Source organism: Apium graveolens, chromosome 2, assembly GCF_009905375.1.
Source record: "Apium graveolens cultivar Ventura chromosome 2, ASM990537v1, whole genome shotgun sequence".
In the NCBI taxonomy this organism is placed as follows: domain Eukaryota; kingdom Viridiplantae; phylum Streptophyta; class Magnoliopsida; order Apiales; family Apiaceae; genus Apium; species Apium graveolens.
The window spans coordinates 269122210-269194298 of record NC_133648.1 but is presented as its reverse complement, the minus strand read 5'-3'; the positions used below and the strand labels follow the sequence as shown (position 1 = coordinate 269194298).

Sequence of the window (72089 nt, the reverse complement as noted above, 5' to 3'; positions counted from 1 at the left end):
TCAACTGTAAATCTGCTAAGGATATTTGGGATACAATTCAAATCATATGTGATGGAACTGAACAAGTGAGGGAAAACAAGATGCAACTTCTAATCCAGCAGTATGAGCACTTCCATTTTGAAGACAATGAATCTTTGAGTGACATTTTCAGTAGGTTTCAAAAAATATTAAATGCACTGAAGCTGCATGGAAGAGTCTATCAGACAAAAGATTCTAACCTGAAACCCAAATATGTCTACCAAAAGACTGGAAGCCCATGACTGTCTCAATTAGAAATTTGTATGATTACAAGGAGTTTACTTTGGAGAGACTATATGCATTCTAAAAACTTATGAGCTTAAGTTGGAACAAGATGAGCAAATAGAGAAAGGAAGGAAAAAGGGAGGATCTATTGCATTGGTAGTTAAACAAGAGAGAGTGAAAGAGATGAAGGTTGAAGCTGTGGAATCTGCGCCAAACTCAAGAATTTGTGAAGGCAAAGGAAAAGGGCTAATGGCTGAGCAGGAAGACCATCTTAGTCAGGATGAAATTGAGGACATAGATGAACATCTGGCTTTCCTATCAAGAAGATTTCCCAAGCTCAAATTCAAAAAAAAATTTGGAGCAACCAAGCCAAATAGAAATATGGTGGATAAATCTAAATTCAAGTGTTACAAATGTGGCTTGAGTGGTCAATTTGCCAATGAATACCAAAAGCCTGATTCTGAGAAAAAGAAGTTTGAGCCTGTGGACTAAAAAAAGAAGTACTTTGAACTGCTCAAACAAAAGAAAAGGGTCGTTCGGACTCAAGAAATGACTGGGCAACTGATGGGGTAGATGAAGATGAAGAAACAATCTATGTCAATTTAGCCTTAATGGCCAAATCAGATGAAACAGAATTCAGTTCTTTAAGCAATCAGGTAATCACTACTAATCTAGCATACATGTCTGAAGATGAGTGTAATGATGCTATAAATGACATGTCAACAGAATTATATCACCTGCGTATTACACTTAAATCATTCACTAAAGAAAACACAAAAATTAAAGAAAATAATATGTTTTTAAGTGAGAGAAATAATGTGCTAGAAACTTAATTTATTGAGTTTAAGAAACTGAAGATAGAGTGTAAGATTGTAAAAGATGAATTGACTGAATCCTTGAAGAAAGAAGAAATTTTAAGAAATCAACTTGAACGAGAGAAATAGGTAATCAAGGCTTGGAAATCATCAAGAAATGTTAGTGCCCAAATTGCCAAGGTTCAAGGTATAGAAACATTCTGTGAAGAAGCCTGGAAAAATAGCAAGGAAAAATTGGATTCTAAGTTGGTAGAAGGATTATCGACGGATGTGGAATCAACGGATGATGAAGTTTATCCGTTGAAAGATAAAAGCAATTATCCGTTAAAAACAAGGATGATCATCGGTTGAAAGAACAGAAGCCAATTAGCAAAGCCAAGCTAGCTAAACTCAATGAAAAATATGGATCAGTTTCCAAGAACTTTGTTACAAAAGAATCAAGTCAGGCCAAGAAGAACAAAAGAGTATATATGGGACATCTGTCAATGAAGCAACTAAATGACAAATTGGAGAAAATTGAGGTCAAGGCAGACTCCAAAAGGAAAAATAATAGAAATGGGAAAGTAGGAATTAACAAACATAACAACTACAAATCTGATAAATATCCACTTAGAAAAATTTGTGTTAAGTGTAACGCCCTCCAGACCCGGGGTATAAGTCTGGGGGTTACTAGCTAATCACCAAACCTGTAAAATCTGATTAACAAATAATAAATAAATGAATCTAACCCCTTTAACATTAACCAGGATCTTTTTAGGTTGAAGTATGAAAACAAGAACTACTAACTACTTTTATTACAAACCAAATTCAAAATCTCACAAACTCTCTTTATTACAAACCGTTGTCTAATCCATTTTAAACTAAGTTCATCTTTTATTCAAACACACACACACTAACTAACTACACACCACCTGTTCGGGCAACTCAAAGCTTTCTTCCTGGATTGGGATCAACACCTTGGGTATGAGAGGATCCCGAGACTTGACCCGCTTCTTTACCACTCGAGTCCTGATGGGTTTCATATTCCTTCTTAACTGAAAACAATATGGTGAATAACAACAAAAAGGGTGAGCCAAAAATTTGCTCAACAAGTCCACAAAATATAAACAGTGTTAAAGCAATTTAAATGAATCCGTAACCCGGGTATATCTACAAAGATATCACCCCGCGAGAATAGAAAGAAGGCCATTACTGGAGAAAACAAACGAACTAAACTGGACTCAAGTTCGCATCTATACCCTACTGATCAGTCAGGATACAGTGCAGATCTATATCTCACTATATAGATCCCGTCGGGCACCCAGGCACTACGGCCCATCTCAAGGATCCGGTTATATCCCGGTCCTTAGGATTAAGTAAACTTAATCCCCAAAGTATTATTATCCAGTCCCTGGAATAGCAACCAGAACAATCGGTATGCTTTGATGTATTCTAATCACCAGAATATATCAATAATTGTGAGTAACAATTGGAATATGAACAATGAATTCAATTGAAAAGAATAAATCAAGAATCGAAATGAAATATGAACAAGAGAATCAAAAGAGTGCAAGCGTGATAAAAATCTGAAGATAATATCGCTATTCTGAAAAATAGAATAGGGGAGAAACTTGCCTTCTGCGTGACTTACTGCAATTATATCACTTTCATATATCACCTACTCGACCTGCCTTGCTGGCTTAGCTTCTGTTAGTAAAATAGACTGGTTAAGTAATTTTGTACTTCAATTGCATCTTGAATCGACTTCATTTCGTTCCTATTATCTACCCATACGCTTATGACTGACTTGCATATTATATATAAGCAAGTAAGACTCAATTAACCACATAATACACATAAGCACATAAGCACATAATCATTTTTATAGTTAAAATAATTTTTAGAATCAAAATCGACTCGCTGATTGCTCCGCTGATCGTCATCTGCTTCATTTCCCATTTTTCCGGAATTTTTCGGATTCGTCTCAGTACGCATTTCGACTGATAATCAAGTAATTAATAAAGTCAACTAATTTCTAGAAGAAATTAGGCTTTAATATTATTTTTAATAAAAAGAATTTATTTTTCTGAGTCAAAGGGCTTTCGTTTCGCTTAAATCGGACTAACGGTCTAATTAATATCAATTAAACACTGATAATTCAATTTATTATTCAATTATAAATAATTATTACAAATTTTTAAATCCTAAAATAATTTTTAAATAATTGTTTAAGTAAAATCAAAGTCAAAAATAATTTTTCTATAATTTTTGGAGTTAAAATGAATATGTTATGATTTATTGAAAGTTATTTGATTAACTATCGAAATAATCAATCATTTTTAAATAACAATAATTAATAAATACCTAATAAATAATTAATAAATAATTATTGAATAATCTAAAATAATTAATCCCTAATTATTAGGATTAATCACAATTTATTGTAAATATTTACAACTTATTATTATTTATTTGATTAGATCGATTATTTACAAATAAATAATCAATACAATCAGCTGATACGATAACTATCGAATAAATAAACTATTATTCGAATCAGAATTCAATTCACCAATCAATTACTCGTATTTCTACGAGTTACTCACCCTTCTCGTATGATTACTACCATATTACGGTTTTTATTACAATTTATACGATTTAAATCAACTATCTGTATTTAATTATTCGTTACGAATAATTATTACGATATTTTACGAATAATTAACTATCGTCTGAATAATAATAATAATTGAACTTATCGTTCAATTACCCGTATAATTATGAGTCAATCGTTTTATTCCCCTAATTATCGAATCTTTTCTCGTAATATTCGATAAAGCTTAATCTTTAATTACTAATTATTTATTTAACTATTGAATAAAAAATAAATCGATAAATAATTAGATAAATAATTAAATAGTTAATTAAATAACTAAATTGAAATTTATAAATTAAGAAAATAATTCAGAAACTATTAATAATATTTTTCAGAATTTAAACTAATTTTTAATTGATTTTTAGAATTAATAAAAACTAACTTTGATTTTATAAAATATAATTAAATAATTAAAAATTCAGAAGACAGAAATCAGGTTATTGAATTCGGGTATTGAAGATCAAACCCGGGTCGTACACCGGGTCGAAACCGGGTCGACCACGGGTCGCCAAGAACATCCGCCCGGCTGCCCAGAATCCGGCACCAGGGTCTGTTTCCGGCGAGGCTCGTTCGTAGCCACTACGTAATGATTTCGCATCGTTCTGACTGCCAACACGTTCCCCTCAGCTCCGTCGTCACAACCACCCGCTCTGCAACCACCGAAGATAACCCCGTCGTCTCCTCCGGCCAAAAACAAAGCTTTTCCGGCGGGTTAAATCGGAAAAACGGGTCTTGCTAAAACGGAAACCAAATTCGATGAATCGGGTGTCAAATCAAAGCTTAAACCATTTACAATCGATCCCCAATCATCACAACAATCACAAATCAATCAAAAATTCTAGAAAATTAAAAACAAAATCGTCAAAATTTCAAGACTTCGTTCACCACTTTCAGGGAATCGTTTGGTCTAAATATATACTTGAATCGATTGTACAGAAACTAAAGAAGCTATATCAAGCATCAATCATAAACAATAACCCCAGAAATCAAAACACCTAATTCGACTATAAACCCTAAAAATATGAATTGAAAAGCAAAGCAATAAAACACAAAATTGATGATAGAAATAGAAAGTAGAGATCAAGAGCCTTCGATTGAGTACTCACATGTTTGATTTGGAGATTAAAATCACGATCAAATCTCTGCTTGAAGTCAAGAACACCAAACCCTAATTTCTGGAAATTGGGAATAATTGCAGAATTTTCTGATTTTTAATTAATTAAATTAATAATAATTAGGGTATTTATAGCTGCAAAATTAATACTCCTAAATAAAATTAAGGGGCTAATTATACATCTAAGAAAAATTTTTGGCCCTAATTTTTATAATTTTTTAGTATTAAAATTTAATTTATAAATATTTTATATATACAATATATATGTCAAAATTTCCCAAAAATTGTGAATAATGCAAAAATACAAAGAAATGATATAAATAAAAGTCCTATAATTTTATAAAAATAAAAGTATAATTTTTGTGGGGTTTTAACACCCAATGGGGCCCGAAAAAGTCATTTTTCGCAAAACGGGAAAATTTATAAAATATCTAGATGTTCAGAATAATGCGATGGTAAAAGCCGTTTGATGAAAAATAAGGCCCATTATTTTATTTAAAATACTGGCTTTAAAATCATGGGTTGGGTCGTAAAACGTTTGAAATGAAACTTATGAATGCGAAATTAAATATCTGAAAAATATCTTTAAAATACCGGAATGACACGGAATGCAAGTAACACGTAGCAATTAGGGTTTGACAGATAATTACTCATAATAACACATTAATACACATAATTTATTATCATTTATGATATAATACAGACGTAATTTTCCCAGGCGTTACATCCTTCCCCCCTTAATAGGATTTTGTCCTCAGAATCTCATTATGAAAATAAATGAGGATATTTCTCTAACATCTCACTCTCAAGTTCCCAGGTTGATTCTTCAACCATAGGGTTTCTCCACAAAACTCGCACTAAATATACAGACTTATTTCTCAACACTTTCTCTCGCCGATCTAAAATTCTTACCGGTTGTTCTACAAAAGACAAATCAGGTTGGATATCTATCGGTTCATACTCGATTACATGCCTAGAATCAGGATTATATCGCTTAAGCATCGACACGTGAAACACAGTGTGAATATGTTGCATATGAGGCGGTAAAGCTAATTCGTACGCAACTTTTCCCACTTTCTTCAAAATTTCAAATGGTCCGACGTATCGTGACTTCAATTTACCCTTGTTGCCAAATCTGGTCAATCCTTTCCATGACGATATTTTGAGTAATACGTGTTCTCCTTCCTGGTAGTCCATATCCTTCCTTGCTTGGTCTGCATATTTGTGTGGCCTGTTTTGTGCTGCATCGAGTCGTTTCCGAATAAGTTCTATCTTTTCTTTAGTCTGTTGGATTAATTCTGGACCCAAAATCTTGCGTTCTCCAACTTCATCCCAATTTACTGGTGATCTGTACTTTCTTCCGTATAATGCTTCGTACGGTGGCATTCCAATGCTTGCGTGATAACTGTTATTGTAAGAAAATTCTACCAAAGGTAAATGCTCATCCCAACTGCCTTCGAAATCAATCGCACAAACTCGTAGCATGTCTTCAATCGTTGGAATAGTTCTTTCACTTTGCCCATCGGTTTGCGGATGATAAGCGGTACTCATGTTTAATTTTGTTCCAAGACATTCTTGAAATTGTCTTCAAAATCTTGAGTTGAAACGAGGATCTCGATCAGACACGATAGATATTGGAACTCCATGTCGCATCACGATTTCCTTGAGATACAAGTGCACTAGCTTGCCGAGTGAAAATCTTTCGTTAATTGGTAGAAAATGTGCCGACTTCGTGAGTCTATCAATGATTACCCATATCACATCATGATTTGCCCTAGTCCTCAGTAGTCCTACCACAAAATCCATCGCTAGATATTCCCATTTCCATTCTGGAATGTCTAACGGTTGTAATAATCCGCTCAGATGTTGATGTTCCGCTTTGACTCTCTGGCATGTGTAGCATTTACTTACCCATTCTGCTATTTCCTTCTTCATGTTTGGCCACCAAAAGTTTTCCTTCAGATCGCGATACATTTTTGTGCTCCCAGGATGAATGGAATACTTCGAACTGTGCACATCTCGCAATATTTCTTCTTTTAATTCTGTCACATTAGGGATCCAGATTCTCGATGCAAAGCATAAAATTCCTTCATTATCCTTCTGAGTTTGATTTCTTCTCCGGTTAAGTCGTCATCTTGACTCATCACTTCTTCTTGACAGCGGCGAATCTTCTCTAGCAACTCTGGTTGAAAAGTCATAGCGTAGATAGCTTTTGCAGATTCATTGGGTACACGAATTTCAATTTCCAACTTGTCGAACTCCTTGGCTAAATCTTCGCATGAAGTTAACAAATTCAATCTTTCTTTTCTGCTTAGCGCATCTGCTACCACATTTGCTTTCCCTGGATGATAACTGATCGTAACATCATAATCTTTAATCAATTCCAGCCATCGACGTTGACACATGTTCAGTTCTTTTTGTGTAAAGATATACTTCAGACTTTTATGATCTGTGTAGATTTCGCATTTTTCACCGTAGAGATAGTGTCTCCAAAGTTTCAACGCAAATACGATCGCTGCTAGTTCCAGGTCATGCGTAGGATATTTCTGCTCATGAGGTTTAAGCTGTCTTGAAGCATATGCGATGACGTTACCGTGCTGCATCAATACACATTCTAACTCGCGATACGAAGCATCGCTGTAAATGACGAAATTCCCATGCTCGTCTGGTAATACAAGTACCGGTGCGGTTACTAACCGATTCTTCAGTTCTTGAAAACTTCCTTCACATTTGTCGTCCCATACGAATTTTTCACTTTTTCGAGTTAACTTGGTCAATGGCGTCGCTATTTTCGCAAAATCCTTGACAAATCTTCTATAATATCCTGCCAATCCCAAGAAACTTCAAACTTCTGTCGATGTCTTTGGCCTTTCCCAATTTAACACGGCTTCAATTTTTGCTGGATCGACTTGGATGTCTTCTCTACTGATGATATGCCCTAGAAATTGTACTTCTTTCAACCAGAATTCACATTTCGAAAATTTCGCGTACAGTTTCTTTTCTTATAATTTCCAAAGCTATCCTCAAGTGCTCAGCATGCTCTTTTTCCGTCTTTGAGTAAATCAAGATGTCATCAATAAATACGATTATGAATTTGTCCAAATATTTCTTGAATACTCTATTCATCAGATCAATGAATGCTGCTGGCGCGTTAGTCAAACCGAATGCCATTATAAGAAACTCGTAATGTCCATATCTCGTACGAAATGCAGTCTTGGGAATATCTCCGGCTTTAATCTTCAATTGATGATAGCCTGATCGCAAATCTATCTTCGAAAACCATGCGGCTCCTTTTAGTTGATCGAACAAATCATCGATTCCCGGTAAAGGGTACTTGTTCTTGATGGTGAGCTTATTCAACTCCCGATAGTCAATGCATAATCGTATGCTGCCGTCCTTCTTCTTTACGAACAACACCGATGCACCCCATGGGGATACACTGGGTCGTATGATGCCTCGATCTAAAAGATCCTGCAATTGCGTTGACAATTCTTTCATCTCGACTAGAGCCATTCGATATGGAGCATTCGAAACTTGTTCTGTACCTGGTGCTAGATCAATCATGAACTCGATTTCTCGATCTGGCGGTAACCCTGGAAGCTCGTCTGGAAAGACGTCCGGAAACTCACACACAACTGAAATGTTTTCTATTTTAGGACTTCCTTTTTCAGTATCTAACACGTAAGCTATGTACACCTCAAATCCTTGTCGAAGCAACCGTTTGGTCTGCATCACTGTAAGAAATTTCTTTCACTGCTTTTCGCCCTTGAATATTACCGTTACATTTTCCGTAGTTCGCAATTTAACTTTCTTATTTGTGCAATCGATCTGAGCATTATGACAAGCTAACCAATCAATTCCCAAAATGACATCGAACTCTCCTAGCTTAAAAGGAATCAAGTCTACCATAAAATGATGTAAAGCTATTTCTATATCGCACGTGGGACATACTCGATCTACTGGAACTTGGTCGTCATTCGCTAATTTTATAATTAACGTCTTGCCCAACCATTCAATTTCACAATGTAATTTATCAAGAAATTCTTCAGAAATAAATGAACGGGTAGCTCTAGAATCAATTAATACTTTTGAACTTACGGAATTCACCAAAAGCGTACCTGCAATAACACTCGGACTCTGCACTGCTTCTTTCATTGTCATGTTGAAAGTTCTTGCTCTGGGTTGATTAGGCGGCGGTGGCGGAGGTAATGCCAATACTTTTGGAATACTAGCTGCAATTGCTGGTCCATTGCAATTCCTAGCGATATGCCCTTTCTTTCCGCATTGGTAGCAAGTGATTTCTGTTATCTTTCCCGTTGGACATTCGTTAGAATAGTGCTCTTTCTGCTTGCATTTGAAACATGTCACATCTGTTTTGATACATACGCCGGTGTGCTTGCGTCCACAAGTTTTGCAGTACGGCACTGGAACCTTGACAATTCCCTGCTATTTGGGGGCTTGGAAATGATTACCTGCTTTCTGGGTATCTTGTCCTATCCTTTTGAAATTCAAATTTGTCCGGGCTTAAAATCCCGGCTTCCTGCTGGAGCGATCTTGGAAACTTCCATGTCCTCTATCTCTTTGAGATCTTTCACTTTCTCCTTCGATGATTAAAGCTTTTTGGACCACGGCGGTATACGTTGTCAATTCAAAAACTGCAACTTGTCCACGGATCCACGGTCGTAATCCCTCTGGAAACCTTTGAACTCGTTTCTCTTCAGTGTCCACTTGTTCTGGAATGAACCTAGCCAACTCATTAAATTTGGCTTCATACTCTGTCACAGACATACTTCCCTGCTTCAGCTCCAAAAACTTTATCTGCATCTAATTTCTCACGTAGCGAGGAAAATGCTTCTCTAAAAACAACTCTTTAAACCTATCCCAAGTAATAACATCTTCACCCTCTAAAGCCTTTTCATATTCCCACCAATAATTTTCCTCTCCTTTCAACAAGTAACTAGCAAAGTCAGTCTTTTAATCTTCACCTATCTTCACTAGTGCAAACGCTTTCTCTATTTCTTTTAACCAGGTGGTGGCTTTAATAGGATCGGCTGACCCATCAAATTCTGGAGGTTTAACTGACTGAAACTGCTTAAAAGTAACAACAGGTAATACTGGTGGTAATTGAGGCTCAGGACGAGGTGGCTATTGTAAAATTTGTTGCTGAATCTGTTGTTGTTGATGCTGCATCTGTTGCTGCATCATTACCATCTGTTGTTGCATCAGATGGAACATTTGGTTCATGGTCTCATTAGTCTGACCTTCAGAATTGCTGTTAGAAGTCTCAGCCCTAGTCTTTCTTTTTGGTGCCATCTTCTGATAATAAAACAAGTGATATTTCTTTAACAATTTAATAAACAATTAACAATATGTAAGAAAACAATTTATCCTGTATTAACAACATGATTTATTTAAAAAAAACAGTTGCTGAATATAAAAACAGGAAATGTAAACAATTAAATAAAATGTTTGTTCTTTTCTTTTCTTTTTTTTCAACAGGAATTATAATATGAGAGGCTGTAAAACAATAAAGTAAAAGTAAATGCTGTAAAACTGTAAAGACTGAAATTTAAATAAAAGAAATTTAAAAAAGTTCAGTTTATATATATGACACCAGCCTCAGGTGTAAGTGCTTGATACAAAAAGTCTCGCTCTGCTGGTAATCACCACGACTATAAGTTATACTACCACTACATGTTAAACTACTACTACAGGTTAAGCTACTAGTACACACGTACACACTACTCACTAGGTTATACTATGCTGCCTCTATATACATCTGTACCCTGTAGTCACTGTCTCAAACTGTCACTGTCTCAAAACCCAGGCGGAATACGCCTAAGCTCATCCCTAAGTGCCTGGACCAAAGTCTGTGCCAAGCGGAATATCCTGTAGAACTCTGCGAAAGAAGGTGGTCCCTCATGGGTCAAATCATCAAGCTCCTAAGTGGCACTCATCAACACCGACTGCAATCGCTGTCTCATATAGTAATCCGACTGTAGGGCCGCTAACGGTCCTCTGTCCCTCTGATCAAACAGTGCATGATCTCTCGACACTGTGCCCACCAATACTCCACATCATCCCTCATAACCCTGTACTCATGGTATGGTACCATATGCGGCTCTGCAACCTAACCTACTGACTCCTGTGAAGGAACCCTCGGTATACCTGCACCCTGCTGCGGTAATCCTAGCTGTAGATCCACATCATGCTTTCCCATCCCCTCGACTGGAATCATCTGAAATACATCCGGCTCTGGGGCATGCACTGGTATAGGAGGTAACAATGGTGGTGGTAAATCCTGCTCAATCCCCGGTATAAACTGATGCTCAACTGGTAAAGGAACCATCGGCTCAAAGAAATTAAATGGATCAAATATCTCTATGGGATCATGGACTATCCCCTGTACTGGTGGTACCGGCTCCTGTGGCAATGGTGGTGGAGGTGGTAGAGGAGGAAACATATACTCAGATACTGGAGGTATAACTGGTGCTGCTGGCCCGGTGACTGTCCTCTCAGAAGATGCAGAATAACCAGAAGATGTCATCTGATAATATACCAAAGAAAAGAAAAGGTCACTAAACAATCCTAAGATTTATACTTCCCTATTCTAATCTGACCTAAATCTTAACACTATTCTACCTATTTGACTATTCCTATCCTATGTGATCTCCCTATCCTATCTTAACCCTAATGTTCTTATTTTCAGGGACCAAACCTACAGCTCTGATGCCAAACCTGTAACGCCCTCCAGACCCGGGGTATAAGTCTGGGGGTTACTAGCTAATCACCAAACCTGTACAATCTGATTAACAAATAATAAAGAAATGAATCTAACCCCTTTAACATTAACCAGGATTTTTTTAGGTTGAAGTATGAAAACAAGAACTACTAATTACTTCTACTACAAACCAAATTCAAAATCTCACAAACTCTCTTTATTACAAACCGTTATCTAATCCATTTTAAACTAAGTTCATCTTTTTTCAAACACACATACACTAACTAACTACACACCACCTGTTCGGGCAACTCAAAGATTTCTTCCTGGATTGGGATCAACACCTTGGGTATGAGAGGATCCCGAGGCTTGACCCGCTTCTTTACCACTCGAGTCCTGATGGGTTTCATATTCCTTCTTAACTGAAAACAATAAGGTGAATAACAACAAAAAGGGTGAGCCAAAAATTTGCTCAATAAGTCCACAAAATATAAACATTGTTAAAGCAATTTAAATGAATCCGTAACCCGGGTATATCTGCAAAGATATCACCCCGCGAGAATAGAAAGAAGGCCATTACTGGCGAATACAACGAACTAAATTGGACTCAAGTTCGCATCTATACCATGCTGATCAGCCAGGATACAGTTCAGATCTATATCTCACTATATAGATCCCGTCGGGCACCCAGGCACTACGGCCCATCTCAAGGATCCGGTTATATCCCGGTCCTTAGGATTAAGTAAACTTAATCCCCAAAGTATTATTATCCAGTCCCTGGAATAGCAACCGGAACAATCGGTATGCTTTGATATATTCTAATCACCAGAATATATCAATAATTTTGAGTAACAATTGGAATATGAACAATGAATTCAATTGAAAAGAATAAATCAAGAATCAAAATGAAATATGAACAAGAGAATCAAAAGAGTGCAAGCGTGATAAAAATATGAAGATAATATCACTATTCTAAAAAATAGAATAGAGGAGAAACTTGCCTTCTGCGCGACTTACTACAATTAAATCACTTTCGTCTATCACCAACTTGACCTGCCTTGCTGGCTTAGCTTCTGTTAGCAAAATAGACTGGCTAAGTCATTTTGTACTTCCATTGCATCTTGAATCGACTTCATTTCGTTCCTATTATCTACCCATACGCTTATGACTGACTTGTATATTATATATAAGCAAGTAAGACTCGATTAACCACATAATACACATAAGCACATAAGTACATAATCATTTTTATAGTTAAAATAATTTTTAGAATCAAAATCGACTCGTTGATTGCTCCGCTGATCGTCATCTGCTTCATTTCCCATTTTTCCGGAATTTTTCGGATTCGTCTCGGTACGCATTTTGACTGATAATCAAGCAATTAATAAAGTCAACTAATTTCTAGAAGAAATTAGGCTTTAATATTATTTTTAATAAAAAGAATTCATTTTTCTGAGTCAAAGGGCTTTCGTTTCGCTTAAATCGGACTAACGGTCTAATTAATATCAATTAAACACTAATAATTCAATTATAAATAATTATTACAAATTTTTAAATCCTAAAATAATTTTTAAATAATTGTTTAAGAAAAATCAAAATCAAAAATAATTTTTCTATAATTTTTGGAGTTAAAATGAATATGTTATGATTTATTGAAAGTTATTTGATTAACTATCGAAATAATTAATCATTTTTAAATAACAATAATTAATAAATAACTAATAAATAATTAATAAATAATTATTTAATAATCTAAAATAATTAATCCCTAATTATTAGGATTAATCACAATTTATTGCAAATATTTACAACTTATTATTATCTAATTGATTACATCGATTATTTACAAATAAATAATCGATACAATCAGCTGATACGATAACTATCAGATAAATAAACTATTATTCGAATCAGAATTCAATTCACCAATCAATTACTCGTATTTCTACGAGTTACTCACCCTTCTCGTATGATTACTAACATATTACGGTTTTTATTACAATTTATACGATTTAAATCAACTATCTGTAATTAATTATTCATTACGAATAATTATTACGATATTTTACAAATAATTAACTATCGTCCGAATAATAATAATAATAATTGAACTTATCGTTCAATTACCCGTATAATTACGAGTCAATCGTTTTATTCCCCTAATTATCTAATCTTTTCTCGTAATATTCGATAAAGCTTAATCTTTAATTATTAATTATTTATTTAACTATTGAATAATAAATAAATTGATAAATAATTAGATAAATAATTAAATAGTTACTTAAATAACTAAATTCAAATTTATAAATTAAGAAAATAATTCAGAAACTATTAATAATATTTTTCAGAATTTAAACTAATTTTTAATTGATTTTTAGAATTAATAAAAACTAACTTTGATTTTATAAAATATAATTAAATAATTAAAAATCCAGATGCAGAAATCAGGTTATTGAATTCGGGTATTGAAGATCAAACCCGGGACGTACACCGGGTCGAAACTGGGTCGCCAAGAACAGCCGCCAGGCTGCCCAGAATCCGGCACCAGGGTCTGTTTCCGTCGAGGCTCGTTCGTAGCCATTACGTAATGATTTCGCATCGTTCTGACTGCCAACACGTTCCCCTCAGCTCCGTTGTCACAACCACCCGCTCTGCAACCACCGACGATAGCCCCGTCGTCTCCTCCGGCCAAAAACGAAGCTTTTCCGGTGAGCTAAATCGGAAAAACGGGTCTTGCTAAAACGGAAACCAAATTCGATGATTCGGGTGTCAAATCAAAGCTTAAACCATTTACAATCGATCCCCAACCATCACAACAATCACAGATCAATCAAAAATTCAGAAAATTAAAAACAAAATCGTCAAAATTTCAAGACTTCGTTCACCACTTTGAGGGAATCGTTTGGTCTAAATAGATACTCGAATCGATTGTACAGAACCTAAAGAAGCTATATCAAGCATCAATCATAAACAATAACCCCAGAAATCAAAACGCCTAATTCAACTATAAACCCTAAAAATACGAATTGAAAATCAAAGCAATAAAATACAAAATTGATGACAGAAATAGAAAGTAGAGATCAAGAGTTTTCGATTGAGTACTCACATGCTTGATTTGGAGATCAGAATCACGATCAAATCTCTGCTTGAAGTCAAGAACACCAAACCCTAATTTCTGGAAATTGGGAATAATTGCAGAATTTTCTGATTTTTAATTAATTAAATTAATAATAATTAGGGTATTTATAGCTGCAAAATTAATACTCCTCAATAAAATTAAGGGGCTAATTATACATCTAAGAAAAATATTTGGCCCTAATTTTCATAATTTTTTAGTATTAAAATTTAATTTATAAATATTTTATATATACAATATATATGTCAAAATTTCCCAAAAATTGTGAATAATGCAAAAATACAAAGAAATGGTATAAATAAAAGTCCTATAATTTTATAAAAATAAAAATGTGATTTTTGTGGGGTTTTTAACACCCAATGGGGCCCGGAAAAGTCATTTTTCGCAAGACGAGAAAATTTATAAAATATCTAGATGTTCAGAATAATGCGATGGTAAAAGCCGTTTGATGAAAAATAAGGCCCATTATTTTATTTGAAATACTGGCTTTAAAATCATGGTTTGGGTCGTAAAACGTTTGAAATGAAACTTATGAATGCGAATTAAAATATCTGAAAAATATCTTAAAAATACCGGAATGATACGGAATGCACGTAACACGTAGCAATTAGGGTTTGACAGATAATTACTCATAATAACACATTAATACACATAATTTATTATCATTTATGATATAATACAAACGTAATTTTTCCCAGGCGTTACATTAAGTGTGGTAGTGTTAATCATTTGTCTGTTAATTAGAAATATGCTATGTCTGCACCAATGTATGCACCTCCCTCATTTTCCAACATACCCACAATTCCTGTGAATGTTATGCCTGCACAAAATTTGAATGCACAATTTGCTAATATCCCATTTGCACAAAATCCCTACTATGATGCATTCAATATGCCTCAAATGCCATTTAGCATGCTATACTGGAATAACATGTTTACATATAATATGCCATTTCATGTTAACCAACCTGTGCATGATAATTATGTAATTATGAATGATTTTCAAAGCCCTACTCTAATGACCAAGGTTGAATCTCTATCACCTAAGTCAAATGAGGAAAAGCCCAAGAAACCTAAAAAAGAAGGCTAACAAGGCAGGACCCAAGGAAACTTGGGGTACCAAAATTAACTTGATTCAATTTTGGTGTGTGAAGGATACATAAAAAATCTATGGTATCTGGATAATGGTTGCTCAAGGAACATGACTGGAGATTCTATCCTGCTCACCGAGTTCAAGGAGAAAGCTGGCCCAAGTATTACTTTTGGAGATGACAACATAGGGTATATTATGGGATATGGCTTGATTTCATAAGACAATGTCATCATTGAAGAAGTTGCTCTAGTAGATGGCCTCAAACACAACCTTCTGAGTGACAGCCAACTATGTGACAAGGGCAACTCTATAACCTTCAATTCAGAAGCATGTGTTGTTACAAACAAAAAGAACAACAAAGTGCTTCTCACAGGAGTGAGAAAAGGAAATGTGTATCTAGCTGACTTTAATTCATCCAATGAAAATTCCATTACTTGTCTTTTCAGCAAAGCAAGTCAAGATGAAAGTTGGCTATGGCACAAGAAGCTATCCCATTTGAACTTCAAGACTATGAATGAGTTAGTCAGGAAAGACCTAGTAAGAGGCATTCCTCAAGTTGAGTTCTCAAAGGATGGACTGTGTGACGCCTGTCAAAAGTGAAAACAGATCAAGGCATCATTCAAGAAGAAACTTGAACCTACAATTGAAGAACCACTGCAACTATTGCATATGGACTTATTTGGACCGATCAATGTGTTGTCAATATCAAAGAAAAGATATTGACTAGTGATTGTGGATGATTTCTCAAAGTTCACTTGGACATATTTTCTAAAATCTAAAGATGAAGCTAGTGAAAGTATTATCAATCATATAAGGCGAGTCAGCAATCATCCTGAACCCAAAGTTAGAAGAATCAGGAGTGATAATGGAAATGAGTTTAAGAATTTTGCAATGAGATTGTTTTGTGAAGAAAATAGGATCATGCATGATTTTTCAGCAGCAAGGAATCCACAACAAAATGGAGTGATGGAAAGAAATAATAGGTTTGTTATTGAAGCTGCAAGGATAATGCTAGAAGAATCAAAGTTATCAACTTATTTTTGGGTTGAAGCTGTAAATACTGCATGCTACACTCAAAATATTTTTTTTGGTCAATCAAGCAAAATGCATGACTCCTTATCAACTGTTTAAGAACAGGAAACCAACACTTAACTTTCTTCATGTCTTTCGATGCAAATGCTACCTTCTAAGGAATCAAACTGAGCAACATGGAAAGTTTGATGCCAAAGCCGATGAAGGTATATTTGTTGGATATACTGTGGGAAAAGCATATAGAGTCTACAATCTTAGAACCAACATTGTAATGGAATATGTACATTTTGTGTTTAATGATAAGAAGATTGAAGGACTGCAAGATGAAGGTTCCCATGAAAGCCTCAAATTTGACAATGTTGAGATGATATGTGATGATAGTGATGATGAAAGTGATCAAGAAATAATTTCTAAGGAAAATGTATAAAAGTCAGCAACAAATAAAGCACAGAATTCTACACCCGTCGAAAGACAAGGTGCATTATCCGTTGAGAGACAAACTGCATTATCTGTTGAAAGGCAAAATTCAACATCCCTTGAACCATCAATAGGAGTTGAAAGTCGTGTTAGATCACACACAGAAAGGACCCCAACTTTAAGTCAAAGATCTACAAACTTAGGGGGAGTTTCTTCTAATCAAAACTCAGTCATACATCAAGATAACTTTGAGGCCTCTTCATCTAGAGCTAATCTACCACAACAAAGGAAATGAACTAGAGATCATCCATTAGAACTAATTATTGGTGATGCATCTTTAAGAGTGCAAACAAGGAAAGCAACTCAAGATGAATGTCTATAGCAGCTTCATGTCACAGGTAGAAGAAGCTTTGTTGGATCCTGATTGGGTTTTAGCTATGCAGGAAGAGCTAAACCAATTTGAAAGGAATGGAGTTTGGAAGCTGGTACCCAAACCAAAAGGAAAAAATCCTATTGACGCCAAATGGGTATTCAGAAATAAGATGGATGAAAATGGCATAGTCATAAGGAACAAAGCCAGATTGGTTGATGAAACTTTTGCTCTTGTTGCAAGACTTGAAGCTATCAGAATTTTTCTAGCCTATGCAGCCCATGCCAATTTCAAAGTCTATCAAATCAATATAAAGAGTGCATTTCTAAATGGAGATTTGGAGGAGGAAGTCTGTGTCAGTCAATCTCCTGGTTTTGAAGACCCCAACTTTCCAGAATATGTCTACTATCTTTTGAAAGCACTTTATGGACTGAAGCAAGCACCTAGAGCCTGGTATGACACTTTGTCAAAGATTCTCTTAGAAAATCATTTCACCAGAGGTACTGTTGATAAAATTTTATTCTATAGAAATGTTAATGGCTCTAGTATACTTGTTCAAATTTATGTAGATGATATTATATTTGGCTCTACTAGATGAAAAACTTTGTAAAACGTTTGTCAAACTAATGCAAAGTAAATATGAAATGAGCATGATGGGAGAACTAACTTACTTTCTTCGTCTCCAAGTTAAGCATGTTAGTGATGGAATATTCATTAGTCAAACCAAATACATTCATTATCTTTTAAAGAAGTTTGACTTAATGGATTGCACATCTGCAAAAACTCCCATGGCCACTGCCACTAAACTTGAAATAAACACAACTGGATAGTATGTAGATATTTCAAATTATAGAGGCATGGTAGGTTCACTTCTATATTTAATATCCAGTAGGCTAGATATAATGTTTACTACATGTCTTTGTGCTAGATTTCAAGCTGATCCTAGAATATCTAATTTAATACTCCCTCTGTCCCAACCATTTCTTTACAGTTTCCTTTTTGGGATGTCCCATCCAATTCTTTACATTTCAAAACTTACCAAAACTAGCCAATGGGTCCCACCACTTTCCCACTTTTTCTCCCTTTTTACACTACTTTTACTCCATTATCTCTCTTTTATATATTAAAAATCAATGGGTCTCACCACTGTACCCACTTTTCTTTCTCTTTTTCACTACTTTATACATATTTCTTAACCTCCGTGCCCAAACCAAACGTAAAGAATTGGCCGGGACGGAGGGACTAGCTATTAAGAGAATTTTTCAGATATCTCAAAGAAACATCAAAACTTGGCATTTGGTATCCTAGAGATTCTGGTTTTGATCTAATTGGTTATTCAGATGCAGATTATGCAGGTTATAGAATAGACAGAAAAACTACAACAGGAACCTGTCATTTTCTAGGAAATAAGCTACTGTCCTGGTTTAGTAAGAAACAAAACTCAGTATCTACTTCCACAACTGAGGCTGAATATATTGCTGCTGGTAGTTGTTGTGTACAGATTCTATGGATGAAAAATCAGCTATTGGATTATGGTCTACATGTGGACAAGATTTCAATTTTCTGTGACAACACAAGTGTCATTGCCATTACTGAAAATCATATACAACATTCAAGGATAAAGCACATTGATATCAAGTACCATTTCATTGGAGAACATGTCATGAATGGTACCGTGGAACTTTATTTTGTTCCAAGTGAGCAGCAACTTGCAGACATCTTTACCAAGCCACTCTATGAGTCAACTTTTACTAGGTTGGTAAGTGAGTTAGGTATGCTTAATTATTCCTAAGTGATTTTGATGTCTAAGCAATTTGTAATGCGGCCATAAAAATAAAATTGGTTTCTCCTAAAGAGATGAAATTTTGGCTAAGTCAAAATTTCTATCTCGACGGATGTTCACTATCCGTTGAAAGTGAATATCCGTTGAATTTCATTATCTGTTGAAAATTAAATATTTGTCTAGGTACTTTATATCTCGACGGATATGTGTTTAATCTATATCCGTTGAATTGCTTTAATCATAGTCGTTAATTCTACAACTTATCAGTCGAATTTACTTACAGTAAGTATGTATATGTCGATAGATAATCTTTAGAATTTTTACAGTTATTTCATTTTTAAACGGCAATTTTTGGAAATTTTCATTGGGTACTTTATTGCACTTTTTAATTTTTACTTGTTTATTTCTGAGAAGGTATAAAATCCCCCCTTTCATTTTTCATTTTACTTTTATCTTTCTGAAAGCAATTTTTACTCTCTTTCTCTGTAACTGCTTTCAATCACAACAATGGCACCCATAGTCAAAATTATGTCTCAATCTAGATTTGTCTATGAGAAGAACAACTTTGTGGCTCTGGTGGACAAGAACATTGCTGCTTCTGAGGACTATCACAAGATGATGGACTTCATTCACAACTGCAAACTAAGCTACGCTATGCTTGAGTCCTCAATAATCTACTGTGAAGTTGTGGAGCAGATTTGGACTACTTCCGTGTACAACTCCAAAGATAAGACCACTGCATTCTCTCTTAAAGGTAATGATTATTGTATTAATTATAATGAAATTCAAGCTTGTTTCCATTTTCCTGAAAACAACACCAATGTTCCACACACTGACACAAATGTGAGCACCATGCTTGTGTCTTTGGGTTATTTTATGAATCTTGCCAAATTTGGTGAGGTTAGGAGAATGAGCCTTTGAAAAGAATGGAGCTTTCTCTATGACTCTTTTATCAAAGCATTTTCTGGTAAGATTATCAATTTTGATGCAGTTACTTATTCAATGGTTAACATGCTATACATGCTTTTGAATGACAATTACTTTAATTTTAGTAACTCTGTTATGATAGAACTAGGGTATAAGTTAGGAGATATTAAGAAGAGGTCCAAGAATATATACTATGCTAGGTTTCTTATGATGCTAGAAAACCATGTTTCTAAGGACCTCTTGATTGAGAACCCAACAAATAAGCTTGATTGTTGGGTCCAAGAAAAGAGGGTACTTGCTGATTTGAACAAGAACAATCTTCACAGTGAAGTTCCTCTCAACTATCTACCAATCATGGAGGCACCTCATGTAAGTGAGGTAACTATTTCTTTAACTACTCTTCCCCAACCTCCAGTTTCTTTGCATACAACTGTGGAAATAGCATCTGTGACTATGAACAAACAGATGCCTACCCAAGTCACAAAGCAAAAAATTTCAAAATCCAAATCAAAGAAACCCCACGTTAGTTCTTCTCAAAAGAAACTAGTTTTAAAAACTACTACAGCACAAGAGGGAAGTGTAAAGGGTGGTAAGAGAGGTGAGGGACAGGGTGAATATCAAAGTAACCCTAAAGATAAGGTGGGTGAAGTTAGTGAATCCCAGCCTAGCCACACCACAGTCTCCCAACAGGTTGTGGTGATTAATAAGGAAAGTAGCACATTGATAGTTGCATCCTCCAAAAAGGATGTAACTATTGAACATAGCTCTTCTCCAAGAGCACATAACAAAAGGGGTAGGGACACCACAGAGCAAAATCAAACCTATGTCAGAAAGAAGATGTTGAACCATTTGGGGGAGTCACAGGGTGCACACATAGTGCCAACTGCAGTCAAAGACTCAGTTACTGCAGCATCTCAAACTCAGGTTGATGTGGCTCCAATAAATGTGGAGTCACAACCAAAATCTCTCATAATTGAAACACCTCATACACATAATTCTCCCACAAACTCACTGGATATGGATATGATAAACACATCAATTCCTGATTCTCCATATTTGAAACTCATGGAGGATCCAAAATTTAAAGCAAGTGAGCATCATCTTATTGATGATTTGTTGGCTCACATGCCCTTTCTTTTTGGAATTACTGAGAAATCTGTGCATAATCTCAAATCAATCACCATAGATTAAACAATAGTTTCAACTCCTAACTCTATCATTTCTACTCTCTCGACGGATATTCCTCATCCCTTGAAAAGTGATTGTCTCTCGACGGATAAGCTTCACAGCAATTATTCGTCGATATTCACAACTGCTATTTCGATGGTGGTCTCTACACAGCCTGAAATTTCTAACATTGTGACAAGTGCAGAAGACTTAGTAAGTGTTCAATCACTCCTAGGATTGAGGGAAGGGAGTGACTTGAGTTAGAGGCTGAGTTGCTCTCAGGCAAAAGGAGGGAAAAGAGTGAATATATGCATGTTATTTCTTCCAGTATAGATAAAGTGAGTGAGAGGAGTCCCACCTTAGATGGTGAAGGTGAGGGTATGAGGGTGGGAATCCAAGGGGAGCCCTTGATGCAAAAACAGATAGATAATAAGAGAAAAGCAGGTATAGAAGAATGAGAGGATCTCATTGCTAGTGAGTTATTGGATGTCAATGATGCAGAAAAAGAGCAACTATTTCAGCAAGAATATCAAGTTGTTCTAGATTCTATCTCTTTTGATGCTGGGGCATTTACTCATCCCATTCCAGCATATCAGTAAGATTCTAGCTGAACAGGGCAATGAGGATGTTGAGAAGACTCTCAATTTGGTACACACTATAGCCTCCATGTAAAGGGCAAATGATGCAATCAACTCTCTTCCACCTATAGTTGGTGATGATCTTGAGTTAGATTCCAGTGGCTCTTTTGGGGATGATTATAATAAAAAGGATGATGATGAAACTGACATGAATATAGGGGGAGATGTAGGACCTAGCTCATCCACAAGCACTCCAGCCTGGATATTCTCTAAAGATTGCAATGATCATCATTTTAAATCCATACTATTCAAGCTTGTCCATCAAACTCAATCAGCCATCCAAGCCACCACCGATGCCAATACCAAATGCCTTCTACAAGCCCATCTTAAATCTCTACAACTGCACAAAATTCAATCTCTCAAACAAAATCAAGATGTGGATGAAATCAAGAGCACCATTGAGCTAGTCAAAAAGGACATCAATGAAAGGATAGAGTACAAACTTCCTGAGTCCACAATGAAAGATATTCACCAGAAAATCAGGAAGGACTATGACTTGAGCAACAAGATTAAATTATTGGATTCTAGGCTGACAGCAGTAGATAATTCAATTACCAAGGTGCTTCATAATCAAGTGCATCAAACACTCCTTCTTCAAAAATTGGTGGCTGCTCAAACTCCAAACCCTCCCATACTTGATGATAACATAAAGGGGGAGGAGAATATGCATGTCCAAGTTAGTAAGGTAATAGTTCCATCCTTTACCTTCTCTAAGCCACCAATGTTGGATAACATTGACTTAATCAACATAGCAGTAGCTGGACTCAAGCTGAAAGAACAAATGAAGAAGCTTGATGAAAGAATTGAGAAGAAATTTGGTCCAATTGCCAGTAAAGATAAATTTATGAAGTACTCCACTCAATTGAGACCAATTCCAATAGATGAAATGAAGTTGGGAAACATGGAAAGAGGTCAAACCTCATTTAAAAGACATCAACAGGCCATTATGATTTTGAATCCTAAGAAACACTCATCAAAACACTCAAGAAAAAATCCAATGGACCTAGTCTATGCAACTCCTAAACCTGATGAAAAGAAGCTGCTACATCACCCAATTGTAAATCAAAAAGATCCAAGAGATTCAGTTTTGAAGAAAAGGGTAGCAAAGATCTATAGGCATGGAAAACTGATTTATGTGATGGCTAGACATCCTCAATTTGGAGAAGCTAAGAAAGAAGGGAAATTGAGGTTCAAGTCTCAGAAAAGGCAGGCTGCCTTAGAAGCAAAGAAACAAGCTAAAAAGCCTGTTAATAAGTCAGAAACTGAGAAGCCTACCACCAAAATTGAAACTGAAAAGCATGAGGAACCAAAGCAGAACTCAAGAAAAGGATATAAAAGGAGAGAGCCAAAAGGAAGCTGGTGTTTGAAGAAGAAAAGGAAGAACCAAAGCCAACTCAGTTTACTACCATAAATCAACCAACTATGCCCACAATGGAGCAAGATGAAATCAAGGTCCATCCTGGTGTGAACATTCATGGTGAGCCAATCATTCCCAAGAATGAACCTATAGACTGGGAAAGCTTACTATTCCTGAGCTGAACATCTCAATCTTAACCACTTCAAAGAGAAGAAAGAATATACCAAAAAATCCAGTCAAGTCTATCCCATTCCAATCCAAAACCTTCTCCAAGCCCAAACCAACAGTCAACAAAGGAGATCAACTTTTTATCTGTGATATAAAGGAATTTTCAGACATTAATCTCCACTTGGATGAGCTAGATGAAGTGAGAGCAATAAATGCCCACAACAGACTTCCTGAAAGATTAGTGTCCAGGTACAGGGGTGGAAAGGAAATCACTTGGACTCTTCATAGAATTCTCAATGAAGGCTACTCTGTTTTGGTTAAGATATTCTTTGCAATCAAGAAAAACTTTGGATTCACCATGGTGGTCAAAACAGAGATACTTAATAAAATTCAACGAATACAAAGAAGCTGGAGAGAACCAGGTGCACTACCGAGAATCTTAACTATTTCTTACACTAGAAGTAGAGTGCACTTGAAGCCCTATTGGTTGATGGAGTTCAAGGATGAAAGAAATACCAGAAGATTTTTCATACTAGAAGATCAGCTAAAATTATCAAGCAATGAGACTCTCAAGAAAATGCAGGAGATGCTGGATCTATCTAATGAAGATGAATCTGAGTTCTACAGACAACTCTAACTCCAGTTAGAAGAAAACAATGGATAGCTGGGAAAGAAGACTAGATACTCAAGGAAAAAAGGATTAATTTGCTTAGTCTAGAGGAGCACCTTGAACAAGGCTTTTGAGATTTCTGTGAACTTCATTTTATCAACTTTCAGTAAAACTGTAGCACTTATCATTTTTATCTACTATTGAATGATCATTTTGTATAAGGTGTTTTGTTATCATCAAGTCCTCCTAAATTTTTGCCTACAATTCTAGTAGACATAAATTTGGGGAGATTGTTAGGAATATGTTGTAAACTTGATGATATTCTACCAAAACACCTTAGTAGATTTAATTAAGTTGTTTGTAGCTTTCAACGGATAATCTTACTTTGTCATCCGTTGAAAGAGTAGCTTATGTTTAAATAAGTCTTTGTAGCACATTCCTGTATACTGAAATGCCTTAGAGAATTGGAGGCTGTAGGATATTTTAAGTCATGTTGGCTACTAGTATGATATGCAAAATATGTTGGCTAATTTTAAATGTTAGATGCCTTGTAAGTTTGCACAAATAAAATTGAGTTAACTTCTATGGAAATACTTTCAACGGATTTTTCTACAAGGCTTCGACGGATGACCCAAGTCTCAATCAACGGGTGATCCAATAGAGTCCCGGCGGATAATCTACAGAGTCTCGAAGGATAAAAAATTCAAATATGAGTTGATAGTGACTTGAGAGTCACATGGGTTGATTGTATATAAAAGAAATGTGGCAGCCTATTTGCAGGGTTTTGTGAACAAAGAAGCATTTCCATTTCCATGCTTGCTTGAAGAAATACAAAGATACTGGATAGAGAAATGAAGAAGCATGTGATCAGACTTAGACATTTTATTTTATTAGTTTGTCTTTTTCATATGTAACTTGGTCATATATAAACCAAGAATAGCAAGTAGACAATTATCGATTGAAAGAACTGAGAAATTGAAAAAGAAAAATCTGTTAAGAATTTCTTTGTTCTTATTTTGTAGATTTACTTTTAAGCAGCTGTGTGCATTCTTGGATCATAGAGTTCTCAATCAATATATATTTCTGGTGGAAAGATCAATCCCCCAGAAAGTTTTTAAATCTTTGTATTTAATTACTTTGTGTTTTGAACACAATTATATTTCATTCCGCACACTTGCATATTCAAACACATATATACTTTGACAAAGAATTTCCTCAATTTTGAAAAGGAACCAAGAATTACATTCAACCACCACCCTCTGTAATTCCATTGTTTGATTGTTTGGGTAAAACATATATAAGTATAGAATTGTAATTCATTTGAGCGAGGGGACTCGACCTAAATTGAAGTATACTTTATATTTACGGCGTGTCGAGCATTGAAAAATAATATATTACATACAGGTATACTTTATATTACAATATCATATTTTATATTGCAGTATATTATATTTTATGTAAACTACTACTTACATTTTAAAACGTAGAGCACTTGTATAATTAAGCATTATATATTACAATATTATATATTTTACTGCAATATCATATTTTGTATTGTAGTATATTATATTTTATTGTGACCACTTATTGGTATGCAATATTATATTTTGTATTCTAATATCATACTTAATATTATGGTATAATATCATTCAATTTATAAGTCATAAAAATATTTGTACTACACTATATACTATATAAAATACAGTATAACAATCTAAAAGGCGTCTAAATTTAAGTGTTATACATGAAACATTTGCCTATTCATATAATAATATTATTGAAAAATGATTTATTAGCTGATAACATATACACCATTATACGTGTAATCAGAATCAAGTGTAATAAAATTCTAAACTTCATATTAAAGTGCATAGTTTAAATTATTTAATGAAAGGAATTATTAATACATATTTATTCTATAAAATATGGAGAGAATTGTTAGAAAATGTGGGTATTACACCCCACATTGTTGAATTATTTTGAGCCGCACTTGAGTGGTTGGTTGTTGCGTGTGTTCAACGAGCGACGCTTGGAATGTGTTCTCCTTCACGAGAGCTTTCCGAGGCACTTTAAATCACTCAAAATGATTAAGGGATGAGTGAGATATGATTATCCAAAGATGGTCCCTTAAGAGTGGAAAATATTTTACAAAACCTTAAGTCCCACATTGGAAAGAAAAAAAAAATCCTTAGCTTTATATAGCAACACACATATGTAGTGTTCACTTGTGTTGTCTATGTGTTGCTCCATCACCTACGCCGGCGCGCAGGGGGGGTGCAAATTTTGGGCTTTTGAGGGGCAATCCGAGGCTTGCGAAGCCTTCGAGCTTACCCGCGTGTGCGACGTGCAGACACGAATGTAGTAGAAATTTGGCCCGAATAACGCCGGACTAGTTTTGCTGATTTTTATTTTCCGCTGGGCCTGGGCTCAAATAAATTGACGTACATTTTTTTTGTCGGTCGAATTAATTAATTAATTATAATCGATTAAACCGCCGACCTACCGACCTAATTAATTATACATTTTAGTTAATTATGGTAATTATGTAGCGCACAAATTTTTCCTCCCTATATAAATACCTCTAGGGCGTTAGGGTTAAACACACAAATACACACCCGTTCTTAAACATCTACCCTCTAACCTGTGATAGTCTCTTGCTCATTTTCAAGCTCGCTAATAGTGCCGACTTTCGGCGTCACCACTGTAATTCATTTTATCCTGGGAGGTTTTTCGCTCGCACAATACGGTGAGGGCTAATAAGCTTTAAGGAGACAGTTCCACACTGGACTCGTATTTTTCTATTCTTTTCCATACGCTTCATGTCTCCGTTCTTTTTTCTTTTATTCGATTATCGCTTTTGCACGCACATACCTATACTTATATATTTTTTTACACAGATTATTGCTAACAATCTTAAAGCTTATTATTTTTAGTCTGTGACTGACAAAACTGTCTTGCGTGGTTTTCTGTTTAACAGACTAATGGAGAATGTGAACAATATGACTGGTAACGATGTGGATGATCCCAATGCACAGATTGTAATATCTGATGGGAATCACCAGCCGCTGCTAAACCCTAACGCACTGGTACTGGTACCAGATGGGGGTCAGCAGACGGTTGGACATGTGCCTCCGGGACATGTGCCTTGGGGAAGAACGCCTTGGGGACATACTGTCGTTGGACAATTCCAGGTGCCTCTTGGATAGAATACTGGTGTGAAAACAATGACAGTACAGACACTTGTTACAACTGTCACACTTGTTGCGCCTACGCATCCTGTAGCGCCTACTCATCTTGCTGTGCCTGCTGCACACGCTGAGAAACCTGAGAAGTTCAATGGATCGAACTTCAAGCGCTGGTAGCAAAAGATGTTGTTTAATCTGACTACTCTGAACCTTGATCGATATCTTAAGGAGGAAGTACCATTGCTCACTGCTGAGAGCGATGTGCAGACAGTGTATGTTGCAGATGCTTGGAAGCACTCCAACTATATCTGAAAGAATTATGTGCTAAACTATTTGGCTGATTCATTGTATAATATATATTGCTCAAAATCATCAGCCAAGGTCTTATGGGAATCACTTTACCATAAGTATAAAATCGAGGATGCTGGGGCAAAGAAGTGGCTTGTTGGTCGCTTTCTTGATTACAAGATGGCGGATTCTAAGACTGTGGTCAGTCAGGTGCAAGAACTATAAGTGATCATACATGATATTCATGCTGAGAGGATGGTCATAAGTGAGTCCTTCCAAGTTATTGCTGTGATTGAAAAGTTGTCATCTGGTTGGAAAGATTTGAAGAACTACCTTAAGCACAAGCGTAAGGAGATGTCTGTGGAGGATCTTATCGTTAGACTTCGTATAGAAGAAGACAACAGAGGATTCGAGAGGAAAATCAATGTTTTTACTGAAGAGATGAACATGGTGGAGCATCAGAGCTCCAAGCCCAAGAAGAACAATTTTGGGAAGGGGGAAAGCTGACACCCAAAAGAGGAATTTCGAAGCCGTCGAAGTTTCAAGGAAATTGCTACAACCGTGATAAAGTGGGGCATAGGTCTGTCGATTGCAAGAAGACCAACAAGAAGAAGGAAGAAAACATGATTGATAATGTGTCCAAGGAGATGGGTGATATAGACCTATGTGCTACAATCTCTGAAGTAAACCTCATTGGCTCAAATCCAAGGGAATGATTGATTGATACTGGAGCTATAAGCATGTTTGCTCGGACAAGGCGATTTTCTCAAGCCTCAAAGTTTCAAATGCTGGTGAGAAGCTCTACATGGGGAACTCTGTAACTTCTACGATTAAAGGAGAAGGCACGATGATTCTGAAGATGACCTCTGAAAAGAATCTGACTTTAAAGAATGTACTTTTTATGCCTGATATTCATAAAAACCTGGTGTCTGGTTCTATGTTGAATAAGCATGGCTTTCACATTGTAATAGAGTCAGATTAAATTATTTTATCTAAGAGTGGTATGTTTATAGGTAAGGGTTATGTAACCGATGGGCTTTTTAAGCTCAATGTTATGTCCATTAAGGACGATAATGAAATGAAGAATCTTCTGCTTACTTGCTTGAGTCTCCTAATTTATGACATGCTAGATTAGGACATGTTAATTATGATACTTTATGAAGGTTAAGTGTAAAAGAATACATAAGTGTCATACTTGTGTTGAGGCAAAATTAACGAGATTGTCATTTAAACGTGTGGAAAGAAACACCAAAGTGCTAGACCTAATACATAGCGATATATGTGATTAAAAATTCGCTCCAACAAGAGGAGGAGACAAGTATTTTATAACATTCATAGATGACTGTACACAATATTGTTATGTATATTTGCTGAAAAGCAAAGACGAAGCTATAGATAAATTTAAATTCTATAAGGAAGAAGTTGAAACACAACAATATGAGAAAATCAAAATGATACGAAGTGATCGTGGAGGTGAATATATTGAACCCTTTGGTGAAATTTGTTCACAACATGGTATAATCCATGAGGTCACTACACCATACTCCCCTCAGTCAAATGGAGTGACTGAGAGGAAGAAGTGCACTCTCAAAGAGATGATGAATGCGATGTTGCTAAGCTCTGAACTTCCGCAGTCGATGTGGGGGGAAGCCATCTTAAGCGCAAATAATATCTTAAATATTACGTTGCTCAAGAATAAGGATGTAAGTCCTTATGAATTATGGAAGAAAAAGAAACCAAGTTATCAACACTTGAGAGTGTGGGGGTGCCTTGCAAAGGTACTAATCCCTACATCTAAAAAGGTGAAGATTGGTCCAAAGACTATGGATTGTATCTTCATCGGATATCCTCCATATAGCACTGTAAATCGGTTTCTTGTTCATGAATCTAAGATTCCTGATATTCCAAAGAATACTATTATGGAATCAAGGAACGCCTCATTCTTTGAGACAACGTTTCCATGTAATCTAGGAAACGAACAACCTACGATGTCTAAACGAACTCATGAGTCTATAGGTGATAATAATAAGAGTGAAGAAAGTGAAGACGAAAATGTGGGGGTTGTGAGAAGGAGCAAAAGACAACGTATTGAAAAATCCTATGAGTCTGATTTTATGACCTATTTGCTCGAAAGGTGATCCGAAAATCTATAAGGAAGCGGTTACCTCACCGGATGTGCCTATATGGAAAGAGGCCATCAAGAACGAAGTTTATTCGATTATGCAGAATCATATTTGGGAATTAGTAGATTTGCCAACCGGTTGTAAACCATTAGGTAGCAAGTGGGTGTTTAAGAAAAAGTTGAAAACCGATGGCACTATCATAAGGCCATACTTGTAATCAAAGGATACAAGCAACATAACGGCCTTGATTAATTCGATACATATTCTTCTGTAATGAGAATAACATCCATAAGGATGATATTTGCTATCGCTGTAATGCGAAATCTAACAGTACATCAAATGGATGTGAAAATAGCTTTTCTAAATGGGGATATAGATGAGGAAATCAATATGGAACAACCTGAAAGGTCTGTTATCCCTGGACAAGAGAGAAAAGTCTATAAATTAGTGAAATCACTATATGGTCTAAAGCAAGCGCCTATGAAATGGCATGAAAAATTTGATGAGATCGTGCTGGAAAATGGCTTCAAAATCAATGAATGTGATAGTTGTGTCTATTACAAGGAAAACGAGAAAAGCTATGTCAAGGAAAATGACAGCAATTATATCATGATGACATTGTATGAGGATGATCTACTTATTGCTAAAGCAATGATAAAGTGATCAAATCTACTAAGGACATTTTAAAATCAAGATTAGACATGAAAGATGTGACGCCCTCCAAACCCGGGTCAGAAGTTTGGGGCCCACAACACTTACACACGCCATATTTAAACCTATTTATAAATATAATAATATATATGCAATGACCCTACTTACCACAATCAAGGATCGTAACAGTTTAAAGTATGTCCACAAGCCACAACCTTATTTATTACAAACGTACCAAATCCCAAATTTATTTATCTTACATTTGAAGTCAACTTTATTACAACTTTTAGCTCACACTACCACACAACTTCCGCTAGCTCTCTCAACTTCAACCTGTAAACCTAGATGGCACACTCGACTGGGGATCCTCACCATCACCAAATTCCTTTTTAACTGGAAAAGAACATAAACATATTTGCAAGAGTGAGCTAACTAGCTCAGCAAGTCACAATGACAGCACTGAGATTTAATAACGAACAATTGAAATGATATAGGGAATCAAGTTTCCTGATAAATAATGATTAGAATTGGATATTCACTTTTATTTCAAAAACCAAGGTTAGGCTGCTGATCAGTCACGCACTAACCCCGAGTAAGGCTCCCAGCTTTGCTCTATATACTGGATCCAAGGCACTCATTGGCCTAATACAACCACGAATCTGGTCTGACCACGAATCTGGTCCATATTTAAAAATAATCCAATTCCATAATAACAACATGATAACAATGTAATTCAATAAACTGAATCATAAATAACATTTATCTTGAAGCATATGGTGTTTCACAACACCAGAAAGGTATAACAAGGTCAACAAGAACCTTGGCTTTCAATTCAAGAAAAGAATCAAAGTGTAAAAGACCAAGGCTGCCAAGGTTACAAGAAATGGTCTTCTGTTATACAAGGCATAAAGGTTCAGCTGATAAATAATCTCATATCAAAGATCAGTATGTGGTAGATATATATTTGTGGAGTAGTATCGGATATGTGCGGTTTGTATCCAATAATTCAATAATCAAGGGTTTACAAGAAATCAGGCTCACGGCTCAAGATCAATAAGAATCAGGGTTTAGGGCTAAGTACTTCAAAGTACTTGCAATATAGAATATGAATTACTGGGAATAATTGCAATATAATTAAAAGAGTTTAAAAGTGTTCACAAGTATATTACAAGAAGGTTCAGGGACACTTACCTTATCAATTCGCTTTCACTTCACTAACACTTGTCAATTGGTTCCCACTCACTAACCACTTGCTTTCCTTTTCTACGTTTCGCTTCCTCTGTTAGACATCACATATACTCATCAACATTATTTCTCAACTCATTCTATTCGATACAAGCTTCTATCTACCCTTCATTTCACCTAAATCCGACGTACGGATTAAAAGTTACGGCAGAAACAGTCAAATAATGCACATACAATCATTTTATACAGCAATCAGGTCACATATAACACATAGCACGTAAGATATTCAATCCAAATAATTTTTCAAAGAAGATTCGGGGTCAAAATAATTTTCCAGGTATTTAATACGAATTTTTAAACATTTTTCAGAAATAAAAATTGGACTCCGAATCATTTTATAATTAAATAATAGGGTTCGAATACCCAAATTGGACTTTAAGATAATTTTATAATAATTATCGAGCCTTAAAAATAATTTAAAATAATATTTTAAAGTTCAAAACTATTTTTCAAAATTTTTAAATCAATTTTAAATAATTAAATCCAATTATTAAATTACTTAATAATTAATTAATAATTAACTAAATTAATCAATCAATTAATATTAAATTAATCGATTAATTAAAATAATTAAAAACTAATTAATATTAATTAATAAAATAAATCAGATTTATTTTTTTGAATAGATAAATAATTAAAATAATTTTTCTGCATTTAAAATCAATAAATAAACAATTTTCTGATTTTTAAAATAATAAAAATATCATTTTTAAAATCAAAATAAACAGAAATCCATAATTGGTAAAGATTTAAATTTCCAGGGACTGAAATATAAATCTGGCCAAACTACAGGGACGTTTCTGTAATTTAACCATCCCCGTCGCCGGTTGCCGGCGATCGCCATTAACGGCGATCCCGAGCTTTTCCGATCTGCTAAACTACGGTTCCTTAAATCAACTAAAAATTACGAATCGATTCCTGAGAATCTCATGAATGCATTGGTGGTCATAATTTCCACCCAGAATCAATGAAATTAAAATCCCTAATTTCGAATTAAAAACATTCAAGAACACAAACCCTAGTTCTTCATTCAGAGAATCAAAAATCAATTTAAGCATGTTATTGAACTCAGTTTTTGACATATAATATACTAAAATGACCAGGAAGAAAAGATCTACAGGATTATGCCATCAAATCACATCAAAAATATCAAAAACAAAAATTCCTAATTTAATCCATAAGTAATTCGAATTTAAATAATTAAATCAGAAAAATACCTTGATTTTTGGGCGAAAACAAATGGTTGATTCAGAAAGAGGATTTCGAGAGCTTCATTTTGATATATTGCACGCCCGAATCGGAATTCGATAACACCTTCGAATCACGGTTTAATTATGAAAAACACGAAGAACACTTACTACTTTCTTTGGATAATTATAAAAAATTTACTGGAGAAATAATTATATGCGTGAAATAAAACTACAGAAAGAGCTATTTATAGAGGAAATTTTGAGAATATTCCTTGAATATACTTTTGGATAGAATATTCCCTGAATATGCTTTGGAATATTCCTTGAATATACTTTTGGATAGAATATTTCCTGAATATGCTTTGGAATATTCCTTGAATATACTTTTGGATAAAATATTCCCTGAATATGCTTTGGAATATTCCTTGAATATACTTTTGGATAAACATTATCCTTTTTGGATAAACACTATCCTGTTTTGGATAAGCACTATCCTATTTTGGATAAACGGCATCCTATTTCGGATAATTATCAAAAACCGGGCTTTTATAAAACGATTGTACGGAGATAATGTTATCGAAAAGGGTTAGCGTATCGAAAATATTGCGCCGGGCCGCGCACGGGTCAAACCGTAATCCGGATCGAAAAAGTCAAAATATGGAAAGTGTCCGGAATTACCAGATTAGGTTAGGAAGGAGTTTTCGGAAGAGTTTCGGGTTGTAAAAACGTAAAAACGGTTGAGGTTGGACGATTCCCGACTTTATAAAATAATTTTGTAAATATTCAGAAAATAGTTAATAAATTCATAAACCAATATAAAATCATATAATACTCCAAAAATTACCAGAAAAATACCTTAATTATCTATATTTTATTCTGGACATAATAAAATTAACATACCTAGACTTTACCACATATGAACATTCAAATAATATCACCAATCATCAAATAATTCACCAAAAATTACATAATAATCACATAATGATCAATTATTTATAAAAATAATTAAACGTCATGTCCCGGATATTACATCCTCCCCCCTTAAAAGGATTCTGTCCTCAGAATCTTCTAAGTAAACAACTGAGGGTACTTTTCTCGCATATCACTTTCTAACTCCCAGGTTGATTCTTCAACCTTTGGGTTTCTCCACAATACTCTTACCAAATTCACAATTTTATTTCTCAATATCTTCTCTCTCTTTTCTAGAATCTCTATTGGATTCTCTACATACGATAAATCTGTCTGAAGTTCTATCGGCTCATACTCAATTACATGTCTAGAGTCTGGATTATACTTCTTAAGCATCGATATATGGAAAATATTATGAATATGCTCCATGTGCGCGGGTAACGCCAATTCGTATGCTACCTTGCCGACACGTTTCAAAACTTCAAAAGGTCCAACGTATCTAGGACTCAACTTCCCCTTCTTTCCGAATCTCGATAACCCTTTCCACGGTGACACTTTCAGTAACACTAAATTTCCTTCTTCGAATTCCATATCCTTTCTGGATTGGTCTGCATATTTCCTTTGACGATCTTGTGCTGCAATTAGCCTTCTCTGAATAACCTTAACAACTTCCTTGGTCTGCTGTACCAACTCAGGTCCAAGTATCTTACATTCTCCGACTTCGTCCCAATATACAGGTGATCGACATTTGCGTCTATAAAGTGCTTCATAGGGAGGCATTCCGATACTGGCATGATAACTGTTATTGTAAGCAAACTCCACTAAGGGCAAATGCTCATCCCAATTTCCTTTGAAATCAATGGCACACACACGTAACATATCTTCGATTGTTTGGATTGTTCTCTCGCTTTGGCCGTCCGTCTGTGGATGATCAGCCGTGCTCATTTTTAACTTAGTTCCCAAACATTCTTGGAAACTTCTCCAAAATCTCGAATTGAATCGTGGATCACGATCAGACACGATAGACACAGGGACTCCATGACGTATTACTATTTCCTTCAGATACATGTGAACCAACTTATCTAGTGAAAATCTTTCATTGATAGGCAAGAAATGTGCCGATTTGGTTAGTCTGTCCACTATAACCCAAATAGCATCATGATTCGCTTTCGTCCTTGGTAAGCCAACTATAAAATCCATAGCAATGTGCTCTCACTTCCACTCTGGAATCTCTAGTGGCTGTAATAGTCCATTCGGTCTCTGGTGCTCCGCCTTAACTCTCTGACATGTGTAACATTTGTTAACCCATTCCGCAATTTCTCTCTTCATATCTGGCCACCAATAATTTTCTTTTAAATCTCTGTACATCTTGGTACTTCCCGGATGAATGGAATACTTTGAGTTGTGAGCTTCTTGTAGAATTTCATTCTTTAATTCTGCCACTTGTGGTATCCAAATTCTTGATGAAAATCTGAGAATACCTTGATCGTCCTTCTGGCTGCATAACTCTTCTCCAACCAACCGATTGATATCCTGATCCATTATTTCCTCTTGGCACTTCCTTATCTTCTCTAACAATTCTGGTTGAAAAATCATACTGTACATCTTTGCTTCATCAGGTTTGCAAATTCTGACCTCCAAGTCAAACTTCTGAAATTCCTTATATAATTCTTCAGGTATCGTCAACATGTTCAGTCTTTCTCTTCTGCTTAATGCATCTGCCACCACATTCGCTTTTCCTGGATGATAGTTAATCGTGCAATCATAATCTTTGATCAGCTCCAACCATCTCCTCTGTCTCATGTTAAGCTCCTTTTGCGTGAATATGTACTTCAAGCTCTTATGATCCGTATAAATCTCACATCTTTCTCCATATAAATAGTGTCTCCAAATCTTTAAGGCGAATACTATCGCTACTAGTTCCAAGTCATGAGTAGGATACTTCTGCTCATGAGGTTTTAGTTGTCTTGACGCATACGCAATGATTTTATCATGCTACATCAAAACACAACCTAATCCCTTATGAGAAGCATCACTATAGATTACAAAATTCCCTTGATTATCTAGAAGTGACAAAACAGGTGCCATGATTAGCCTCTTTTTCAATTCTCGAAAACTTTCTTCGCACTTCTCATTCCAAATAAACTTCTCATTTTTCCTTGTAAGCTTCGTCAAAGGCGTCGCAATCTTCGAAAAATCTTGAACAAATCGTCGATAATATCCTGCCAGTCCTAAGAAACTTCTCACCTCTGTTGGTGTTTTTGGCCTTTCCCAATTCGTAATATCTTCAATCTTCGCTGGGTCCACTTTGATCCCTTCATGACTTACCACGTGTCCTAAGAATTGAACTTCTTGTAACCAAAATTCATACTTTGAAAACTTTGCATATAACTTCTTCCTTCTCAAAATTCCCAAAGCTGTCCATAGATGCTCCGCGTGGTCTTCCGTTGACTTTGAGTAAATCAAAATATCATCAATAAACACAATAACAAACTTGTCCAAATATTCCTTGAAAATTCTGTTCATCAAGTCCATAAATGCAGTTGGGGCATTGGTCAACCCAAAAGACATCACTAAGAATTCATAATGACCGTACCTTGTTCTGAAACCTGTCTTTGGTATATCTTCAGGTTTGATCTTTAATTGGTGATATCTGGATCTCAAATCAATCTTAGAGAAGTACTAAGCTCCTTTCAGCTGGTCAAACAAATCATCAATTCGAGGTAAGGGATACTTGTTCTTAATCGTAAGCTTATTGAGTTCTCGATAATCGATGCATAATCTCATGCTCCCGTCTTTCTTCTTAACAAATAATACCGGTGCACCCCATGGGGATACACTGGGTCTAATCACTCCTTTCTCCAACAATTCTTGCAATTGTTTTGCCAATTCTTTCATTTCCACTGGCGCCATTCTGTATGGGGGCTTAGATACCGGTTCCGTTCCAGGTGCCAAGTCGATTGCAAATTCGATTTCTCTATCTGGAGGAAGTCCTGGTAATTCATCTGGAAATACATCTGGAAACTCCTTTACCACAGGTATGTCTTCTAGCTTGGCTAGCTCCTGACTTTTATTTATTACATTCGCAATGAAGTGCTCGCATCCTTGTCGTAGTAACTTCTTAGCTTGAATTATCGTCAAGAACTTCTTCGCTTGTCTCTGGCCTCTAAACGTCACCACTTTCTCATCTGGCGTCTTCAGTATTACTTTCTTATTACAACAGTCTATCTGAGCATCGTGCTTAGATAACCAATCCATTCCTAAAATAACGTCAAACTCTCCTAACTTAAAGGGAATCAAGTCAACATCAAACTTATGGCCAGTAATTTCAATCTCACATCTATTACAAACTTGGTTAACAGATACACGCTCCTGATTTGCTAATTCTACCATCATAATCTCACTTAACAATTCAACTGGACAATTCAACTTACCAACAAAACCGTGAGAAATAAATGATCGAGTTGCTCCCGAATCTACTAGCACTTTAGCACATAAAGAGTTCACAATAAGCGTACCTGCCACAACATCAGTATCCATAATAGCATCCTTCACAGACATGTCATAAACTCTAGTTCTGGGAGATTCATTCATTGTTGGAGTAGCTCCCATTATACGCAATGCGATGTTGACCGGAATTGGCGCCTTGCAATCCCTTGCGATATGTCCTGGCTTTCCGCACTTGAAACAAGTAAATCCAATTGCTAGAACCTTGCCTGCCTGATTCTTGGTAGGCTGTTCCTTGTTGACTAGCTCTCGGGCTGGCTGATTACGGCACTCCCGTGAATAGTGCCCCTTCCGGTTGTATCTGTAGCAGACCACATTCAACTTGTTGCAAACTTTACCATGTTTCTTTCCACAGACTTGACAGTCTGGTACAGCTAGCCTCTGTTGGGTTGGCTGGTTCTCAATGGCTGGGCGGTTACCTTGGCCTCCGTTGCCTGTATTATGTGAAGGGTTTTTAGCACATAAACGCAACGGAAACGTAAATTTAAATCTTAAAAAAAACCGAAACCCTCCGCAGGATCCATGCGAAAAATAATATTTAATTCGTAGTTCAGTATGTTTACCTTAAGAAGCTTTACGTTAATGGAAAGATGGAGGTCTTTAATAGCGATCCAAGAACGATGAACGGAAATCCCTAGCAGCTGCTTCTCAAGTGTGAAGCACTCCACCGGTATCCACCAAAAGTACAATGTGATGGAGGAGGAAGAGGTTGAGAGAATTAGTTGCCTCCCTCTTGTTCTACTTTAGAATTAGGGTTAATTATTTGGGTTGAGGCAAATAGGGTTTATAATAGTATATTTATAGGCAAAATTTTCAGCTGAAAATTTTCCATAAAATATTATTATTATTAACCCTTTAATTGATTATTCTTATTAACCAATTAACTAATAATTAAAACACCTTTTAATCATTAATCCCTTTTCTAAACACTTAAGAAAAATAATTCTCTCACTTGATTTAATTTCCAAAATTAAATTCTTAATTAATAATATTAAGAATTAATTAAATCTCATTTAATCAATTATTAAATCTGCTAATTAATTATTTATTTCACAAATAAATAATTACCAGCCATTATTAATTAATTCCTCTACCATTAAATCATTCTCTTTTATGGTGTGACCCTGTAGGTTCAATATTAAGCCGGTAGTAGAAATAAATAATAATAAAACTATTTTATCATTATTTATATAAATTCTCTAATTCATTAAATATGATTAATTAATAAATTAATCATATTTATTCTACATCGTGAGGGATACTTCTCAGCATATCGCGACTATCCGGATAATACGAATTCACTGTTTAGAATACCAAGAACCTATTCAGTGAGTAGTTACCATACAATCAATTACTTCTACCCTGCAATGTCACGATTAAATACAAGGCATGAAACTTGTGTCAAGCCTATCTTATTTAATCATTTGCTTTCCCATTAACTATGCTTAGTTCTATTTAATGTAAATTAGAAACTCCTTTCTAATTTCATTCACTCTGGCCAGAGATTCCTGAACTAGCATAAGTGGATCAGCATTGAACATTCTCTTCCTTTACTGGAAGGGGTAGATCCTTTATTGATCATACACTATCTTCGTGTACAAATTCCTATACCCAGTAGAGCCCTTATAATTGTCCCTGGAGACTAAGAACTAAACCAAAGCATAGTTCAGTGTACACAAGATGACTATGATGACCTCAAGTCTAAGGATACTTGTACAACTATCACTATATGAACAACTGCTGACACGTGAGTGAACTCCATCAGTTGTTCAGTTGTGTGAGTCATGTTCAGTGAACTTATTCTATAATAAGCACTTACATACTAGCTATAGTATCACCACACAAATGTCTATGAGAACAGACATCCTTGAATATACTTTTGGATAGAATATTCCCTGAATATGCTTTGGAATATTCCTTGAATATACTTCTGGATAAATATTATCCTTTTTGGATAAACACTGTCATATTTTGGATAAGCACTATCCTATTTTGGATAAGCACTATCCTGTTTTGGATAAGCACTATCCTGTTTTGGATAAACGTCATCCTATTTCGGATAATTATCAAAAACCGGGCTTTTATAAAACGATTGTATGGAGATAATGTTATCGAAAAGGGTTAGCGTATCGAAAATATCGCGCCGGGCCATGCACGGGTAAAACCGTAATCCGGATCGAAAAAGTAAAAACATGGAAAGTGTCCGAAATTACCAGATTAGGTTAGGAAGGAGTTTTCGGAAGAGTTTCGGGTTGTAAAAATGTAAAGACGGTTGAGGTTGGACGATTCCCGGCTTTATAAAATAATTTTGTAAATATTCAAAAAATAGTTAATAAATTCATAAACCAATATAAAATCATATAATACTCCAAAAATTACCAGAAAAATACCTTAATTATCTATATTTTATTCTGCACATAATAAAATTAACATACCTAGACTTTACCACATATGAACATTCAAATAATATCACCAATCATCAAATAATTCACCAAAAATCACATAATAATCACATAATGATCATTTATTGATAAAAATAATTACACGTCATGTCCCGGATATTACAAAAGACATGGGACTAGCAAATGTTATTCTAGGAATTCAAATTTCTAAAACATCAGAGGGTCTCGCACTAAGTCAACCTCATTACGTTGACAAGATCCTAGAAAAGTTTCTTAAGGATGACTTTGAGAAAGCTAGGACACCTGTGGATATGACTTTACATCTATCCAAGAATAAAGGTGTAGGAGTCTCCCAAGTGGAATACTCGAGAATAATCGGAAGTCTGATGTACCTTATGAGTTGTACAAGACCAGACATTGCATACTCAATTAGCATGTTGAGTAGATTTACGAGTAATCCGGGAGCTGATCACTGGAAAGTAATCATAAGAGTACTGAGGTATTTGAGGGGAACTCGAGACTATGGTCTGCACTATGGCAGATATCCAACAGTATTATAGGTATATATTGACGCTAACTGGATATCTAGCAAGAAGGCACTAAAGTCTACGAGTGGCTACGTATTTATACTAGCTGGAGCGGCAGTATCATGGAAATCCTCCAAGCAAACGGTGATAACTCATTCCACGATGGAATTTGAGTTCGTGACACTAGATAAATGCGTTGAAGAGGCTGAATATCTACGCCAATTTCTTAAGGATATTCCAAGATGGCCAAAGCCTGTGACTGCAATAGGGATATATTGTGATAGTCAATCCGCTATTGGCAGGGCATAGAGCACGATGTATAATGGGAAGTCCCGTCATATACGACGATGACATAGTTCCATTAGACAATTAATCTCAATCGGAATTATCACCATTGACTATTTATCGTCAAAGAATAATATCACGGATCTGTTAACCAAAGGGTTATCAAGAGAAGTGGTTAAGAAATCATCGAGAGGGATGGGCCTTAAGTCTATTGCTTAACGACATCATGGTGGACACTCAACCGTTGCTGACTGGAGATCCCAAGAACTTGGTTCAATTGGACAACTAAATCATGATGACCAAATTACTAGGGGGGGTAACCCCTGGCCTATTCCTATGATGAGAAACAGTGAGCCCTGTAAGGTACGAGGTTAAGTTTTTGAGCTTTTAATGATCTTTGATGAATACATGAAGTTCAGAAGTGAACACATGGAATTCAGTTGAGTAAACGCGGGTTACTCTATAAGATAAAGATCACCTATGTGGGAGAGAAGTGGGGCCGCTTCAAAGGAGAATTGCGAGGAACAATTTTTTAGTAACTCCTACAAAACCAAGACGATGTTCCATGGCCAAAATGGACATACCCATGAGAGCTGAACGAGTCCAAAAAGATATAGTGATAAGTATATCATCGTTTACACAAATGGTCGAACAGTTCAAGGATAAGCACGTCTACTGTCTACCAGTAAAGTCGGTATGCTTACTCGATCGAAGGTTCAAGGAGAATTTTCTACCAATCGTATGCTATATCTGATCGAAGAAACTATCACCAAGTCAAACTCCATGTCTGTATGTCTGATATGTGCTACTGAAATATCAATCTCACTCATGTGGGGGATTGTTAGAAAATATGGGTATTACACCCCACATTGTCGAGTCATTTTGAGCCGCGCTTGAGTGGTTGTTTATTGCGTGTGTGCAACGAGTGACACTTGAAATATTTTATCCTTCACGAGAGCTTTCCGAGGCACTTTGAATCACTCAAAATGATTAAGGGATGAGTGAGATATGATTATCCAAAGATGGTCCCTTACGAGTGGAAAATATTTTACAAAATCTTAAGTCCCACATTGGTAAGGAAAGGAGATTTCCTTAGCTTTATATAGCAACACACATATGTAGTGTTCACTTGTGTTGTCTATGTGTTGCTTCATCACCTACGTGGGCGCGCATGGGGGGTGCAAATTGTGGGCTTTCGAAGGGCAATCTGAGGCTTGCGAGGGGCAATCCGAGGCTTGCGAAGCCTTCGAGCTTACCCGCGTGTGCGACGTGCGGACACGAATATAGTAGAAAATTGGCCCGAATAACGCCGAACTAGTTTTGTTGATTTTTATTTTCCGCTGGGCCTGGGCTCAAATAAATTGACTTACGTTTTTATTTTTGTGTCGGTCGAATTAATTAATTAATTATAATTGATTAACCACCGACCTACCGACCTAATTAATTAACACGTTTTAATTAAATATGGTAATTGTATAGCGCACAAGTTTTTCCTCTCTATATAAACACCTCTAAGGCGTTAGGGTTAAACACACAAATACACACACGTTCCTAAACACCTACCCTCTAACCCGTGATAGTTTCATGCTCGCTTTCAAGCTCGCTGATAGTGCCGACCTTCGGTGTCGCCACTGTAATCCGTTTTATCTTGGGAGGTTTTTCGCTCGCACAATACGGTGAGGGCTAATTAGCTTTAAGGAGACAATTCCGCACTGGACTCAGATTTTTCTATTATTCGCCATACGCTTCCCGTCTCCGTTCTTTTTTATGTTATTCGATTATCGCTTTTGCACGCACACACCTATACTTATATTTGTTTTTACACAGATTGTTGCGAACAAGAATTGCATTTTGTACCCATAAATTTGGTCAAAAATCAATTTTGTATACCTATTTTCAGAAATTACAATTTGCGTCCTCCTTTTTCGAAATATTGTAGAAGACAACAATTAGGGCTAATTAGTTAGGCAAAAAGGGTCCATGTTAAATCGAATTTCAAAGTAGAGGGATGCGGATTGCAGTGTATGAAAATAAGTATACAAAATTGAGTTCTGACCAAATTTAAGGGATAAAAAATGTAATTTACTCTAAAATATATAATTTAGAAAAAAGTACAAGTATTACTTTTGTAAATTTTTAAACCTGTTACAAAAATCGATAGAGTAACTACGATTGCCAGTATCTTTATTTTTTTTGTTTGTGGTCCATTTCGTACTTAAAAATCTAAACTGCAGTTCAATGCTCCATTTTTTCCTCCTTTTGTTTTATAACTTTACATGCACCGGGTAACTTTAAGTTTGGAGTTGTATTGTATTTTTCTTTATAAATAAGAATAGAGAAATACATGGTTGAAGCTCAATAGCTTCTTTTATAAAGCTAAAACTGAAGTAATCCAATATATAAAAATGTGACCGGGGATAACCTTAAACTGTTTAGTAGTACTTCTTTCGGTTCATAAATTATTATTGTTCAGAGGTTTAGCAAAGAGCATTTACTAAGAAGGAGATCGATTTTAGATCAATCAAATATTTTCGACTTCAGCTATATTTGTGCTTATATTTAAGTACAAGATCAATGCTGTACCCCGAATTCTTAGATTTGTTATTTCCAAGATTTGACTTTCTAAAATTAGTATCTATTCTCTTTTTTAAATACATTTAATAAGGTATTTTGTTGAAAATGTTATCCAACTAACCCTTTTCTTAATATGCGTTTTTTTTCTAAAAGGAACATGTAAAATGGGACGGAGGGAGTATTTGGTAATTCTTTTAAATATAGTTAGATTATGAAAACTTTTTGGATATTCTAGAATTTATCTTTAAGTATAAATATTTACCTTTTTTTTAACTAATACCATTTATGTATTTACAATTGAGTATATATTCTGAGAAGATGCCATCAAAATTAATGTGGATGGAGCTCTATTTGCTGAAGGAATGTAAATTTAGTTTTGCTGGTGTGGCTCGTGAAAGTGATGGTGGGTTGGTAGAAGCGTTTTCTTTGCTGCCTTGTTTTTGGGCAAGTGAATCTAATATTAGAAGAGGTACTATGCGTGAAAGAAGCTCCGAGTTGAATCAACTGATAACAACGACAGAAAGTTTGATATATTGCTACTTCTCCGTCCCTAAAAACGTTTCTTATTTGTGTTTATTTGTGTTGGACACATTTGTAAATGCATATTTTTAATTGTTAATCTCTTTAATTTCGTATTAATATTAAATATAAAAACTCCATTATATTAAAATATTCATAAATATGAATTCAACGAGATCACTCATGACTATATTTAATCTTATAGATTAGAGATAAATTAATAATCAATCATTTAATATAAATAATGTCTGAAGTCAATGTAGGAAATATATTACGGGACTGAGGGAGTAATAAATAAGGTTTCCCATGGACTTGCTAGGGCATCTTGTTATAATGCACATTCTAGATTCAGCGTAGATTCGGTGCCAACTCTGCTCCCTTTGATCTGATGTCTGTTGTGATGGAGGATTTATTGATTTAATAATTTTACTTTGTTTCCAAATAAAAAGAAAAGGGAAGTTTAGGCAGCTAACAAATTAAATATACACACAATTCCCAACTTTCATTACTGAGCACATTACAAACAGCTTGACTTGAATCAGCATTAAGTAACTATGTAGTAAGTAATTACTAAAGATACATTACATGTGCAGCCCAGCAACTACTCCCTCCGTTCTTTTGATTTGTTATTGAACGAATTGGACAAGAAGTTTAAGAAATATATATAAAGTATTGAAAAAGAGAAAAAAAAATGGATGAAGTGACGGAGTCCATTAATTTTTAATGTATAAAAGAGAGATAGTAGTGTAAAGGTAATGTGAAAAAAAAGAAATAGTGGGAAAATAAGGAAACCCATTAATTATTTTTGGTAAATTTTGAAATATAAAGAAATGAATGGGACATCGAAAAAAAAATGTAAAGAAATAAAAAAGACAGAGGAGAGGAGAGGGAGTACATTTTATCCAGCTCACAGACGTCACATGAAGTAAATAACTAATAATCACTATGCCTAACTAAAATCTCAACACAAATTGATAGAACAACAGGTGGATTTGGACGACAAAACTGACTACCCAAGGAATGTACGTAGCATATATAACATTTTGGTTCTCGATTTCTCCGTGAATATATCTCTACATGATGGAGCAGCTTGAATCTGCAGGCTCCTCACATAAGTAATAATACTGATCAGAAGGAGGTGGACGGGAAGGATACCGTGGTGCTGCAGGGTTATAGTAGCAATATTCCGGTTGACTGTACTCATAGTTCTGGCCATAATAATCTGGCTGCCTAAAATTATAGTTGCCGTAATGATTTGGTTGACTTTCATATCTCATCGAGGCTGCAGCTTGTTCTCGACCAAATCGGGAACCGTTAAGTGGTATTACACTCACCACGGTGGCATTGTCAAGCTTCTTCATTAATGATCGAGTCAATCCAACTATATCAACTTGGTTTCCGATCACAGTCAGTATGTTTTTATCTCGTCCTCTTATCGTTACCGAGGTCACCCCTGCGAAATATATTAAAACATTTATAAACTTGCGAAATAAGGTTTCATATATTGAATTCACATGGACTTGCAGTGTAGTGGAGAATAATAATAAATCAAAACTTCATTTAAACCTACCCGTAATTCCAGCAGCAATAGTCAGAGCCTTTGCTCGGTCTTTCTCCCCGTGAATTGTCACCATCATGTCAATCTGTTGCTGCAAGATTGATAATATAACGAATACATAAATAAATTGTGATGATGAAGCAGTAATACTAAAGAAGTTGGATAAACTAATCAAAATTACAACTCATGCTACCTCCATATTTAATCGCTTGGAGAACACAAACAGAAAAGAGCTAGTTTGCAGATGTATATACTGGGAGGATCCAAATCAGCTTTTATATAGCCTGATAAGCAACAAAAGTAAAAAGTGAAGCAAATGATTGGCAAGAGAATAATCTGGTAACTGTTTTGTAACCTGTACACTTGCTATAATATTGCTTTTATGTTGGTATTTAGTTGATGTAGGGCGGTAGTTATACTAAAGTCTCTGTCCGGTTATAGACGAAACGCGTATATGTATGAGGAAAAAATATGAAGTTGAATGTACAGTTTCCAAGCACGAGCTAATGATGACACGTTTAGTGTTGTGTGTCATTCCTTTTCCGCGTCAATGCTTAAATAAAATAAGCTTATACAAGTTGATAATCTGAAGCCAAAGACGTTGGTAAGTAGTTTTCGTTCAGTTTTCTTAGTTACGATAATTATAGATTATCATATAATTATTGTCGCAATCATATTAAGAAAAGTGAGAGCACTTGGTATTATAAGGCTGTACTCATACCTAGCTTCTTTGCTGGGAAGGCTTGCAGGACGTCAATTTGATCAAAGCCCGCTGCTGGGACTACATGCTTTTGCCTGTGTTTATCAGTAGATACACGTAGAGAAGTCAAGCAAGTCACATCGCAGTACAAGTCACATTGATGGATACACAAACTATAAAGGCCTCTGGCTAGTCATCTCTGCAGCTCCCTTCATTTCAGGTGAACTACTTAATATTACACACATTTTAAGTAAATTATATGAATGTGTGGTAGTAAGAATCTTAAATTGATGGGTTCATTTCTTTCAATACGTCCAAAAATGCAATCATCCTTTTTAGTTTATTTTCCTGAAAGTACAGTGTAATTTCTAATGCAAAACCCCCCAGAATCAGGTGAAAGACTCTGTTTATATAAATCAAAGAACCGATCCATAACAAATTTTGCTTCTCAATATTTGCCAAGTAGCTACAATACTATAGAGTATTTGTATCTTTCACATAAAGAATCAAGTGGTAGAGGAATAAACTAGCAATGGTTTCTGATCAGCAAAATATTCATCAACTGGAGATTCATGTAGTAATAACATGCTCAAAATTATAATCTCAGTAAACAAGGCCTTATCAACAAGTCAAGAGCTATTAATCTTTTCATTCATCTATGAAAAGGATGTTGATAAATATAGGATTAGAATTTGGACATCAGATGCAAATATGCAATTGACACCAAAACCAAAAGATTGGAGCAAACATAGTCAAAACATTAGGCTTCTAGCTCCTAGTACCAAAAAAGATAAATTCTACTCAGCAAACACCGGCAAGTTGCTCCTTACTCTTCACCTGTAATGTCCACTTCTGCTAGTGCTGGCAAAGTCATATTCTATCATCAACTGCCTGCTCACTTGACCTTCTGGTCTTCCAACAAATTGCTTGCGAACCTGTTCCAAAAAGTATCTATAATCACTTAAGCTTCTTCTCGGATCTCCAGCCATATACCTTTCATAACCAACATTCAAAGCTTCCTCGAGAAAATCAGATGAATTATGATCAGGATATTTTAATGCTTCTGCAACACGTTCAAAGTGTGGACTGAAAATCCTTAAGCACTCCAAATATATGAGTTCACTAGAAGGTGAACACATACGCTTAGGGAAGCCACTCATGTGCTGAGCAAATATAGATGGGTGGTGCCTGAATGTGAGATAATTTCCTTGCTGATAAGCAGATAAAGGAGGGGCCTGAAGGAGTTCACAAGGTTTCCTGAATTCCAGATTGTGTCCTAGCTGATAAACAGATAAAGGTGCCTGAAGGCATTCACAAGGTTGCCTGTGTGCGAGATTGTTTCCTTGCTGATAAGTATATGTTGGAGCCTGAAGCAGTTCACGAGGTTGCCTGTGTTCAAGATAGTTTTCTTGCTGAAAAGCGCGTGTAGGAGTCTGAAGGAGTTCTCCAGATCTTCCATAGGGTATACTTAGTGCTGGGTTCATAATTGGAACAAGATCTGACGGGGGATGTCTGAACTCAAAAGGGCTTGGCTGTTGTGGCACAAACTTGAGAGCTTTTGCAAGGTTCCGAGATCCTTTCACCTTCTGTTTCACGTTAGTTGCCTTTGCATTGTGAGAGATAGTAAATTTGAAGGTAGAACACTCGCCCAAGAGGAAGCAGTCATCACATCTTTTACCAGAACCTCTCTTGTTTTCATAACCCAGGTAATCTTCTTTCTTAAAAGCAACACGCTCAATCAGTCCCAAGGAACTTTGACCAGCAAGTTCCTCCAGATTCCAGTGGCAATATGGAACTGAGGTTTTGTGATTAATGTGTATTTCACCATCTGGTCGTAACATACCACATGCATTCTTGAAGAAGCCATCAAGAAGCCTCTTGTGCATCCTACATGTATGACAATGAAAGACGACCAAAATTACCAAACATCAAAGCCATAAATGGTAAATCTAAATGCAGGACCAGAAACATATGTTAGGCAAATTCTACTTGATGAAATCAATGGTTGACACCAACATAACATTACATTCAGGCTTCAGAGTCGTAATACAGTTTTTGAACAGTACATTCACAACAAAAGCTGCACATAATGAAGCAAGCATTTTAAGTCTTTAATTTTGCTTTTGCAATCAGCTGGATACTGAAGAAATGATATTGCTAATGTTGATATTATATGCAAATACGTGCAAGTTGGGATCTCACTTTTAGAAAGTAAATTGATTTAGTCATAAGATTTGCCAAGCAGAGGATTGTGTAACTGTAAACTTAAATATCATGTTGCATAAAAATGAGGGCCTCCCACAGGCTAAGTTTTGTAGTAAAGAAACTTAAGAGAGTGCCCATGAGGAAAATGTTCTCTGTTATTCTCAGAATCATCCTCTCAATTGTAAGTGGTGCTTTTCAAAGAAAACAGATTGCAGGTTATTCATTCTTCCAACCTAACCTGTTCATATTTTACCGAGAACCAGTAGATCTTGTTAAGGTGAAGCAAAAATGAAAATTTATTCTCAGTTGTTTATACTTGGGTGTCTTGGTACACTAGAAAGTATGCCACTGTGAGAGCAAGTCGAATGCATAGCTATAGTTGGCCTAATAGCAATAATATAAGACCAAAATGAAAAAATAAATCTACTCCAATGCATTGCTATACTTGGTCTTATAAATGATTAAATGGATAGTTGGTCCTATATTTAGGAGGACTAAAGATAGCTATAGTTATCCTTGCCACGTCATTGAATAACTAAAAGTGAAATGTATGTTAATTTGTTTTTAACTGAAATTTAGGGGGGAGAGAGAGAGAGACCACATCATTGAATAACTAAAAGTGAAATGTATGTTAATTTGTTTTTAACTGAAATTTAGGGGGGGGAGAGAGAGAGAGAGTCATTGAATAACTAAAAGTGAAATGTATGTTAATTTGTTTTTAACTGAAATTTAGGGGAGAGAGAGAGAGAGAGAAAACTCCACTAAATTTAGAAATATTTGTAAAATAGAACTAGCATTGGAGTTGAAGGCCTATTTTAGCACCAAAATTCACTTTTTGGTCTCAAATTATAGCAATAACTATAGTCATTTTAGCTTTGGCATTGGACTTGCTCTGAGACATCAAAATTGACCAATCAAATGCTCCTGTGGGCTGTGGCCTTTCATTTTAAGTCCAATTGTTAGAATAGACATAAAAGAAATACAAGGTCCTCAAGAATAAGTGGAGATGGAAGGAACGATACGGAAAAGCAGGAAGATTTGACTGCAATTACTGATCAATAATTATTTATGACCCAAAAATGACAAAAAATTAATGCCTATGATAAAATTAATTAAGTGCGCAAACTCGTCTGATAATTCCTACTGTTCTATCAATATATCTCATTCTTTCCTAGCATAAGCAATACCGTAGTATCTCCTTCACTGGCATTACATTACAAAAAGATATTGCCAGCACTGCTCCAGAACGATAAGTCCTGGTTTGTGCTTATAGCTATTTACAACAGAATAGCCTAAAACGTCGCACAGAGATAGAAATACCACAGAGATACAAATACAACTTCATTTTACTGTCGCGCCAGAAAATTATACATTTACCGAAATACAAGACAGTAATATTTATAAGTGATCGAATAGAGACATGTACTTACCTAATGAGATGCCTATCATTTTCCTTTCGGAGGAAACCTGCATGAGGGAAGTTAAATATGATGCGGTCGAACTTACGCATTTTGAGATCACTATGCAACTTCATTGTTGTTGCATCAACTCCATGCAAATGCGAAGCGCCCAACTTTTCCAGAATTGAAAAGTTTGATTCGGCCTTCTTGTATTTCTTGATTACATCATCTAGTAAAAAAATATCAAATTTACTCCCAAGATTAAAACTATAAAACAGTGAAGCAGCTTTTTAATATAAACCTTTAAGGCTTTAACTAGACCTGCTAGTCTACACTCTAGTACAGCAATGACGAAGTTTAATTACAAGCTCACAGCCAACGAAGGGGCTAAAAAATTCAAGCTTAAGAAAACATAATCTAATCGAGAAAAAAAAATTAAATAAATACGGACTTCCAACTCGTTGATTAAAACCCAGCTAAACTCCAGGCACAAATATGTTATTGCATTAGAATTATGTCATTTGACAAAGTTAATTAGAAATGTAAACGGTCCACTGAATATCCCTCTCTTTTAGGTGGGGTCCAGGGTTCGAGTCTAAGTGGATGTAATCGTAAATAAAAACCTGATTCTCTTGCAAAAATAGAAAATTATTCGAAGTCAAGGCATTCCAGCTGAGTGCAGATCATATGACACCAAGACACCAGATTAAATGTGTGAAAATGAAACAATAGAGAACAGTCCTAATCAAAACCCCACCACAGAACTTTAAAACCCAAACACACCCATCAGCCCTACATAACATATATAAACATTATACACACATTTTATGACAGCAGCCAAAATGGGGGGGACAAGAATCAAACAAAAGTTAAAATGCAACAAAATAAAATAACCCATGTGAAGAAAACAAACTGGGGTTGATATTATAATACCATAGGAGTCGAGAGAAGAAGCAACAATGTTAGAAGCAGAGCCAAAAGATTGAGCTAAACTTGTTGAAAATGAGAAATCTCCTTCACCCACTAGTAATATTTCATGTAACGATGAGTAATATTTTACCCATTTTTCTTCTACTTCTTGCTCTTTTTCATTGTCTTCTTCGTTATCTACTTTATTTGCCTTTTCAACTTCAGCCATTACACTCGGAGAGAGAGAGAGAGAAAGACGTTGCGATTATATTGGAAATCAAATTTTAAAATGGGATGTATATCTTGAAAATATCTTAATGTTGTTTTATTAGTATCTTGAAACTTGTCACTTTACAAGATGGTTTCTTTTCTTTTTAATTACTTTACAAGATGGTTTTATTTGTTTCATTTAAATTACTACTCCAGTAGATACGGAGCTTGTAGCACTATTTTCTTTTAAATGCATAACTAGGAGTAGGGCTGCTTATGGGTTATGTAACCCGCGGAACACAACCCAACTCGATTTTAAAGTGAGCCGTTTAAACTGAACCGTTTAAATCCATGGATTAGTTGGGTTATATTTTATTTGGACCGTTTATAATGGATTGGGTCAAATTTTACCTATTTAAAATCCTAAACCAACCCAACCCGATTTTATTATTAAGCCCAACCCATTTCAAATTTATTACATCCCGATCCATTTCAATTCCATTACGTCCCTAACAAAAAAATCTAGAAAAATATCCATATGTTAATAATTTCACTATACAACTTATAATTCTAGTGGTGGTAACATTACTCCTCACCTTATAAATGCTTAAAACTATATAATTCATACAATTAACCTTGTAAAATTCTACTTGAAGTTAAAAGGAAATTAGAATAACAGTGTCGAGCTGAATAATATACATATATTTTCGGAAATATTTAGAAAAGTAAATCTCAAAACATTGCGAATAATTATCAACTACGATAGTTATAAATTATGTCATTCTGTTTAATATCTATGGGAATGTTTTGGTTTAACTTTACTTGTATATTCATACATATCTTTGGTTATATAATTATATTCGCATCGTGAGTTTTATACATATGTAGTTGTATATCGCTAAAATGATCATCATCATTTTATTTATTTCTCCTACAAAGATAAAGTGTTTGGCATGTTGCTATCTTTCTTAGTTATGTTTACAATATGTGCTTACGCCTTCACCTAACGTGTAATAAAATAATGAAAGTTTTTCCCCAATACAAATCATTTGCAATGTGTGCAACTCGATCAACCCAACCTTAACCAACCCAACCCATTACACAATTTGTAGGGTTGGGTTTTAGTTTTTTCTAGATTGATGGTTTGATATTTTTATAACTCGCACTAAATAGGTTGGGTCTTTAAAATCTTCAAACCGACCCAACTCAGCCCATGTGCACCCGTAACTAGGAGGACTCTTTAGTCTCTCTATGAGCAGAACCGGTACGAATATTGTTAACGATTTTTAAATATGAAATATAAAGAATTTGAATTGATTTTGATGGAGCAAAGATTGTTAAGTTAAAATCTAAATTTAACTACATTTCAAAATTCTTGGATTAGATAATTTGAATCAATATCACTTTGACACCGAATCAATATTACTTTTGATGTACCTGAATATTGACCAATTTTCAAACTCTATAAAATATTAATATAAGTATCAATTTTAGATAATACTCGGTACAAAGTATGAGCTCCTAATTAAAAATATTAAACTAGTATTTATTGATAATTGAATCTCAACACTTATGCGAAAAATGAATGTAATTTAAAATATTAAATATAAAATTTATGAAATTAGTACTTGTAAATAATTGAACATGATGAAGTGTATAATAAATAAATAATATTAAATAATATTATTTAAGGGAATTGAACCCACATCAAATTTAAGAAGTTAAATTAAATAAATAAATCTTATATAAATATGTATTTGTAGGGAATCGAACCAATTTAGAGTAAAATACACTAAGGCTAATACCAAAATTTGGTATTTTGATATTGTTATGTTCCACCGAAAGAGTGTTTCCCTTATTAAAAAGAAATTTTCAAACTCTATAAAATTTTAATATAAATATCAATTTTAGATAATAGTTGGTACGAAGTACGAGCTCCGAATTAAAAATATTAAACTAGTATTTACTGATAATTGAATCTCATAACTAATGCGAAAGGCGAATGTAATTTAAAATATTAAATATTAAATTTATTAAATTAGTATTTGTAGATAATTGAAAATGATGAAGTGTATAATAAATAAATAAATAAATAAATAAATACATAAATAATATTAAATAATGTTGTTAAAAGGAATTAAATAGGGATGAAATTTATGAAGTTAAATTAAATAAATAAATCTTATATAATTACATATTTGTAGGGAATCGAACCAATTTAGAGTAAAATAAACTAAGTCTAATACCAAAAATTAGTACTTTAATATTTTCATGTTCCACCGAAATAGTGTGTCTTTTATTAAAAAGAGTATAAATTTACGAGTCAGGCATAACTAGACGTAAAATGACCCACTTATAATAGATGTAAAATAAAAAAAAAGAAAGCACATAAAACATATACAAATATATACGAATTGATAAAATACCTTAAATTTTATATTAATGAAAAAATTAAGATCCAAGCTTAAGTAAATATTTAATAATAGAGATGGAGAACAAAAAACTTACATCTCTTTGAAAAGTGCTTAGATATCTCTTTATCTGTAACTAATAAAACTAAAGAAAAACTAACCATCTTCCGCTCCTTTCTAAGTATTTTTAATGTTTTAGTAAATACACAAAATAATATCCATAACAGAATTTTCATGTTATTTTCTTCTTAGTTCTCGGACTCTTCCAATTGGACTTTGCTTACTACCCGAATTACGAAAAATCTAACAATATTCATGTGGATTCTAAAAGTATCTTCAATGATATTAGCTAAAAAATAGACTTAAATAGTATAGAATAATTAATATATAAAATTTGTTAAACCTATAAGGTGAAGTACTCCGATGGAGTTGGGTATAACGATTAGCTATATTTTAAAAATAGTATGTTGTTAATCTTTCAAGTTGTAATAAATAGAATTTTTTGTTTCTATATGATAATAGATTATGTGTAATTTCAATACAGGTCTGTTGAGATTCAACAAATATAGTTAATATCAACTGGTTGGCAAAAATTATAGATAAAGGTTTAATCGCATTGGAGTGATGAAGTTTTTTACATATTCTCTATAAGTTCTAATTTTGGTATGCCACCTAGATTTTTAACTAAGAGCTTGTCATGGTTGAAGATGCTCTAATCTCATTAAAATCGGGCTTTTGAGACTCAAAATACGGTTTAAACATCGTAGGTCTTTAGCCAAATAATACGATTTTTCTTATATTTTCACTTCAAAATAAGATTTTTTGCTACAAGTCCTTCCAATTCATGATTTCTTTATTTCCTACAATAAAACATTAAAATCTAATAAATGAATACCCAAATCAATGCAAAAACATAATTAATATGTGAACAAAATAATCTAAACTATTTATAAAAATATATTATATCAAACATCCCTATACAGTAGTAAGCATTTACACGTCCTCGTGAAAATATATTTTTTTCAAAAGTATGAGGAGACATGCTTTCTCTAATGATAGCTTTTAGGCAAAAATATTTCTCAGAGAAGTAGATTTTAAATTTACCAAATAGTATTTTAGTTGTTGTTGTTGTTGTTGTTGTCTGCAACTGTAATGTCAAACACACCCTAAGTAAACTAACATCACTTTCGTGGATGATACAATTGCATTAAATTTGTGCAACAAGCCGTTAAACCCCTAGGTAGCCCTAGTAAGACGAGTGTTGTCTCGTGAAGGTTTATAATGAATATACCCAAACAAATTTTCATGCCAAGTCTCAAGTATACAACATATCATTGTACTTCAAACATATAAACCTCAAATACACAATTTTTAAGTCTTTTCAATTCGCACATCATTTGTAAACAACTATCCAAGTATGCACAGATTATCTAAAGAAATAAAAATATTTTGTAATTAACGTCAAAGTCGTATTCAGTAAGTAACATGCTAAAGATATAAAAGCTCACACATAACCCTCAAGGCACACAATTGTGTAGGCTAAGTGTATTCGCTCTAGTTCAATCAACGAAATCATGTGCTACCATAGGCTTGGTTGTACACTAAATCTCCACTACTTTGTATATATGCATGCACAAATTAAAAGATATCTGTTAAATATTGTAGCAAGAAGCTAATGTAACGTAGGATATCAAGAAAAAGTCTCACAGGTGGCTAAATTGATAAACTAATAGAGCATAATGTTCATTTCTAATTAAAGCAACATGAAATTTTGATAATGTAAAAGCCTAGTGAACTTTCACAAAATATTGAACTCTAAGCACATATTACCATGTACTTTTGTTGTGCAAGACATGCATGTATAATAAACAAGACTAAGTCACATTGACAACCCTAAGATTTAGTTATTTGATAATCAATTTTATATTTTGTATTTTATTTCTTGATTCTGTAAAAAGGATAGAAAATTAGACTGAAGGATTTTTCTGTGAACAGATTCAAGCTAAGTCAAGAAAATTAGAATAAACTCTGGAAAAAGATCAAGCCATGATCATGTCTCAGAGAAAAGTGTAGAAGCTTGGAGTTAGATAAAACTGTTCTATGAAAAATATTCTAAGTCAAGATATCGACAAGTCACAGATCAAGTTATATCGAGAAGTCCAGAATGTCTTATCAAGAAGTCCAAAATGACTTATAGAGAAGTCTTAGAGATATCGGCAAGTCAAATGAAGATATAGAAAAATGGAGATATCGACAAGTCAAACGAAGATGTGAAGAATTGGAGATATCGACAAGTCAAATGAAGATATAGAGAACTGGAGATATCGACAAGTCATTTCTGCATGTAGAGATCTCAGAGATATTGACAAGTCAAAATTTATGTAGAGATCTTAATGATATCGACAAGTCATTTGTACATGTAGAGATCTCAGACTGTTAGGTCACATACACTATAGAGGGGCTGAATACAGTGTATAGCACAATCAAATCGAACTTTAATAACTCAAGTAACAGAAAACAAACTTTATTCAAAACAATAAACTCTGTTACAGTATGGAACTGTCCTCTCTCAGTGATGAACAAATATCACGAGAGCTTCTAGGGTTACAATGAATAATCTTCTCGATAATGATAACACTTATAGTGTAAACCCTATGTCTGTGTTTATATACTACACAGTTACAAGATAATCGCTAATTGATATGGAATATAATTCTGCTTCCTAAAATATATCAATAAGATATCTTTTCTTCCAAGTATTCTATTCTTCATGCATATCTCTTCTTATGTTTGTCTCGATCTTCTCTTCCTGTAAATCAGCTGCCTTCCTTATCTGAACATTTCCTTTAAGTCCTAATATTATCTTCTGATAAATATCTCCTGAACCTTAAGTACTGATGACTTAAGTTCTGACTTCAGTATAAGTGCTGATTTCAGTTAAGTACTGATTTGTCCTGTTTAAGTAAGATCTGAAAACTAAACATAAATCACATTAGTCATGACATTATCAAATATATCTAACAATCTCCCCCAACTTGTAAATTAGCATAATATACAAGTTAACAGATATTTGATGATGTCAAAAACATTAAGTACAAATGCATGAGAATTTGACTAGATAACTACAACTTACAGTCCTTAAAGCTTTACCAACTTTAACTTCTGATAACAACTTCAGTCTGTATTCATATCAGAATTTGAGCAGTTGTAGATCTTGACTTGGCTTCATCTTCTGATCTCTCTGATGTCAGGAGTTGTTCTGAGATAGTTCTTTAACAAACATCTCTCAGCATATCTGAGTTCATCAATCATCCTCCTTTTAGCATCTTTAAGTTCTGAAGAATCTTCACCAGTTTGAAAGATTGCAGCCCTGAGATCATTAATTTTAGCTTTCTTTATGTCCTGATCCAGTCTGATCAAATACGCCTTGTCAGACTCAAGATTGAATTCCAAAGCCTTGTAACCCAGAAAGGTAGTTATAATCTTAGCAGAGTTAGGCTTCATCTCAACAATATCACCCTTATGATCTCTGTACTTAGGAAGATATGTGTTGTCAGACTTAACAGAATAAAGCCTTTTCTGTCTCTGAATTTGACTCTTTAAATAGTTTGCAGCACTTTTTGGTTATTTTGTCATTCACTTGAAGTAAGAATAATACATGTTCCAATTCTTCATAATACTTCAGTGGAATGGAATTTTCCCTTATATGATAAACCCTACCATCTTTCATGAAGTACAACAAGATGTGTTCTTTCAAGTAGGTATGGTAAACCATCTGTACAGATTCTAGTTGATTCAATCTTTCAGGAATTGCTCCAATACCTGGTTCACTTAAGGAAGTTGGATCATTGGTTGTATTCTGTATTCTTCTTTTATCAGCACTACCCAATCCAGTTTTATCTCTTGCTTCCTTTCCAGTAACTACTCTTGCTTCAAAACCACTTGCAGCAGTCTTCAAAGGTTGAGTCTGTTTGGCTTTGGTGAATCCTGGTAGGAGTATCTTTGAAGGTTTAACATGAGCAATGTCAGAGGTTTCCTTTGATTTATCTTCTGATATCAAGTTAACTTGAGCTATGTCAGAGGTTACTTGCTTCTTTGAGATATCAGAACTAACTCTATCTTTACCCTGAACAACTTGAGCCATGTCAGAGGTTGTCTAAGAAATTTTTCTTGAAGTCAGAGCAAGATCAGCATCTTCAACAGTAATTTCTTCATCCACATGAGGCACATAAACCTTGATAGGTTCACCAATTTTCTCTTTGCCCTTAGACCTTGGATCTATCTACAATTGTGATTTAGCCTTGGTTGGTTCAGGATTTGTTCTTTCTTTTATCACAATTCCTTTGACTTTTGGAAGTTTCTTTTTACCAACAGAAGCTTCAGATTTAGATTTGACTTTTTATGACTTAAGTCTAGCTTCTTCTTCCATCAGACTTTCCAAGTCCATTCCTGGATTCTCCTTTAGAAATTACTGTCTTGATAATTCTTCATCAAGATCCAAAAGTTCATCAGAACTTATCCTTTTACCAGTAGCAGAAGTAATTCTTTTTCCAGCATCAGAACTTGTCCTGTGACTTGTAATTTCAGCTCTTCTTGATGAGAAACTTCTACCTTGACCATGACCTCCACCCATTCCAGAGTTTCCCTGGTCATCTTTTTCATCATCCTTCCCCTTCAGTGTCTGATCAGTTTTACATTTGGACTTAATTACTTTCTCCCCCTTTTTGGCATCAGCAGGTAAGAGAAGAGAGACAAACAATTCCGCCGAGGCTTGGATTTCATCGAGTTGAGATTGCTGAGAAGCTTGATTTTTCAAAATATCATCAATCTGAGACTGTTGCTTCTCTTGGGTCTTCTCAATGTAAGCAACTCTATCAAAGGTAGGTTGAAAGAAACTTTTCTTTTCTAGTGTCTTAACTGTTTCTTGTTTGAGCAATTCTTCCTGAATTTTATGTAACTCTGCATGAGTTTTTGAATGGAGACCTTGAAGATGTCTAGTACTCAATGTAGTGACTCGAAGCTGTGTCTTGAAATCATCATTAATTAATATCTGATCAGCTTTGTCCAAGTGCTCATCAAGAATCTTTTCAGATGGAACAAAGGTAATTGAGTTCCATTCATTAGTCCACTCATGTCCTCTAGGAGTTTCACTCCAAGGTACTGGTGCTTCTCCCCGTACAAACTTCTTGACTAGTTCAGATTTAGAAACAGTTTGTGGAGGTGCAAGTCCTGAAGGACCAGCTTCATCAGCATCTGCATTTGGAGCAGCATCACCAGTATCATCAGCATTTGCAGCATCAGAACTTACAGAATCAGCATCTTCTGATAAAACAACAGTATGAGAAGCAATCGAGGCTTCAGCATCATCCTCTAAGTGCTGATCTGTTTCCAAGTTCTGATCAACAGCCATATCCTGATGCTCACCTATATTCTGATCATCAACATCTAGATGCAGAGAAGGTGTGGTAGATAATTCTGGAGTTTGAGTAGCATCGGTAACAGTTGTTGTTGATGGATTAATTGTTGTTGGAGCTTCTAAGTAGAGAACCTCAGGCACAACCAGGTTTTGAATATCAATTTCAGCACTTGTGCCTGGGTCTACAGGAGATACAGTTTCATGTATAGGAGACACATATGGTGTGTTTGCCTTGTCTGTAGCAGCTTCCTGAGTTGGGGACAATGGAGAAGGAGATGCAGTAGCTTCAGCAAATTCTGGTTCTTTGGAGATCAGAGATTACCGATCTCCTTCCTTAGCTGCTGCTTCCTCATCATCTGAAGCTGGCCTTTTAGCTCTCTGTTTCTTGTATCTCTTTGAAGGTGGGGATTCCTTGGGAGGTTCAGCAGAAGTCATTCTTCTAAGCCTTTTGAGAAGCTTAGATCCCCCAATTCCAGAATCCTTCTAAAAATGAATCTTCTCAGCTTCTTTAACAACAGGTTCTGATGCAGAAACCTGTTCCTCACTATCAGACTCATCTCTCAGAACAATCCTCCTTCTCTTCTGTGGTGTCTGAGGAACAGTTTTTGTCCTCTTGGGCTTGATAGATGAAGGCTTCACAGTAGGTGCTGAAGATGAAGGTTGAGCTGTCTGTGAAGGTGTGAGATATATTTTAAGATATATTCTGAGGGAGGGTTGAGGTATAGATATATCTATGGTTTGTTCTGATGGTTGGTGTGGTATTGGAGATGTGGTGGTAGATTGAACATCAGGATAAACAGATCTATAGGTTTGAGGATTAGCATTTACCAGGATCTGTTTTACAGACTGAGGTATCTGTAAAGGTCTAACCACCGTTTTCTTAAGGTCAGCATTTACCAAGTCATTAAAGGCTCGTTTAGCAATTTTAAAGGGTGGGTATAAGTCAGTGGTAGGTTGGGGTTCATCAGCACAACAGAAATTATATATAAGCTGATAAAATCTAGCAAAGTAGACAACATTCCTATCCTCTGTCATCCCCAATAAAACCTATCACAGCACTTGCAAAATCAAAATGAGTTTGGTTAATAATAGCATACCCGATGTGCTGACTCATTATAGGAATGGCATCAAAGTTAGAACACTTATTCCCGAAGGCTTTAGTGATGCAGTCGAAGAAGAAACTCCATTCTTTTCTGATGTGGGCTCGTTTCAACTGTCCAAGCTTAGCCAAACTCCTCTTATACCCCAAACTGGCCATGAGCTGCTGTAGAGCTGGTTCATCCGGTGTTGAGAAAATGCAGCCTTCTGGTAAATGTAAAGCCTTTCGAACTGTTCCAGGAGTTACCACATGTTCAGAATCATCCACTTCAAAAATAATGCTGGGAGAACCATTAGCACCACCATTATTAAAATGCCCAGTCCGCCAAAACGTCAGAACTTGTTGGCTTGAAAAGACTGAAGGCTGGGTCAGTGCATACCCAATTTCACTGTGTGCAAGAAGATCTTGCACAAAATGTAACTCAGACGGAGCTTCATCATGATTTAGAATTGCAGCATAGTTGTTGGGAACAAACTTGGCTCCATCGATGATCAAATCCTTAGGTGCCATGAGAGAATTTGAAAATTAAGATTGCCTGTAAGGTGTTTGATAAAATGTTTGTATGAAAAACCAACGTCAGGAGATGAGAGAGAGTAAAAGCAAAGAAAGAGAGATAAACTGTAAAAGTAAATAAAGATTGTATAATCTTCTCTCTCTCTCTTACTTAAACTTGGCTAAAAAAATAACCGGTGGACACCTGTCAGACATGCAACAATAATGAATAGTTAATGGACACGGGAAAATAGTAATCATTACTTATCACATGCAGTTTTTCAAGGAAAATCCGTTTCACTTACCCAGTAATCCTATTAATTGAGGTAAGTCAGTTTTAATTCAAAATTTAAACTGTTCCCACTTATTTAATTATTTTTACTGTAAAATCAATATTCTGACAAAAAAAATCAAGTGTGAGAATGACCAAAAAATAAATCAAGTAAACAAGTACTGATATTTTAAAATCAGAACTTAATTTAAATCAAAAATTAAAAATGGTCATCAGAATATGGATATATTAGGATTTAACAGTGCAGTAAAATTGCAAACATCTCAGAAACAGAATCTTGCAAAAATAAGAAATTCCATTAATATATTAAGAGAATACATCCATGAAATTGAAATTACATCAGAGCATTACAAGATTGTCCTAAGCTTCTAAACCTAACATCAACAGCTTTTGTCCTTGGCTAAGAAGCCGGACAAGGCTGACGATGAAGAAAAATAGGAAGAAGAAAACAAATTATTTCTTCTTCCGACTCTCTACAAAAAGAATAGTGAGTCGAATGATTCGCTCTTGTTGGGGAAGAGCTTCCAGCCTTTCTTCTTCCAATCGCTCCAGATGGCGATGGTAGTCCATGTAAAAGAACAGGAGGTGTGTGAGAACCGCCTGGGGAACCGAGTCCTAAATCTCATCAGGAATGACAGTTACGTGTCATTCCTGCTGCCAAACCTCACAGCTCATCTCCATGTTGAAGGTCTCATAATTCAAAAACATATTGTAGTTGACCATGTTTGTGTTGGTATGAAGGAAAGGAGAGTGAGTGTGTGAGAAAAGAAATGATGTGTAGGCTGATTGGAGGTGTTGGTTTATATAGGCAAGAGAATGCCAGGAGACGCAAGGAAATTTAATGCTGACAGGTAGAAATAATTCTACATCGTCTCCCTAGATTGGGAAGAAGAAAAATAGTCATTGGAAAAGTAAAACAGGGTTTAATACGCACAACAAACAAGTAAAAAAGATTACTGTGCATGTACGTGTTCTACTAACCTTAATTGTATTGACTGTTAATATCTTACCCGTTCAAATTCTGAGTAAAAATAAGACTGTTTCAGATTTTAACCACAAATAAGTCAAGTAGAGGATCATAATTTAATAACAGCACTTAGACTTATATCAGAACTTAACAGTCATCAAAACATGATTTCTTAACTCGAAAAATGAATGCCTATCTTTGTGATTTTTCACACAAATTCTGAGTTCGGTTTTTTAGAACTTATTTATCAGAGTTTCCAGCAGGACTTGTCATCAGAATTTATGCAATCTGACACATAAACTGTTCATCTAAAACAACATTGATCACCACAGTAATTTTTATCATTCATATGGAGTGTTAGTGTGTGCATTAAGCTAAATATCAGACAAAGAGTAATGTCTGATTCACTTCAGTACATCTTAGAAATAAGGCATAACTAAAACTTTACTTAAAATCTGTCATTATTCTGAAGCCTACTGTTGAGTGAGTTCATGCATGAGTCCACCTCAACTATTTTGTGCTTATTTTATGCATCTTTTGAAAGTCCATTTTACAGTGGCTTCTCAGTGTAAGTGAGTCACGACTACTTATCAGAATTTATGCTATTAACAGAGTATTTCTCCAGTAATCATAGAGTGTGAAAAGTCACCAAGAAAAATAATTATTTGCTTTTTTGATGCATATTACTTAATACCAGCAATGCACTTGGGTCGTCCCTTCCACATTTTTACTCTAGACCTCAAAGGAGTACCTGATTTTTTTTTTTTACTTTTTCTTTTGATGAGTGAGGTTTATCAGCACTCAGTACATTCATCAGTTTTACTGACATCAGATCTTAACAGATGAGAAGCATGATTCTAGTTTTTGACTGAGTAATAAGATAGACAAAGTAAACTGAACTAAGCTCAATATCAGAATTTGCTTGTGTCAATAGATTTCCACATAAATAATTACTTCTAACATGGGATTTATAGTATATTGAAGACTACTAGGTCAGCATCAAGTACAGTTATCTTCATAGGATTGAATAGTCACATAAACAGTCATATCACTATCAGAGTTTAGAAATACACATCAGACAACAATCAGTACTTAAGCAATTTTCAATTAAGCACAGAATACAGAAATAGAGTAATTTCTGTAAATACTGATCATAGAGTCTGATGCATCAGAATAAAGGCTAGGCAGATTTAGAGAAAGAACCTGAAACCATTCTAAGTTCATTTACCAATCTTGTAAAAGTAGCTTCACACAGTGGTTTTGTGAAGATATCTGCTAGTTGTTGATCTGTTGGAACAAAGTGCAATTCCACTGTACCTTCATCCACATGTTCCCTTATGAAGTGGTATCTAATGCTGATGTGTTTTGTCATTGAGTGTTGAACTGGGTTACCTGTCATAGCAATAGCACTTTGATTATTACAGTATATAGGGATTTTAAAATATGTTAACCCATAATCCAGTAACTGATTCTTCATCCAAAGAATCTGTGCACAACAGCTTCCTGCAGCAATGTACTCTGCTTCTGCAGTTGATGTGGAAATTGACTTTTGTATCTTGCTAAACCAAGAAATCAATTTGCCTCCAAGAAATTGGCAGCTTCCACTTGTGCTTTTCCTGTCAATTTTGTAACCTGCAAAATCTGCATCTGAGTAACCTATTAGTTTAAAATCTGATTCTCTGGGATACCACAATTCCAGATCAGCTGTTCCCTTAAGATACTTGAAAATTCTTTTCACAGCTGTTAAGTGAGGTTCTCTTGGATCTGCTTGAAATCTTGCACAAAGACAGGTAGCATACATGATATCAGGTCTACTATCAGTTAGATAGAGTAGAGAGCCAATCATACCTCTGTAATCAGTGATATCTACTGATTTACCAGTATCCTTATCTAGTTTTGTTGCAGTGGCCATGGGAGTGGATGCACTTGAACAATCTTGCATTCCAAATTTCTTCAGCAAATTTCTGGTGTACTTGGTTTGACAAATAAAAGTGCCTTTTTCATTCTGCTTGACTTGAAGGCCCAGAAAATAGCTAAGTTCCTCCATCATACTCATTTGATATCTTGACTGCATCAGTTTGGCAAACTTCTTGCAAAGTCTGTCATTTGTAGAACCAAAGATGATATCATCAACATATATCTGAACCAGAAGTAAGTCCTTTCCATGGTTGAGGTAGAATAGTGTTTTGTCTATAGTTCCTCTGTTAAATCCACTTTCTAGAAGAAACTGAGCTAAAGTCTCATACCATGCTCTTAGAGCTTCCTTAAGGCCATACAGTGCTTTATCAAGCCTGTAGACATGATTAGGATATTTGGAATCTACAAAGCCTGGAGGTTGTTCAACATATACTTCCTCCTCCAATTCTCCATTGAGAAAAGCACTTTTCACATCCATTTGAAAGACAGTAAACTTTTTGTGAGCAGCATAAGCCAAAAATATCCTTATGGCTTCCAATCTAGCAACTGGTGCAAATGTTTCATCATAGTCAATTCCCTCATGTTGAGAATATCCTTTTGCAACCAACCTTGCCTTATTTCTTGTAATTATGCCATCACTATCAGTTTTGTTTCTGAATACCCACTTTGTACCAACAACAGATCTGTTCTTTGGTCTTGGCACTAGGGTCCAGACTTTGTTTCTTTCAAATTCATTTAACTCTTCCTGGATTGCTTGCACCCAATCAGCATCTTGAAGAGCTTCTTCCACTTTCTTTGGTCCATTCTGAGAGAGAAAAGAATTGTAAAGAAATTCACTTGAAGTAGCTGTTCTAGTTCTGACACCTGCATCAGGATTTCCAATTATTAAGTCAGGTGTATGTGATTTAGTCCACTTCCTTGCAGATGGAAGGTTTTCTCTAGAACTGGATGCTCCCCCACGATCCATGCTATCTTCATCAACATTTTATGATGCTCCCCCTGAAACTATGCTCTCTGAGTTGGATTCTTCAGAATTTAAGTTTTCAGAATTATCAGAACTTGGCTTATCAGAACTTGATGAGCCAGATGTATGTTCTGATACTTCTTGAGATGTGGTTGTATCTTGAGTATGCCCCCCTGCATAGGTGCATCATCAGAGTTTAATCCATCAGAGTTTGCAGTATCAGGATTTAGACTGTCAGGATTTTCAGTATCAGAATTTAAGTCTTTATTTTCAAATCTCAGCTGATCATGATCATTGAAATCTTCAAGTCCAGTAATCTTCTTATCATCAAAAGAGACATTGATAGATTCCATGAACACTCTTGTTCTCAAGTTATAGACTCTGAAGGCTTTTGTGGAAAGTGGATATCCAACAAAGATTCCTTCATCAGCTTTTAGATCAAATTTGGATAGCTGTTCAGGATGAGTCTAAAGAACAAAACACTTGCATCCAAATACGTGAAAATACTTCAGATTTGACTTCTTTTTCTTCACCATCTCATATGGTGTCTTTTCATGCTTGTTAATTAGTGTTGCATTCTGAGTAAAACAAGCAGTCTACACAACTTCATCCCAGAAATAGGTTGGAAGCTTTGCTTCATCAAGCATTGTACGTGCAGCTTCAATGAGAGTTCTATTCTTTCTTTCAACAACTCCATTTTGCTGTGGAGTTCCAGGAGCAGAAAATTCCTGCTTGATTCCATGGTTTTTGCAGAACTCTTCCATTATCAAATTCTTGAACTCAGTACCATTATCACTTCTTATTATCTTCGCAGAATCTTTGACCAACTAATCCAGTTGCCTGACATGATCAATCAAGATAGATGCAGTTTCACTTTTTGTGTGCAAGAAATACACCCATGTGTATCTGGTGAACTCATCCACCACTACAAGAAAAAAGTCTATAGACATCGCTTTTTGGCCGATGTCTATGTTGTTTCCCAACCGATGTTGATGTCGGTGATGTCTATTCTAGACATCGAGAATACCCGATGTCTATACTCGATTAGACATCGATTTTAGTTAAAAACAGATGTCTATGTGTTGATTATTAGAATAAAATGCTATCAATAAATTATTTAATAACTAAATTACACCTAATTAAACATGTTAAACATATCATGAGCTATGTTTTTTGTCACAAAAACATCGATTTTAGTGAAAAACACTGATGTCTATGTGATGATTTTTTACAAAAATTGCTATAACAAAATTATTTAATAACTAAATTACACCTATTAAAACATATTAAACATATATTGAGCTATGTTTTTTGTCACAAAAACATCGATAATTTTGACAGAGGTGATGTAAAATGGCATATTAAACATCTGTTTCTTTAATGAAAGGTGATGTCTATTAAGCGTATAGACATCAGTTTTTTCTAGAATGAAGTGATGTCTATGTATCATTTAGACTTGAACATGTTAGTCTTTCACATCAGTTATTTACCTTAAACTGATGTACATTGCGTTTTTTGACATCAGTTTTGTTTGGTTAAAAGTGATGTTTATAACGTCACTTGACATCGGTTTTATCTTAAACAAAGTGATTTCTATGTTTAATTTAGACTTGAACCTGGATTCCTTTGACATCAGTTTTTTACCTTAAAGTGATGTACATTATCTTTTTTGACATCAGCTTTTCTTAATTAAAAGTGATGTGTAAGAAATTTATAGACCAAATGGTGTAAAGTTTTACATCACTAATTTTCTAAAAAAGCGATGTACTCGTTACTAATAGACATTTGTTATAAATAAAACCGATGTCCTTTACTACATAACCAAAACTAAAACATTGGAATAACACGCATCCATACAAACTAACCAGTCAATCATTCATACATTTAACCATTCAATCATCTGAAAACCACCAACCCCATCATCTGCATCAATCATCCAAAAATCACCAACACCAACCCCATCATCTGCATCAATCATTCAAAAACTACAGAATCTACATTACCAAATGTACAACCCCCAGCATTTGCAAACCTATACAGCAACCCCAGCATTCATACACTTACATTCTTACTACACAGAACCGTCTAAATTACCAAATGTACGACTACGCAAAAGAAAAGACCTTGAGTACAAGAATTGATCAGATATGCTCTTGGATGAACTGCAGAGCCTCAATGCGAACTTCATCTAGCTGTTCAATGCTGTAACACGATCGAGTCTTGGCCAACCACTACAAATTCCAAATAAACAAAATTCAGTACATGAATGAAAAGTAACCATATCGAAAAGTAACCATATCTCAGTATATAGCAAACTGGAAGCGTCAAGGTAATACCTTTTTAGTAAAATTCAACTTGTCATCATCAATAATTTCTTTCATGTATCGCATTATTACATACGCACATTCAATCCCACCGGGTTGTTTGGGAGATCCCTATTTCATTAATTAAAAGACAAATCAGGCATGTCAAATAAATCATATATATTAAGCACAAATATTAGGTACTCGATCTATTGTACTTACACTAAGAAACTTTGCCTTGCCCATCTTGTTGCCCCTGCCGGTTTCAGAGTTGTAACTTTTCAAAGCCCTGCATAAAAAACATAAAATCTCATATAATGTACAGAAATGAACATGCAATTATACCAAACTGTTACGTTAATAAAAATTTACCTTGATAACGCCTTTTCTAGTTCTGAAAATTGTGTCGGGTGAGGTAGTGGATTCAGAATATATATTTTCCCTTCCCAGATAACGACCAAAATCCAATGCATACTATTTTCATAAAAAAACAAAGACAGATAGGACACATCACATAGAAATTTGTACTGTACTATCCATATTTTTAATTTTCAGTATTACAATAAGTACTTACTTCTGATTATGCGGAAGAAAGAATAGGCGATCCGGGTTACCCTCTCTCAACCGGTTTAAAATGTATGCTTCAAAATCAGCATTCACGTGATATGTGGATCCGGGGTCAATAAAAGCAAATGTCTCCTCCAGTTCTGGTATTTCACTAATCTCAGAATGCAAGTGCCTATCGAAAGAGTGCTGATATTAAAATGCAAGTTCTGGAAAATTACAAACATTAAAAAAATGATCATTAAAAAGAAAAAAAGGTAACTTATGCCATGTAACTTGCAACTACTGCTTGGCCCAACATTTCAAACTCCAATAAAGACACAACATTCTCATGCAACAAATAAATTGTTTTTTCATGTCCAAACACATTCGGCTCACATCGAACCTGGATACTGACCCCGGTAGTTTTCATCCAAGTTGTTGCATGTTTATACAACAGCTTAAAGCCCTTTGGCACTTTCGCACCTGGCTTTGCTTGAAGAAATTGTGCCTTCAAATCCTGCAACCCGTCATTCTTTTTTATTTTTTCAGCACTTGTTCGGGGCCTTTCTTCTTTCTGCACCTGATGATAATATAAAACCAAAATAAAATGTACATACCACTTAATTTTTAATATCTTGAAATGAACAATTTAATTATTCATCATACCGCAACATTTGTGTAGCTAATTAATTCCTCAGGCCATGCCAAAAAAGATCCTAGAGCATCGCGGACAGTCATCATATCATCACCACGTGTCTCAGCTGGAAGCAAGGCATCTGGTTTTATGAGGCCATCAACGGAGACACATTGATGTCCAATTGGTATATCAACTCCATGTACCAAATCAGTTAAATTATGCTCGCAAGGATATACCATACCAAATGCAACCTTATTCTCAAGTCTCTCGACAGATAGCTCACAAGATCGTTGGGCCTATAATATTTAAATAAACAAAATTAAAAAATTAAGGTAACAATGATTTACCTTAGTAAGATAAATGACAAGGTTGCTCACAAAATTAAAATAACTTACGTGACTTCCAGGAGGTGAAGGCCTAGTTGGGCCATCTGTAAAAACACAGTCATCATCTTCATATACCAACACAACTCCTCTTGCAGGTGGTGGATTTGACTTCATTTCTTTATCCTTTTCTGGATCGAAACTTGCCTTTTCAGATGGCATTGGAGAGTGAAAAGTACCTCCACTTTCGATCACTGACTTCAAGCGATCAATCTCTGCCTCGAGAGCTTGCGTATTTTTTTCAAGCAGTTCATCCCTTTGTCGATCACGGGCCATCAACTCTGCCTTTGTGATTCGAAGCTTTGGCTCTCTTGGCAAATTAAAGTATTGTTTTGGAGTGATGTACCCTCCAACAGCCTGAACCCTCCCAGAATGCTCACGACTCTCCAAAGCCGTTGTCAGAACATCTTCAGCACCAGAAAACTGAATCTCACCCTTCTTCTTTTTTTCCAACAATGCGTTCTGTTAACAAGAAAATAAATAAAACATTGACAGGGGTCCTATTTATACTGATTCGCCTACTTTACTAATTTATGTCGTCCTAATTTTACTGATTCGCCTACTTTAATGTAATTTAACCAAAATTAAAACTTACAATTTTATCGCATACAACAGCCAAATCTTCATCGACCTCTTCGACCTCTTGTCCGTTTTTCCGCTTACGAGCCTTTTGCCAAAAAATCGCTCTATCCGGTTCTTCTCCCGGATTCAACCTTCCTTTTTTTATCTGTTACAAATAAAATAAAATACAGTAATACAAATAACTCTGGGGCTAAAAAATGTAGGACTCTAATTTATTATGGACTGACCTATTATAAATTAAATACAGTTATACAATTAAATGAACTTTTCTTACCTCGTCTTCTTTTAAACCGATGTAGCCCTTTCTTGACAACCGGTGATGATATTTCTCTTAGACACTCTTTCACTTTGTGTGTCATGAATTTCCTAAAAACATGTCACAGATTACAAAAATTACAACAGACGATGCAAAAAAAATCACCAAAATCATATATTACAGAATTAAAACATACCTTCCACTTAGAATCAGTCCTCTGTCTCACAAACCTTTTCCAGGTTGCCTTACTAACATAACCATAGCCTCTTGGCGGCTTACTCAGCTTCTTCTTTTCTCCAATAAATGGTAGCACATACTTTCTCGTCAAATCAGTCTTAAACTGTCGCCATTTACAGCCTGCTGACTTTAGGACCATGTTTTCAATTTCTGGTTTAACTTTGAAGGTAGCCTGAAAAAACACAAGTTCACAAAATCATAACAGGAAAAACTTATATTCAAGATCTACATTTGATAATAATTTTTTACAATTGATCTAGTACCTGGAGATCTAACCAAAGCTTTGATTTAATTCAGGGTCTACATTTGGCCACGTAGGAATGTCGATTGGAATCGTAGTCCTGGCCAACATACCAATGTAAGACTGCAAACGGGCTCTAGTTTCCCCATTAGGAATCCCCCATTCATTGGCAGTGACTTTAACTTTCTTCCCGCGAGCTTTCTTGACAATCACTTTGTACATTGCGCATACGCCTCGCTTACCCCCAGACTTCCTTGTAGCAGTATTAGTTGTAGTATTTGTCTGTTCTGAGTTAGTCGGTTGAGATTCCGATGCATGCCCTTCATTGTTTTCATCATTGTTCGGAACATCCTCCAGTCCGCTTGGGGCTTCCACCGCTAAGATTCTGTGATGCAGTCTTTTCTGATTGCTTTCGCATTTGCTTTTTTGGTGCCATTCTTTCCTCTTCCTCTAATCTGAAAAATTAACTAATATTTAACAGATTAGAACAACTACACAGTTCATGGTATAATGTCTAACAGATATGCAGAAAATTAAATCAAAATTCTTATTTAATTGTCAAGAAAAATTACAGATAGACTTCTATAACTACATTAAAAAATTACAAGAAAACAGAGATCACAAGATACATTACAAATAACAAGAAAAATTACAAATAACAAGAAAAATTACAAATAAGGAGAATATATAGCTAGACTCCTATAACTTTTTGACCCATATACCCTCAACATTTTCTCTTCTATTACAAACACTTGCATCATCAATATTAGCAGGGTCACATGTAGGGATATTAGAACAGAATGGGGGAGGGTTCCAGGAGGTGTCTTCAGAAGCATCTTCATTGTAAACATCATGATAGTCTCGAGTTGTCGCCGATAACACAACGGACCAATTAGCATCAACTGGATCCTCAATATAAAATACTTGGTTGACTTGGTCAACAGAGACATATTTGTCCTTTTTGTGACCTGGTCGATTGAAGTTGACAAGGGTGAAACCAAGATCATCGGACTTGACACCTTTGTCACTTGCTGCCCATGTACATAAAAACAGAGGGGCCTTGAATGCGTGGTAGTCTAATTCCCATATTTCCCTGATCACCCCATAAAATTTTAAATCACTCTCTATAGGATTCATGTCCTTAGCACTAGAGACTTGGACTGTCCTCGCAACTAATGACACACCACTATTCTGAACTACCCTTGCATTATCTCGATCCTTTGTGTGGTATCGGACCCCTTCAACAGCATAACTTTCGTAAGTCAAAACTGAAAATGAAGGTTTCCCAGCCAACCATCTTATAGTTTCAGATACGGCTTCCGCATTCTCCCTCATTTCTGTACTGACCTACATATAATTTATTGATGCATATAAGTGGCTACAAATTTAAAAACACGACTTATAAAAATAAAAGAGAAGGAAAAAGAATGTAAACCAACTTTTTGTTCAAACCAATCGGCAAATTGTCGATTGTGCTCTCCCAATAGCCACTGTACACTCTTCTTTTTCCCTCGATAAATCTCTTCCAAATATTTTTTATGCAACCTGAAATTACTTACATCAAATTCGACTAAACTATACCAAATACAACTTTAACAATTATATGTATACTTTTTATGTTTTACTTACATAACATATGGTTCCACTTCCGAATTATTACGAAGAACTGAAAGATGAGCCTCATCTCGTTCTTTTTCCGCAACTGACTTCATAGTCACACCTACCGATTGGACCAGAAATTTTTTCTTCATCTTTCGGAAGACCGGCTGTTCTACTACTCCCGCTATAGAACTCACTGCAAAATTCTATTGACTCTTCTTTGAGGTAACCTTCAGCTATAGAACCTTCTGGATAGAATCGGTTTCTTACATAACTCTTCAATATTTTATTAAAGCGTTCAAATGGAAACATCCATCTATAAAAAACCGGTCCACATAATCGCAGTTCCCTTACTAGGTGGACCATAAGATGTATCATAACATCAAAAAATGACGGAGGGAATATCTTCTCTAACTCACACAGGGTCAATATCACATCTGCTTGTAATTTATTCAACTTTGACACATCTACAACTTTGTTGCACAGAGAGTTGAAGAAAAAACACAATCTTATGATACTAACCCTAACATTTTTCGGAAGCACTGAACGAATGCCAACAGGTAGTAGTTGTTGGAGAAGGATATGGCAGTCATGGGACTTTAAACCATACAACTTCATATCAATCATCGATACACAATTTCTTATATTTGAAGCATGTCCGTATGGAAGTTTCATGTCGTACAATGATGCCAATATTGTTTGTTTTTCTTTCCGGGAGAGAGTATAAGGGGCAGGAGGTAGGTATGTTCTTTTCTCACCTACTTCTGGAGCTAAATCAGGTCGTATTCCCATGTCAACCAAATCAAGACGTGAGGCAAGGCTGTCTTTACTCTTGAATTTCATGTGCAGAAGTGTCCCAATTATATTATCACACACGTTCTTTTCGACGTGCATGACATCTAAACAATGTCGAACATGGTGAAACTTCCAATACTCTAACTCAAAAAAAAACTGACTATTTTTTCCATGGAGACTCCACCTTTCTTGGCTTCCCCCCTTCCCAAAACTGAACCTAAGTTGCTGTTGTTGCCCCAACACTTCCTCTCCGCTAAGTGGTTCAGGTGCACAACCAAATTCTTGTTCTCCATTAAAAGCTGTCCTTTGTCTCCTATACGGATGATAAAGATCTAAATAC

General features: G+C 35.3%; 2 protein-coding genes and 1 long non-coding RNA gene across 3 annotated transcripts; all 3 read right to left on the bottom strand.

Moving 5' to 3' along the window:
* Positions 1 to 30702: 30702 nt before the first annotated feature.
* On the bottom strand, positions 30703 to 33091 carry LOC141706289 (uncharacterized). The gene is made up of 3 exons (XR_012568749.1): positions 32935 to 33091; positions 31664 to 31751; positions 30703 to 30865 (listed from the first exon to the last, which is right to left on the bottom strand). It is a non-coding gene; the product is annotated as an uncharacterized LOC141706289 (long non-coding RNA).
* Positions 33092 to 44148: 11057 nt separating this feature from the next.
* On the bottom strand, positions 44149 to 45552 carry LOC141706288 (heavy metal-associated isoprenylated plant protein 16-like). Its single transcript, XM_074509086.1, has 3 exons — positions 45382 to 45552; positions 45201 to 45279; positions 44149 to 45083 (listed from the first exon to the last, which is right to left on the bottom strand). Exons 1-3 carry the CDS (start codon positions 45385 to 45387, stop codon positions 44704 to 44706), a joined length of 465 nt encoding a protein of 154 aa, XP_074365187.1. The 5' UTR covers positions 45388 to 45552; the 3' UTR covers positions 44149 to 44703.
* Positions 45553 to 46721: 1169 nt separating this feature from the next.
* Positions 46722 to 50631, bottom strand: LOC141700620 (uncharacterized). The gene is made up of 3 exons (XM_074504328.1): positions 50427 to 50631; positions 49524 to 49722; positions 46722 to 47775 (listed from the first exon to the last, which is right to left on the bottom strand). The coding sequence occupies exons 1-3, from the start codon at positions 50629 to 50631 to the stop codon at positions 46722 to 46724; spliced, it is 1458 nt and encodes a 485-aa protein (XP_074360429.1).
* Between the last annotated feature and the right edge of the window lie 21458 nt (positions 50632 to 72089).

Bases quoted from the DNA above. Each gene is read 5' to 3' on its own strand.
- LOC141706288 (XM_074509086.1), bottom strand. The intron at 45,084-45,200 runs GTAGGTTTAAAT...TATATTTCGCAG, and splicing joins TATTGCTGCTGGAATTACGG to GGGTGACCTCGGTAACGATA.
- LOC141700620 (XM_074504328.1), bottom strand. From the start codon at position 50,631: ATGGCTGAAGTTGAAAAGGCAAATAAAGTAGATAACGAAGAAGACAAT. The intron at 49,723-50,426 runs GTATTATAATAT...TTTTTTTACTAG, and splicing joins TTCTTCTCTCGACTCCTATG to ATGATGTAATCAAGAAATAC. The intron at 47,776-49,523 runs GTAAGTACATGT...TCATACATGTAG, and splicing joins AATGATAGGCATCTCATTAG to GATGCACAAGAGGCTTCTTG.